The following is a 70,756-nucleotide window of genomic DNA, read 5'->3' as shown; positions in this document are numbered from 1 at the left end:
TTCCAGAAATAGACATAGAAGCAGAGCAGTTCAGGCCACGGGCACATTTTTTTTTTTTTTTTTTGCCAGTCAGGTCACTTTATGGTCTCTGCCTGCCTTATCAACACATATACAATCCTCTAGTCAAGCTTATAGATAAGCTCAAACCAGAAGTTTCTGGATGAGACTCAGCCCTTTCAAGTCCAGCATGAGTGATTAGACCGGTGGGACCAGGCTCCTCACATTCACTGAGAGGTGCAGACCGCCCTGGGGACAAGCTGCTGGTGGCTGTGCCTGAAGGGACAAGCAAAGCAGTGTAAGGCCTGGCCCACAGCCAGAAGTAGTTTAGATTCCAGAAGTTCTTGCTGTGTCAGAGACACTAGAACGCTTCCTTTTATCTAGTCCATCAAGAAACAGACTCGGAAGAGATGTGGTTTAGAAATAAAGTAATAAGACCAAGCCTAGAACAGAGTTCTCCTGGTAGCCACATGTTCATTGTTGTCGCCATCACACTGTGCGTCTTTGACCCCATGATCTGAGGAGCCCACAGTCAAGAGCCTGCCACCCACCATGGCAAGGTTATGGGTCTTCTGTTGGCATCTATTTAGGGTTACATCTTTGTAACTGCAAGAACCATATTGGCTCAGCTAGCCTGTTGAGTGGATAAATAGTGATTACCCCTTCCTGATTCTATCTTCATTCTATGGCAAGTTTTCGGGCTGGGAATTCTAATTTGTCATCTATTTTGCATCCATATACATAAATGGGTTCCCAAGCCCCTGAGGAAATACCAGAATTAATTAGTGGAATCTGTAATAGCCAAATCCTGTTACATGGTACATTAGGACATCTGCAATAAACTGAAGGACTTATTACTTTTTAATGAGTGGAGTGATACACCCTAGAGGTATGAATTCCTTTCCAGAACAAAGCGGGGTATGTATGAATAAATATGTTATCCATGTCCCAATTTAGGGAAAGAGCTACTGTAGGAATTGATGTCTGTTACTCTAAATGCCAAGGAGCCTGGACGCCCTTTTTCTGCTCTATCCTTGGCTTATTTGGAAATAGGGATGTAGAGTTGAGTGAGGGATTACATAAAAGGTGGACTTCCCTCTAAGGACGAGTAAGACAGAAAAGGATGGCCTGATTGTCCATCATTCCTTTACTGAGAAAATATTCCTTCTCTATGCAAGGTTTTGTGTGAGGGGTGATGGACCATCTAGTAAGACCCTGGAGACATCCTTGGCAAAGAGCCGGACGTAACTACGAAAGATAGGCGACAAGGAACAGGTGGATGACTGACAACATGTCTGCCTCCTTGTGATGGAAGTGCCTTCCTGGGAAGCCCAGCCGTCTGACGCCAGCCAAAGCTTTGCCATTCACTCTGGGCAAGTCACGACCCCTTCTGGGTCTCAGTGTCCTTGGCTGTGGAATTAGAGATGGGGAAGAATTACAGGTGGGGAAGAAGGACCCCCACCTGTATAAGGACCTCACAGTCCTTCCGTAGCTTTCAGTCTATGGCTGTCCTGCTCTCCGCAGAGTCCATTTCAAACGTTCTCCACTTTGCTCAGCTCCCCGATTCCTTCTGATTCTCCTGTCTTAGCAAATGGTCTGCCTCCCTAGTGCCCAAAGAAAAGACAAGTCTCTACCAGGGACTGGGGATTGCCTCAGCCTCCCACTGCCTCTTCTGCACCCATGCTCTTCCTGGCACTCACAGGCGTGAAGGAAGCATCCTTCCTCTTTGGTATTTAAATTATACATGTCTTGGGGTGTCTGGGTGGCTCAGTCGGTTAAGCGTCTGCCTTTAGCTCAGGTCATGATCCCAGGGTCTTGGGATCGAGCCCCACATCAGGCTCCTTGCTCAGTGGGGAGTCTGCTTCTGCCTCTGCCTGCCGCGCCCCCTGCTTGTGCTCTCTCTCTCTCTGACAAATAAATAAAATCTTTAATAAATAAATAAATTGATTAATTAAACATGTCCCAGTCACTCCCATCATCAAAACAAAACACCTAGGTATTCTCCTATGTTACCATCTAAGAGTTTTATAGTTTTGTATTTTATGTTGAGGTCTATGATTCATTTTGAGTTAATTTTTATGAAGGGCATAAGGTCTGCGCCTCAATTTGTATTTTTGCATGTGGATGTTCAGTTGGTCCAGTCTTTTTAAAAGACTTTTTTTTTTTCTCCATAGAATTGCCTTAGATACTGTTGTTACACACATTTTACAGAAGAAAAGAGGTTAAGGAACTTTCTGTAGGATCCCACGGCAAGTCATTGGCAGATGAAATCCAACTCAGGTCGTCTGCTGATGAATTTATGCTCTTGTCCAGGGCTCTCTGTGATTCCTTTGTTTCATGCCTGCCTACGCATTAATGAAGAAACACGTGTTCATTGTAGAAATAAACAAATAGGCTAAAAAAGGCAAGTAAATATTAGCTATAACTCCATTTCCCAGAGATAACCACTGTTAACATTTCCACATGTACCCTTGTCCTCTGCATTTATCTATGGTAGGTTTTTACCATAAAAATTGGGTGCTAATGTATTCTGTTTTATAACCTGATTTTTTTTTTTAACTAATAATAAGTCATGGACAGTTTCCGCGTCAGGAAACTTATCTTTAAAACACGGTTCTTACTGATGTGCAATTCATGCTCACACAGATTGGTCCCCATTTTTCAGCCTATCCTTTCTGGCGGGCATGTAATTTGCTCTTATTTTTCCCTTGCATTTAAATTTTATTCCTCAGGCTAAATTCCTAGCAAGATAATTGTTGGGTCCAAGAGGGCTCACCTTTCTAAGCCTGCACTCAGGTAGCTGCCTTGATCAAGCGTCCTGCCGCCACCTTCTAGGAACCCCAGCTGGAAGGTGTTTGATGTGCCCGACCCGAGTCCCAGGCAATGGGCCAGCTTTTCTTTGTTTTTGAAGATGGCAAGTTTCATCTTTTTTTGGAATCCTCATACAGGAAATTAGCAGAAAGTACAATGGGAGCTGCTAGGTTGGTACCATTTTGAAATAGCAAAGTCTTCTTCATTTTGATTCTGTAAAAATGGCCGCGCCCCTGCCATGTGACTGTCGCCATTGCGAATTTGCCCTCTAAGAGCTCAACCTCCAGTGTGCATGGGCGTGAAGTTGGGGGGCAAGGTGGGGGGGAGACGGGGACAGGGACATTGGGACAGGAACCCACACAGCTGTGAGTGCCATGCAGACTGTGGGAAGTCATGTTATAAATTCTTCTGACAGCCCAGAGAAGAGAACGAGGTAATTTAAGGTTTAGGAAGGTGGATTTGAGAGCCAAGAGACGAGGGAAAGACTTGGACAAAGGCCCAGAGATGTGGGAAGACTTTGGGGTAAAGACCTTGTGGCCCTAGTGAATAGAATGTTAGAGCGTGTATGTGTGTGTGTGTGTGTGTGTGTGTGTGTCCTGTACAGGAAATAGTGAAAAGGATATGATTTACTATTGGGAAGGGTCTAAATGGTACGAGGCTTGGAATGAGGAGCCATAAGGTTAGTCCCTGCACAATAGGTACCAGGAAACTAAAGAAGGACTTTCCAAAATAATATGTACTCTGATCAGGATAGTACAGCCAGGAACAAAATCCGACTTTCTGTGAGGCTGTGCATTGGCCCCAGTGTTGTTCTCCACCCCTCCTCCCTCCAGGCTGGTGGGTAGGAGAGGAGAGCAGCCTGCCCTTCCCTCAGCCCGACAAGTATGCTCTCAGAAGGCTTAAAAGTGTTCACCACGTCTCCCTTTCTGATTCAGACAATATTTAACTACACCATGTCTCTTGGGTGGTGAGCTTCCAAATCACCTTGTCTTGCAGGCCAAGGGTAATCATTTCAGGAGTCTGGTGCTCTAAGCGCTAAGGGAGTAAAGAGAGGAGGGCGAAGGCCCAGGGTACAGTTCCGGAACACATGGGGTCCTAGCTTGGGTGCCCAGAGAAGTCACAATAGAATCAGAGAACTGGTTGCTAGGGGAAGGAAAGAGGTCCAGCGGGCAGAGGACAATGGTGGCAGTGAAGGGTGGGGGTGGGGAGGCAGTTTAGGAAGTTTTCCTGGGGTGCAAAAATTGCTAGTTCCGTTTGTGGCTGCTCCTAATATAGCAGTCTGCTGTCCCCTCTAATCTCGGTGTGGCCACCACAGCCTTCCAGCGGCTGCGTCCCCATGGCCGATAGGCAGTGCAGTTGCTTGCGATCAGGCGCAGACAGAAAGACACGCCCTGCAACCCCTACAAGCTTTTGCTCAACGTTGCAGTTTGGAATCCTTTTTTTTCCAGGAGACAAGGTTTCATAAGCCGCGGCTTGTATTCAGTCCTCCTCAACTCGGGAAGTCTTCAGCTCCCGGCTGGAGAGCTAGTTCTGAAGTCGAGAACTCACCAAAGCGGCGTGTGTGCGGAGGGCTTCAGGCTGGCCTTCCTGGTGGGAAAGGAGCAGCTCCCGGGAGGGCTGGGTCCCTGCAGCCGCACTGCCGGAAGGGAGCAGAGTTGGCTGGTCCAGTGGGCAGGGCCCCTCCGGGCCTGGGGGCTGCTGGGGTAGCCCCTGGGGGTCAATTTCAACTGGTTTGAGTGGGTGGCTGAAAGCAAGGAAGCGGCCATGTGCCCCCTTTTTTCACAACACCGAGAAACTAGAAGAAACTCTGAGTCAATCCCTACGTATTTCCACTTAATCCGCCAGGAATCTTCTGCCTGGCTTTATGCAAGAAGCGATCATCGTCGTAATCAGGAATGATAATTGTAGCAATGATGGGTTGGAAAACCATGCTAATTATGCCAAAACAAAACCCACATTTTTCAGATTTTCCTCTTCTCATTCAGCAACCTCTTCTAAAAAGAATCAGAGAGTCAAATACCATTAGCTGGTTCTTTCTCATTTTCAGGGCCCCTCTATAGTTGGAGGGGCCTGGGGATCAGCCCCGGGGGCCCTTTTCGAATCACTGTGTAGCCCCTCCAGCGGGCCGCTGATCCAGCCCCCTGGCTTTCTGTCTCGTCCTGTACAGATTATTCCCGAACGCCTCTCTCCAGATCTTGACTGCCAAGGGCCGCTGACATCCACCACCACAGGCATGTCCACGAAGCAAGTCCGCCCTCACACTTCCCCAGCCCTCCCTTCCTCCGAGCCTTTCTTCCTCCCTCTTCATCACCCTCAATCAGATCTATTTCCAGCTGCTCAGGCCTTAAGCCCAGAACTCATCCTACATCCCTCTTTCTCCTTCACTTCCTATCTAAACCATCAGTTAATCTTAACTTGCTCTATTTCCAAAATGTGTATCCCTCTCACCTCCCTTCTCTACCGTCCTGGGGCAAGACGTCATGATCTCACTTCTGGAGGATTCTAGGAGCCTCTGAGCTTACCTCCTCAGGTCTATGTGGATCCTTTTGCAACAAGAGTCGGATCAGGTGGGAGCGCTCCACTGGCTTCCCTTCCCCTGGGCCTGGCCTTCTCCCTCTGCCCTGCCAGCCGGCCCCTACCCCTGGCTCCGCGCCAGCCCCTCTGGCCTCTTCCCTGAACAAGGCAGGCACTTTCCAGCCTGGGCAGAGAGCCGCTGGGCTTGATCCCTTCATTTTCTTTCTCAGTGTCTCCACTGAAGGATCACCTTATCAGGGAGGCCTCCTTGTCAAGGGCACCCACACCCTTCAGATGTCTCTTGCTCCTTATCCTGCCTTCATCCCTCAGCATTTTATCTTTTCCTTTGTTTGTTGATTGGCTGTCAACCGACACCCCCCCCCAGCTCCACCCCCAGCCCCAGGATATAAACTCTGGGCCAGCAGGATCTCTTTGTTCGTGGCTAAAGCCCCAGAGCTTGGCACCTAGTAGGTGCTCAATAAATGTGCATTAAAGCGGGAGATGGAGAGGCTCTCAGGGTTCATTGGGTGCGAATGGATCACTTTACATATGAAGATACCAAGGCCAGAGAGGACACGTGTCTAGAGGAAGCCGCTCACGAGATTAATAGCTGTGTTGGAACAAGGACCCAAGTGCCCTGACACAGAGCCAACTCTAGTAAACTGAGGCCCGACGCCAAGAGGCATTCCCACATGAAGAGCCCACACACATTTGTCTGTGCGTATTATCCACCAGTTAACCTGACTAGGCAATTTACTCTGACGCCAATCTTCCGTTCTTACTCGGTTTTGTGAAAACTACTGACCATACTCCGTGAAATGGACTCTGTGAGCTCTTCCCGGCTTGTGACCCAGAGTTTGAAAATAGTACTCTATACTACAGGGTAGGAAAAAAATCTTTCTATACCTTGCCCCGTTTCTAGGGTACTAAAAGACACGGCCGATGCACAAACACATTTGTTTCAGAACTTTGCAAGGTGCCATGGGAAAACTATCTACCGACAGTAATTCCACCGTGAACGTGGCCATGCAAAGCCGTAATAAAAGAAACACCTGAGGTCTGGTGTCTTGGCTTTCTCATCTCGTGTACCTTCATCTCAAAAAGTCATCTGATTCTTGATCCCCTGCCTGTCTGTTTCCAGGTCTGGATTTTATGCTAGGCCGTGTCATATTCATTTTCTTGGTTTTGTGTCTTGTTTTCTGCACCAACTCATGCTTATAAATTGCCACTTTGTGCTTGCAGTCAGAACAGTGCATTCCACAAGGAGGCAGGCGGAATGGCGAGGGTTTTCACATAACTGACTTTGTTTTGACAGTGATGCTATCTGACAGAGTGGGAACTGATTACAGCCCAACACCCAGTCACATTGTCCACACCGGCTATTCATAGCTGCTGGGGGCTGGAGGTACAGAGCAGCGTGCCGGCAAGAGACTGAGAAGCTGGTCAAGCCGAGGACAGGCAATATGCAGTTATGCCACGCATAGAGGTCAAGGTCATGTTAAAAAATCAAGTATTTAAAATAATTGGCTCTGGCATAATAACCCTCTGGTCTAAATTTATCGCCCTCCTCCAGCTCTCACAGGACTGACAGCGGCGAGCGTCACCACTCAGGAAAAAGGCAGAACAGGGTCCAAATCTGTGTCAAAATGTCAGAAAGATATCTCAAATGAAAGACGGGGAAGATTTGACCTGGCTCCGTCACATGCGGTGAAAGCTGCTCCCTGCCATGGGATATGACTTCAGGGGAACACCGTATATAGACTCAAGATAAAGTCACGGCCTTCTTATTTACTGCTGTCGTCACCCACGTGGCTGGGAATTTCCCTGGGAGCGCGCCATCCGGTCCAGGCCATTCAGACTCTTCTCACACTGTTGGGGAGAAAGACCGGGTGAGACCCAAGACCGGAGTCCTGGTTATTCTCCACGTGTCTCCCCAGCCGTTCCCTGCCCTGCTCTGTACCCTCTGTTTTCTGTAACTGTCACACCAGGCTCCCTGTTCCTCTGGCTTCCTATTGGGCTCAACCGATGGGAGGCACTGGCAAGACATTCCAGGTTGACGCATTGCTTCCCCAGTCCGTCCCACCCCATCCGCACTGCCTTGCTCCCTACTTTACTGCTCTTCCAGCAGTGCTCATGTCCTCTGCCCCTCTGGCTTCCGTGGGGAGGCCCTTCTCTCGTGGCGGAAGTTCTCAAGGCCTCCTGGCACACCCCTTGCTCCTCTGGTCCTTTGGGTCTGGTCCTAGTTTCTGGCTGCCTTGCCATTCTGTGTTGGTTCCTTCACTCTAGCCAGACCTTTGTAAACAGTTCTCCGTGAAGCTCTTATTCTCCCCCTTCTTCCAGTTAAGCACTTCCGAGTATGCACTGCTGCCTGCCGGGACCCTGACTGAGGGACTCGTTCTCAAATCCACAGATGCTCTGAGCCTTGCTCGTGCTCTGGATCTCACTGAGGTCCAAGCAGGCAGAACACTTTGCTGCCTTCAAATCTGACCTCTGGTCCCAGCACACAGGCCCACGGCTCTCCCCCTCTATTCATTCAGGTCCTGCCTTTTTTTTTTTTTTGGATAGTTACCAACTACTGAACACCAGCAGCTGGGCAGCTGAAGGAGTCTCTTGAGTTTGTTATACAACTTTGGGCAGGATCGGGTCGGGGCAAAGCTCATGGTGGTCACTCCAAGTTTTTCAGGCCTCATTCCTTTCCAAGGGCTCAGGAGAGGTAGAAATGTGCTGGTTCAAGCTAGTGCCTAAGGAGAAGTAGATTCTCAGGTCTGGAAAGAACATTACAGGTCGTCTGGGCCCATCCACTTCCTTTGCAGCTGGGAGAGGAAGATCCAGGGAGAAGAGACTCCCTTGAGAGAGACAGGGTGAGAATTCAAAGCTCCTGAGTATTTGTCCCGTAACCTCAGTGTTGCAAGGAGCGTGCAAGTCACCCCCACTGCTCACCATCAACGACAAAGTTCAGGACTCTGCCATTTACAAGGGGGGGGGGTTGCCAGAGCCTCAGCAGCCCCCGGCAGCTTCCAACCTGAGCCTAACCAAGGACAGTCCAGACAGAGCACCAGAGTGCGATCTGGAGCGAGGAAACACGAACCATCCCGCCTCTCCTGGAGGGGCAAGCTCCCTGCGGGCGGACCGGCCTCCTGAGCTTCCGCTCAGGGTGTGGGCGCCCAACCTTCCCTGCTTCGGCTGAGTCAGCCCTGTGGCTGAGCACGGGCTCACTTCCTGGGTCTACACCTAAACCAGCTTTCCCAACCCCTGGGGGCTCGCTGGGGCCGTGTAACTCATCCTTACCAGCAGAAACAAGCGAAAGTGCTGGATCAATACCTTTCGGGTATTGGTGAAGACAGAGCTCCACTTTCTCTTCTGTCCATCTGGCTGGAAGCTAAGGATTCCAAGATGGTGAAGTTGGCAGAGCGGTCCAGCCAGGATGCCGATGTCTCTGGAAGAGAGCTGTGTGGGAGCCCTGCCCCACCATCCTACTGTTAGGAGAGGGATATAAGTAAGGCTGTGTCGTGCCTAATATTGAGAGGAGGGGCGGACGAGGGTGGGCGGCAGCTGGTGCCAACAGCCCAGGCTAATACAGAAATTGAGTAACTTTTCTGGTAACCCCTCAATCCCTCAGGCTTGATCTTTGAGAGACATCTTCAAGCCCTCCCGTCTGCCCCTCATGGAAGTCTCCCTCCCACCCCTTCTCTCCCCGCTTCCCCTCTCCCCTGCTGCTACCACCTGGATGACTCAAACTGATTCTAGAGGGTGTTTTGCTTCCCTTGGAAGCACCCTTCGACTCTGCCAGAACCATTTCTTTATGGGGCCCTCCGACCTTCTTCGGTCCTCAAACAACATACCTAGTTTTGCTCTGGGAATTGCCTAGATCCCAACAGTCATCTCTGGGCCAATTTTCTTAAAGCAAAGCTGCTGGTGAACAGCAATATTCTCTTTGCAAATGCACACAGAAGGCTCCGTTATCTCCGTTATTGTTTGAAAGGGACAATCATTTAAGAGCACGATTTACAAGTTTTTGATAACAACAACAACAATAGCAGTGACAGAGATGATAACCCCACCTTCTTTTTTCCATTGTAGAAACTTCCAGTCATTCACCCAATCAATCCCTTAAAATAGTCCTTCCTATCTCCACTCTTCCCTTTTGGGACATGACCTGGGTTTCTGCGTCTAATCTCCAAGATCCTAGGGTGGTACCCACCTAGAGATTTTTTTTTTTAATTGCTTCAGGCCATAGGGGAATTTTCTGCTGAGAAGACAATGAAATTTGTGCTTTTTCCCACCCTTCTGGAGGAAGAAATATTTCAGGGGGCACCACACCTAAACATCCTGGGCATTTCCTGCAAATCTTAGCAGATGAAGAGATGGGGTTGGAAAAATATGGCAGCTGAAACCTATAGTATGGTCGGGGTTTTTCAATCATTGTAGGTGGTCAGTTACATTAGACTAGCTTAGTCTTCCATCAGTTTCTCTTGACTTGCTCTATAGTTCATAGAAGGGTAAAAATCTTTAGCAAGATGATCGTATATGACTACGGGATGGTGCATTAGTGATGAGGGAGGGAGGGGGAGAGTGAATCATTGACTGATTATCCCCTGGCCTCATGGTCATGTGAGGGCCCTAGAAAGCGGGCTCGCCAGAGTCAGCAGACCTGGGCCTGAACCTCAGCCCTGTTACGAGCTCAGCCTTGTGATCTTGAGCAAGTCACTTCTGTGGACTGACACTTGGTGTCATTACTTGTAAAATGAGGAGGTTGGTCTCTACCAGTGCTTCTCATACTTCCGCGTGGACATAGATTGCCTGGGGATCTTGTTTTATTTGTTTATTGTTATTTTTTAAAGATTTTATGTATTTATTTGACAGAGAGAGAGAGACAGCACAAGCAGAGGGAGCGGGAGAGGGAGAAGCAGGCTTCCCGCTGAGCAGGGAGCCCCATGCGGGACTCGATCCCAGAACCCTGAGATCATGACCTGAGCTGAAGGCAGACGCTTAACGACTGAGCCACCAGGTGCCCTGGGATCTTGTTTTAAATGCAGGTTCAGATTCAGGAGGTCTGGGGTGAGGTCCGAGTTTCTTCATGTCTAACAAGCTCCAGGCAACACTAGTCCTGACCTGCAGGCCCCACTTGGAGTAGCAGAGGTCTCAGTCCCTTTCCTAATGTTCAATGGCTCTGTTTTTGACACATGAGAAGAATCAGTTTATTCACCATTCAGCAGCCAAACTCCTTATGAAATGGTTGCTTCCCATATAATCCAGAATAAAATCCAATTTTTGCAATGTAGGCCTACAAAGCCCTAGATGATCTGATTTCCCCCCACTTCATGACTCTTCTGACCCCATTTCCGACCACATTGTCTCCTATAGATATATTCCAGCCTCACTGGCCTCTTTGCTGTCTGTCCCAGGTGTGCTCTTGACTCAGAGCCTTTGCATGTGTTGTTCCCTCCACCTGGAATACATTTCCCCCAGATATCTGTGTAGTTTGGTCTTTGCTCAAATGTCACCTTATTAGAAAGACCTTCCTGATCACCCTATAAAAATTATTCCCCACCACCATTCTGTAACTCCTTACCTCACTTAATTTTTGCTCATAGCAAATATTGCCATCCAATATCTTGCATATAGGTTTTGCAGTTAGTAATTGTCTTATTTATTTATTGGTGTATTTCCTTTGATTTTTGTATATTTCTTAGACCATATGTCTATTGTTTTCTTCCCCCACTAGAATGTGAACTCCATGAGAGCAGGAATTTTATCTCCTTTGCTCACTGCCATCTCCCAGGACCTGAACAGCACCCAATCATCACTTTTAAATGAGTAAGTAAGTGAATAGATGAAAGATGAATAGAGAAACGTGAGATATGGATAGGCTATTAAAAAAACCAAACAGGGGCCTATGCTGTCATTTGATCCATCTGTACCCTCTCGGTTTGCAAGAAAAGCTGTGAGTCCCCACGCCCCTTGAGACTGCCTGATAGAAGAAAGACGTCTGTAAGGAGAATGGCTTCGGCCACAGAGCAGTTTCTGTACCTCTGACCTACCTGACTTCCCTTTGCAACCACTGTCACCTGTGGGGAACCCATCACCCTGGTGGGGGAGTGACTGCAGCAGGTCCCCATTCAGCTCATTAAACTAACTCTCCTTACTCTAGTCTAGGGCCACCGTTATCCTCCAGATGACCACTTGGCTTCACCCGCTGACTTCCCCGCAGGGAGAAGGAACGGGCTGGTCAGGCTGACCCAGATGCCTGCTTCACCTGGCATTTATACGTCTCATTATACATTAATCATTTGGCATTCTGCTTTATCCCCTCCAGTCTCCTCGGAGTGAGTCAGCTTTCCGAGTCCCATTACTGTTGGGGCCCTGATGAGATCAAGTTTCTGAACCTTCAAGGCCAGACCCTGGACAGCGGCTGCTTCCACACTAGGTTTCTACCCCTCAAGAAGGCGCTCAGCAGTTGGCCAGCTGCTCCTGCCCAGGCCCCACCCACTGTCACGGCAAGATTTGTTTAGCATTTTCCCACAGACCCAGCAACTCCACCTAGAGGAGTTTGTGCCAAGGAGAGAGTTGGGTAAGTACGGAAAGGCATATGCAGAACAATTGCATTGTCATCTGCCTTCCTCCTCAGTGACGGGGGGGGGGGGGTAGTTTTGTATCCCACGCTGTCCCCAGAGTGTGTGGGGGGGGTGCTAGAGCCCCCCAGTCCCAACCTCAGAGAGCACCTGCGAGAATTAGTGGATGGTGGTATCTCTCACTATAATTGTGAGGGGAATAGTTGGTGACTAGAATGGCAGCTGCTTAAGTAATCTGTACCCAAAGCCCAGAAGTGGATGAAACTTCAGCCTCATTTAGTGAATTAAGGAACGAAGCAGGCACCTCTCCTGCTGGGTACAGGAATGGAGTCCCGATCACGGAGCCACAGTTGGCCTGGCTGAGCTGAGTCCTGGGCTGGGCACTGGCCCGGTCCTCAGTTCTGGCTGCGGCTCCGGGCATGGTGGGGGCGGGTTTGCAAGGTCAGATGGGCTCCAGGCCCTGCCCTCTCCTTGAGGCCTCCACCCAGAGCAAGGCAGCTTCTCCAGCAAACCCAAGGCCCCTTTCTGCTCCCTTTCCCCGGCAGACAGCAGCGCCTCTCACCCACCCCCTCGCTCTCCAGGGAGCCTCAGCCCCACACCCACCCCCCTCACCACTTGAGAGGAAGCAAGCTACTTTTAGTTTCAAGAGATGATTCACCCCTCCAAGGGTGACCAAAACGACCTTTCTCCCTGAAGTAGGAAATAACCCCAAGTTAGCAAAAACCTGGGAAAAACAAATCCCTCGGCTGGGGTCTGGCTCACTGCATTAAGGTTTATGCACACAGCATATGAAGATTTATCATGAAACCGTTAAAGTGAAAAGATAGATCAATACAAATCATGAAAAAAAAAAGCATGTGACAAAACTGCCCATTCTTAGACTCTAGTCCCACTTTTACAAAACCGTGGCTGTGCCAGTGTAAACAGACGTGCGTGGAGAAATAATTCAATGATACTTATCAAATCATCAAAATGCAAACAATAGTTACCTCTGGGTGGTAAGACTTCTGCTAAGTCTTCTTTATTCTTCTCTGTATTATTTAAAATTTCGTAATGAGCATGTTGATTTTATAAATAGGAAAAAAAAAACGACTTTCAGTTTGAAAGAAAAAGCTTCCGTTCAATTAGGAATCCTCTAACATTCAAAATGCTGGAGCAGCGGCTGGCGAGGGACCCTGGAAACGGGGGTGAGGGTAGCATTTGCCCGGCCCCATATTTGCAGGAGCAGATGACCTGGTCAGATGACCTCTATGGACGGTCTTCCTATTTCAGGAATCTATGATGCGAAGACGCCAAACAGTATCCCTAGATCAAAACTATTTATAAGAATCATTTCCCTCATAATGAGCTGGCACTTCCACCAGCTGCTCCTATGTTTAGATGACATCATCCCTGAGATTTATGTGAAATGACTCCTTTTCCTCGATGTTATCTAGGAGTCTCAGCAGTTGAGTTCCTTATATTTCTTTGTGTTTAAGTGATATCCGAAGAAGCGGTCATTTGTCAAGGTTTAATTGTTTCCATTATTTTTTTTTTCCTGGTAAGTCTCTAGATATTGCTGGGCAGATGTGGTGACGAAACCAGCAAAGATGTTGAGAGATGGAACCCACCTCCAAGTTCCAGGTTCCAACCCAGGTCTTCCACTTTTTGGCTGTATGACCTTGAGCTAGTCACTTCTCTCTGAGTCTTAACCTTTTTCACTTGTATAAAAGGGGAGGAGGAGGGAAGTTAGACAAGATGATTTTAAAGATCCTATCCAGCTCTGGCTCTCTACGATGAGTTTTAACACTGAGATTATAATAGAACATCTCATAGTCCTGGTCCCAACTATTCTTAAAGTTATCTCAGTATCTAAGTCTTCCAGTAACTAGAAAATTATACTGTTGAATAGTGCCTCAGAGTCTGCTGCTTGAATACCTCCCACACCACCCCTACTCAGTGGCACCCCGTACCTACTAACACCTACAGAGACAAGACGCTCACTTCCTCCCAAGGCAGCCCCTTTCCCTTTGGTCAGAAAGAGCGCTTAAAGGATGTTTCTTGGCAGAAGTAAATCTGTCACCCTGTAACTTCTACCCCATGTTCCACTCTCTGAGTCACTTTGCAAAGGTGTGCAAAAGGCACTATTCACTTGTTCCCTTCACTGCCCCTTGGCAGCCTCAATGAAAGTGTTTCCAATTCTTGACACCACCTTGGAGGAGAGAGTCTATTTTAGATCTCAGAACCCCAAACATGGTGGACACACTTCTTTACTCCAGTGACGAGTGTGAACCTTCAGTGGATCTATGTGAATACTTTCTATTCCTTTTGTCAACATAATTTTAATCTTTCATTTTGTAGAGGAACAGAGGTCCCTCTGTTTTCCAAATCCTCGAGTTTCAATACAAGGTGTTCTTCCATTAACTTTAGAAATTTATGCCTGCATGCTCCCTAACTCTTGGGTTTCTCTGCTGGATGGGAAGGTGGGAAAAGGGAGGGGCTTTGGAGACAAGGGTTTCTAATGTCTCTATCAGGCAGGATTCAACTAGAGAAGAACAAGTAAGAGATATATATGAATATATTAATGATTAATGAATGATTGCAAGGAATTGGTTTATGCAATTGTGGGGGTTGACTAGGTAAGCCTGAAATTATAGGGCAGACCAGGAAACATGGGCTGGAATTCTCAGGTGAATTTCTTCTCCAGGGAAGCCTCAGCTCTGCTCTTCAGACCTTTCAACTGATTAAATCAACAGATTATCTAGGATAATGTCCCTTACATAAGTCAATTAATTAGAGACGTTAATCATATCTACAAAATACCTTCACACACAACATCTAGATTAATGGTTTTGTTTTTTATCTTTTTTTTTTTTTAAGTAGGCTCCATGCCCAGTGTGGGGCTTGAACTCATGACCCTGAGATTAAGAGTCGCGTGATACCGACTGAGGCAGCCAGGTGCCCTAACTAGATTAATGTTTGACTGAAAACTGGGGACTATAGTCTAGCCGAGTGGATGCATTCCTCAATACCTATATTGGAATTTTGGAAGTGACTCGTTCCATATATGTGCTTCTTTCTTTTTTCTATTTCTTATAAGAAGAACAGGTAGAAAATGTGCCTGTATGTATCAAGTTTCTTTAAAGATGTTCACATCCTTTGCCTAGGACAGTAACCCCCTTCTTTTCCTGTTAATAAAGAGGCATGAGGAGCCCAAAGTGGCTGGGTGACAGTCTCAACTTCCAGTTCAATGGAATCATTGTATTTTCTGGTAGAAGCATTCCTCTTTTTGGAACTAAGATGTCTAGACGAACGGAGCCTAAGGCCACAAGGACAGAAAGCAGAAATTTTGCTAGTGGATCATTATGAGAAACAGTGAGTGGAGCAACTCCTACTTCCAGCCCTTGATACCTGAACCCATGAATCCCGGCTGTGGGAGAAACAACACTATATACTGGACACTGGTTTAGCAAATATGAGCATTCTAGAGGACAGTGCCTCAGCCCCATGGGATGTTGGTGCTATAACTGAGTCTTCAAAAGGCCATCCCACCATTCTATCAAGTCAGCTGCTTCGGGATGATGGAGAACATGGTAAGACTAGTGAAGTCCTTTGAGCGTAGGCGCACTGCTGCATTCACTCACTAGAAAGTCAGTTCCTTGAGCAGAAGCAGTGCTGTATAGAATAATATGATGGTGAATAAAGTATTCTGCAAGTGCACCTATAGTAGTTTTGGCAGAATCACTGTGTGCAGGGAAGGCAAATCTATATCCAGACTAAGTGGCTCTTCTAGTAAGAACGAAGTGCTTGTCCTTCCATGATGGAAACAGTCCAATGTAGTCAATTTGCCACCATGTAGCTAGCTGATCACCCCAGAGTCATATAGTGTTCTCAGCGTTGGTCTCCACTGCTGGCAGACTGGGCACTCAGCAGCGGCCCTAGCCAGGTCAGCACTGAAGAGTGGAAGTCCATGTGGCTTAGCCCACGCATAACCTTCATCCTTGCCAACATTCCCACTTTGTTCATGAGCTCAATAGGCATGATAGAACTAATTGAGGAAATAAGGTGACAGGTATCCACGAAATGGGGTGTCTCATCCATTTGACTATTAAGGTTTCCCTCTGCTGAGGCTACCCTTTGGTGAGCATTCACACAAAACACAAATATCTTCATATCTTCTGCCCGTTCAGAGAGGTCTATACATTTACCTCTGCCCCAGACCTCCTTGTCACCAACTTTCCAATATTGTTCCTTTCAAATCCCTGACCATTCAGCCAAACCATTGACCACAGTGCATGAAACAGCACAGAATCTTGCCTATGTATGAGCAGAAGAGTTCTAGGTTGAGTGAGTAATAGTATATCTTGGATCACCAAAACAGAGAGCCATGATGGGCCTTCCAGCACTTGCACTGGTCCATTCCTGCACTTGCACTGGTTTGCAGACCTAGAACCTTTTGAAGGAAGTGGAGTCCAGGTTCCCTTGAGAAAGAACTCTACTAACCCTGTTCATCTTTCTTTCAAAGGCATCATGATCTACAAGCTAAATTCCAGAGGTCTCTGTGAGTCAAACTAGTGTGACTATTGCTTTGACTCAGTTGTCCATTATGGTAACCATACCCATCTTGTCTTTGGTGACTAAGTGATGTCATTTGGTACCTGCCACTTCGAGATCCCATTATCCCCATGGCATTAGAGATCTTGATTTGGTAGTTGCAATTCTTATTGTAATGTTTGACCTATAAAGAAGAGTGACCAGGGAACTCTTCAAGGAAGCTGAGGCTCCCCTCACAAACTTATATTCATAGTCATAGTGAAAGGTGTATCATCTTGACCCTGCTGGAGTTGGTGAGCAGGTCTTACATGATAAATGTACTCAAACATACTAATCTCCCTAAGCTTTTGGATTCCTTCCTCTACAATATGCCAAAGCAGTTCTGGTACTTAACTTCATTTTAGGTCCATGGTTTGGCCAACCAACCAAACTGTAGAGACTTTTCTAACCCCTCAATCTAAAACACTGAATTCAGAATCTCTGCTGAGTGGACCCATATCAAAAAATTCTATCTCATCTGACTTGACATTCTGTTCACCATGACTATATTTTAAGATCTAGACTACACATATTCTCCAGACTTCTACATGTATAAATTGGAAAAATCATGGTTGTTTTTTTTTTTTTTTTTTTTTTGAGAGTGTCATGCTTCTCCTCCTGGGTCACACTTTGTACCTCACTTGGGGCCTGGTGGGACTTCAGACTAGTTAGAGATTGAGAATCTAAGAGTGATGGCAGGTGTAGAAAATTAATACAGGCCCAAATGAGTGCAGAGCCTGTTGGGTTGGGTAGGAGGGTGTGACGCTTAATTTGATGTGTCAACCAAGTCATGAGGTGCACATTATTCGAGATGTCTCTGTGAGGATGTTTTTGGATGAGATTAATATTTAAATCGATTGACTAAGTAAAACAGATTGGCCTCTCCGAATAAAAGGTCTGAACCTCCCCCAAGTAAAAGAGAATTCTACCTGCCTGACTGCCTCCAAACTGGCATATTGGCTTTTTTTCCTGCCTCTAGACTCAAACTGAAACACTGGCTCTTCCTGGGTCTTGAACCTGCCAGCCTTTGAATGGGAACTACAACACTGGCTCTCAGGGTTCTGACTGATTGGAACTACACCATTGACTCTCATGGGTCTCCAGCTTACAGATTTCAGGACTTGCAGCCTCAGAAATGGTGTGCGCCAAATCCTTAAAACAAATTATATATCTCGATAACAACTGACTCTTGAACAAACACGGGTTTGAACTGTGCAGGTCCACTTCTATGTGGATTTTTTTTCGGTAAATACACTACAGTACTGTAAATGTAAATGTATTCCTCATGATTTTCTTCATAACATTTTCTTTTCTCTGGCTTAGTTTATTGTAAGAATACTGTATATAGTACATATAAAATACAAACTACGTGTTGATCAATGTTTTATGTTATTGATAAGGCTTCGGTCAACAGGCTATGAGCAGTTAAGTTTTTGGGGAGTTAAAAATTATATGTGATTTTTGGCTGTGTGGGAGGTTGGTGCCCCTAAGCCCCACATTGTCCAGAGGTCAACTATATATATATATGTATTTCTGTTTCTCTCGAGAACCCTGACTAACACGGAGGGGACGAAAGAGAAGGACATGAAGGAGAAAGAAGAGATAAGTCTTGGCAACTGATAAAATATAGATTTGAAGAACAGGGAAAAGAGACAAGAATGATTCTAACATTTTACCTTGGAGACCCAACCACAGGGTAGTGTGCTGAATTGAGATAAGGACGTCAGGAGGATGAGTAGGTTTGGAGTAAATGAGAGTGTATGTGATGTAGCCAGCCTATGTTTGAGAGACATGGGAAATATCTAGGGGCGGCTGTATGGTTTCCTAGAGCAAACCTGGGACTAGCTCTTGGAAAATAGGGCTAGTCATGAAAAAGTGCTGGGATTCAGCTCTGCAGGGAGAGCTGAAATTTTAGAGTGAGTGAGACCATGTAGATGCTTTCAAAGATCCCGTCCAGCTTTGACTCTTTAGGATGAATTTGAATTTTGGGACTAATAGTCCTGGTTCCAAATATTTTTAAAGGTATCTTGGTATCCAAGTCTTTCAATAATTACACATATTGTCTAGTAGCACCTCAGAGACCACTGCTGGAATCCTTCCAAGCATCCCTGCTAGATGGTCACCTGTATCTACTAACACCTGCAGGGGCAGGAAGCTCACTGCATCCCAAGGCAGCCCATTTCTCTTGAGTCAGAAAGAGAAAAAGGCTGATTCTTGAGAGAAGTTCATGATGAAAAAGGTTTGAGGGGGGCAGATTCATCAGTAAAATAGAGGAAGGAGTAGGTAGACCAAAGAGGAACAAAGGGGGGTTGGTATCGGGGAAGTCAAAGTGGGGGTAGACCAAGAAGGGACAGGAGAATTAGAACTTGGGCTCCTGGAGTTGTAGATGAGGAGGCCCCTGATGACGGAGGAGAGGATGACTCCAAAGGAGTGGTAGAGACCAAAGTCACAGGCAGCCAGGGGCTAAGACAGGTTTGGGGGGAGGAGTGGTGAGTGTTGGCTGCTCGTTCAAGTGAGGGCTCCTTTAGCGGACTTATATCGTCCTTCCATCAGCAAAGTGCATTTGAGCCTTCCTTGGTACTTGTGGGTGGAGGGCCTGCCTCTGTTATTAATCCTTAAGACTATATAATACAATTTAGAAGGTAGGTTTTTAAGAATCCAGTTTTAAATGTTTGCTTTATAAAGTGGGATGGGTTTTACAGTTATAGTTTTGCGATGGCTCCTATCAATACACAATTAAGGTGGAGTCATCTATTGGTGCGTTACAAGTCATCCCTGCAATGTAATGGCAAAAAACAACAAACTTATTATCCCGTCATTTTTGTGGGTCAGGAGTTCAGACAGGGCAAAGTGTGAACAGCTGAATTCTATTCCATGGTGTCTGGAGACGCAGCTGAAGACTCAGACACTGAGAAGCTAGCGTCATCTGAAGACCTCACTGAGACTGGAGGACCCACTTCCAGATGCAGCTCATTCATGCACCTGGCAAGCTCATGCCGGAAGTTGGTTCCTCCCGACATGGTCTCTCCACGGTGTTGTTTGCAGGTCCTCACAATGTGGCGGCTGGCTTCCCCGAGTGAGAAATTCAACGGCCCAAGGTGGAAGCTACAATGTTTGTTAATGATCTCACCTGGGAAGCCATACGCCATCAGGTCTGCAATATCCTATTGGTGACATGGATCAGCTCCCTTCATTATTCAAGGGGACCACCAAGGGGAGTCAATACCAAGAGATGAGGATCATTAGGGGTCATCTTGGAGACTGGCTGCCATGCATGGTACGACAGAGATCAGTCAAAGCCAGATCAGAGTAGCACAGACAGAATGCTAGAGGGCAGACAGCTGGCAGAGACCCAAGCTGACAGGTGTTTCAGTGTCCCGGCTATTCCAGCCAAAGGGTCTAGAGATGGTATTCTTGGTCTCTCAGATTTGTCTTCAGCCCAAATAAGCTTGCATAGGTGGGGACTTTATCATTTCCTAAAAAGGAAGCATTAGCTGAAACCTTCGAGGCAAAGCCACACAAAGCCACCTTGCTGGGCTGGACAAACTCTGCTTGCTTCACGTCTGCGGGGTGTACGGTTTGCAGACGTACTCTGTGACTTTCAATGAATGTTGAGCTGAGTGGGAAGGGGTAGTGAAATAACAGCAGGGCTTCAGGAATGATTCTCCACTGAGCAAAGCTAAAAAGAAATTGACATGACATCGTGGATTTGGACGAAAATAGTCTTCTCCGTCGTGGTAAACAGCCGTACGTGTGCGTGCGTGGCTGTACCGGCACTGTAGGAGCCCGCAAGACCGCGTACGCTGGCACGCTGCAGTGTAATGCCAGGGCGCCTCGCAGCTCTTCCGCTGACCTACAGGACAACCGAGCGCCTTAACGCGTTTCCTTCTCATCACCTCCCACCCAGCCCCCTCCCCAGTGGGTGCTTCCCTGCCATCTTGCCTTTCCAGACAGAATGCTGTGGCTGGGGGCGGCCGAGACGGCTCGCATCTGAACAGAGCAGGGGAAACCAGCGACCATGAAGGGGTTTGGTAACATGTGACAGATACTGCCGTCCGGAAAGCACAGCCGCAGAGCTGCCCCACCAGAGAAGGGGTGCCAAGGGGGCACGCTCTCTTCTTCCTGGGACATCCAGGGGGCAGGACCACCACAGACAGGGAAGCCCCTGTTCTCAGGGGCGCTCGCTGCACGTGAGCCCTGCTGCTTCTCAACAGCTAAGTCAAGGTGAAAAGGAAGGGACACAAGGGTTTCTGTTTCCTCTACACAGCCTCTGTTATCACGGCGCCATGTGACCGAGTCTGCCTTCCACTGGTAGCTTCTTCGTCTGTGATGACAACAATCAGCTTCTCTGGGGCTTGGGAACATAGTAATTAAGCACAGAAGCCTTTGGGCAAAAGTGCTATTTTAAAAGTGATGCCCCTGGCTTCCTCCAGCATTATGTGGCATTAAGACAGGGCCACTGGCTTGGGGGCTGGGCGTCTGGACACCTGCTTGCTCTGCCTGGCTGTGTGCGTGGACCCATCATTCCCCAGGGGCTCTGCCCTTTAAAATAAGGGACTTGGCCAGTGGCCTCTGTATAGTGCTGTCTGCTCTGGTCTTTCAAGGCCAAGTCTAAAGGCTGGAGTGGCCACATGATACATTGCAGAATGTGGACCAGAAGGACACCTGAGTCTTTACCCGGCTCTGTAGGAAAGCTCAGAGATGAGCCCATCCCGCTTCTTCACCCTGACCATACAACAGATCTCCCGGGGGCCTTCTAAACCATACCACTCCTTGGCCACCTGCGGACCAACTGATTAAGAATCCCAGCGAGATGTCCCTGCTTAGGTATTGTTTAAAAAGTCTCCCCAGGTGGTTTGAATGTGCACTGAAGCCTGAAAGCCCTTAACCCTTCATGACAACAGCTCTCCCAGGAGAGGCTCAGTTCCCGACACTGGGCTGTTAGCTGGCAACAGAGCTGGGGCTGGAGCTCAAAGCTTGTGAACCCCACTCCTTGAAAACTACCGAGAAGTGATCGATGGAGATTTTTATATTTCCCATCTACAGAAACCCTTGGGTTTCCTCAACAAAAACCACCCCTAATCGTAAAGGTGGCGGTGAAAGGACATCTTCACATGGGGAGGGCGGTTGGATTGCACGCCAACTTATTTTTCTGAGAGTCCCCTTACCCTTGGTGATCTCACAGGTGCTACTATCACGCTGGACAGAGGAGCCCTGATTCCCAGCTAAATACAGCCTGGCGAAAATCTCAGGGACAACTGATAGGAATGAGCCATGAGAAGTCACATCTGTTAAAAAAAAAAATCTGCTCCCGCTTTAGTGCACTTGCCTTCCGAGAGGGACGCCTGTTGCTTGCCTCCCTGCTTTAGGCCCGGGTGGAGGACCAGCAAGTTCCTGAGGCCGGTGGGCAGTCGGTGGAGCTCAGAGTCAGAGAGAAAGGCCAGCAGGCAGTGCAAGGTCCGTCTTCGACATTCAAGCTGCTTCTCCTGCTAACTGACACGTGGAAGGGCCACCCTGCCTCCGGTCCCACATCTCCCACACCTGTGACTCCTCATCGGGGCCCCTCCTCCCTTTCAGGAATAAATAGCAGAGGGGTGGTTCGTATCCTGCTTCCTCTTTTCCTAGCTAAGAGACTCGAGATCCTATCACAACAGAGAGAATTGCCAGCCCTATAGTCAGCGGGTCTGGTTTTGGGTTTTGAGTGTTTGCTTTACTTGCTTGACCCCCTTCATTCCTCTGAGCTTTTGGCACCTCGACTTAAAAATGCGGATCTAGGGGCACCTACGTGGCTCAGTTGTTTAAGCGTCTGCCTTGGTTCAGGGGCTCAGGTCATGATCCTGGGGTCCTGGGATCAAGCCTTGAGGAGGGGGCTCCCTGCTCAGTGGGGAGTCTGCTTCTCCCTCTTTCTCTGCCCCTCCCCCCCCGCTCTTCCCCTCTGCTCCTGCCCCCTGCTTGTGGCCTCTCTCTCTCAAATAGATAAATAAATGATCTTAAAAAAATGGGGATCTAGAACTCTGCCCTGCTTACCCCTCAGAATCAAGACAAAGATCAGCAACATCTTTAAGCTGTAAAGACTGCTTGGGTGGAGGCCTTTATCTGGGGGGAACTGAGGCTTGGATTGGGAGTACAAATACTCAGGAGCACTGATTTTGCAGAGAATTAGGCTCTTCTGCCCAAACAGCTCTGCAGTTGGAAAATGGCTTCAAGGGATCCTTGCTTAGGTCTGGGGCGGGTCTTCCCTGGTATTTATGGGCCCCCTGAGGGCACACCACAGGACTGACTGAGGGAGGCCGCAGCGGGGCCCTGTTCTCAGTGGCAGAAGCTGTCCTGGAGCCAATGGCTCCAAAAGGAGGGCTACAGGCAGCTGAGTTGTTGCTAAGCGCATGTGATGATCTTTGCTCTCCCTTACTGTGCCTGGTACATGCAAGGTGCCCATACGTATTCACGGAGTGAACTAATTCCAGTATAAGGGAATGCCTCTGCTAATCCAGTCCTCTCTCGAGATCTGCAGCTTGGCAGGGCAGAACTAATAGATATTACTGAGGAGTCAATTAATTGGGGGGAAAAAAACCAATAAGCGAACCTCTCCAGTTACGGGATAATACATATGTCTCCATTGCGGCTAAGAAGTGGATATGACAGGCATGTGTTACACACACACAACCAAGAGAAATAAGAACGCCATTCAGTTGCATAAGACTTGACTAGTGACAATTATTAATACGTGCTTCAAACCATGCTGGCCACGGCTGCAGGCAGGATAGAGAAAGAAATCACCCATAGGGTTACCGTTGGGGTGAAAGGATGGCACCTGGGGAGATCAGAAAGGATTGGAGGAGGAGGTGGTGGCATACGAAGCAGGCAGACAAGGGGAGCTGGGAGAACAAGCCAAGCCGGGAATCACGTGACAAATGGAAACTCTAGGGCACATATGATTAAGTCACAAGAGCGGCTGCTCAGCGAGGATTTGCTATGTGTGAGTGCAGTGCTCAATGCTCTGCATACACTATCTCATTTGCTGGACATTTGTATTCCCCTGGTATGTATGAAGGAACTGGAATTCAGGTGGTCACAAAGCTAGTAAATGGCGGGAACAGGATTCAGACTGGTCTGACTCCCCCCAAGTCTTTGCCCTTCTGTAATCCAGCATGAATGGAATGAATTGCTCCTGGAACGACACAATGGGAGAAAAGACAGGAAGAAGACAAATCATGGAACATTTTGTTGATGGATTCTGAGGTGCCATTATTTGACATAGAAGTTTGGGTGGGGGTGGGAGTGGGGGGACAGAAGGAGGAAAATGGGATTAGAATTGTGTCAGTCTGGTGGCAATCGGGAGGGTGGACAAGAGATCAGTTAGGAGGCTGAGGCCATGATCCAGGCTTGGAGTGAGAGACTCCCTGCTAGCCCTCAGGCTTTCCTACTCAAGCATGTGGTCCAGGGGCCAGCAGACTCTGAGTCACGTAGATGGTCAGAAATGCACACTCTGAGCTCCGCCCAGACCTACTGAATCAGAGTCTATGTTGTTGTTTTTTTTTTAAGATTTTATTTATTTATTTATTTGACAGAGAGAGAGAGAGAGCCAGCGAGAGAGGGAACACAAGCAGGGGGAGGGGGAGAGGAAGAAGCAGGCTCCCAGGAGGGAGCCTGATGTGGGGCTCGATCCAGGACCCTGGGATCACGCCCTGGGCTGAAAGCAGACGCTTAACCAGTGAGCCACCCAGGATAGGGCCACCTGGCCGTCACACTCCTCCTAGAGGGGCACATCTTTTTTGGATGGTAGAACCTTTTGAGAATCAGAGGAAAGTCAAGGACCCTCACCCCTGAAAAAAGGTGCTGATGCAAACCAATAGTAGCCTACAACTTTAGGGGTGCCACAGAGCCCCAAAGAGCATGAGGACCAACCGCTGCTGGCCTGTAAGGAATCCCCGAATCTTAATCCATTAATAAATTTAGTTGGGGAGCCATGGTGAGGAGTTTGCAGTTAAAAAAATTCAAGTCTGAAGTCATGCGTTGTCATTTGAGAGACCTCTTCAGAGCCTGGACCAGACTTCCGGCTCTGCGGCCAGGGCCAAGACTCCGTTCCCATCGTCCCCACGCCCCTTGCATTGTTCTCCGAATCCCCTGGTGATCTGAGCAGATACCCTGGAGCAATGAAACCAGGCCCACCCCGGCTTCCTTGAGCTCCATGGGGCCTGCCTGCCTCCTTTTCTTTAGTCCCAGAAAAGCCAAAATTAGCCTCACTTTTGTTTCTTTTCTCAGGAGCCTCTACATTGTATCTCAGGAAAGGATTATTGTGCTCTGGGGACCCTATCTTATCGTGGGGTGTGGGGGAGGTGATGAGTGAAAGGAAAATGGTCTTTGACAAATTGGTTCAATTTGGACAAGCACGTGACTTTCCAGCAACGGCCCACCACTGCTTCGGCGAGTCTATTGTTTCAGCTCCCAAATATTTAGCCAAGCAGGAGCCCGGGAAGGTTGGGGAGCTGTCAGAGGTTTGAGAGAATGATAAGGTGGGGGAGCACTGATTTTGGTGGTCCTCCGGCATTATGTGGGGGATGGTGGTACCCTGGGGACTCTGATCCCACAGCCTGAGTTCCTTGTCAGTCCCTGAGTTCTTTGGAAAGGTCACTTAGGGTCACTGCCTGAATGCGGGGAGGTGGGGGAGACCCCTTCCAAGGCAGGGGCTCTGGAAGCAGTAGCATTGGGGCCTAGCCTGATCCAGTAATTACCTACTTCCTGGCTGGACAAGCTGCCCGGCCCACTCTTCTGGGGCCCGATGAAGATATTCTTTCACCTCTCACAACGAACACTGCTCAGAAAAAACAAAACCATGCCCAGTAAGGCAAGGAGCAAATGTGACTTGGGTTGTCAGAGCTAAAGGTTTCACGCAGAGAATTCAAGGCCTGACCAGGCGTTTGCCCTTGTATGACTTTTCAAAAAAAAATTCCTGCGTCTCCAGGGAGAGCACGTTCCCGCTGACCTCACTCAGGCTTGCTCAGCCTGACATCACGGGACGTTCGGGAGATGAGGCCGCAGCAGCATGTGACAATGTGTGTTATCGATGGGGACACTTTTCCCCTGTGTGGTCATCTGTTTGATATGCCTGTGGGTGGAGGTGGGCAGAGGGGAAGGGAGTGTCCGGTCACCGGGGACAGAAAAGAGCCATGAGGTCATCGGAGCCCGAGGCTTTCCTCGTGGACCATTGGCAGCAATTGTCTTCCCAGCTTGCATTCCCAGGGGCTCACCTCCGCTCCCACAGAGGGTTCTGATATTGGGGTTCCTGCTCTGGACGTACATTTTCTTCCGTCTGAAAATATGCTCCAAAAGTCGGGGATATATTATTTGGCAAGGGATTTGCAATTTAACTTTGAGAATTGCACTGTGTTTCCAGCTTCTGATGCCCACACCCTCACTGTCGGATTCTCCCGGGGATGCCACCCGGCCCTCGCACGACTCCCTGCTTCGGCACGACGGAGTAGGCAGCCTTCCACCCACTTTGTCCACACCCTCCTCACGGGTGTGAGTGGCATCTCACCAGGGTTTGGGATCCCCCCCCACTCCTCCACTCCCAGACCCACCGAGTCAGCGGGATGTGAGAATGCGTATGATAAGCAGAACCCCCCCCCCCATGATTCTGCTGTGCCCTGAGTTTGGCGATCGTTGAGTCAGCTGATCGCAAAGGACGGGTTTAGCTCCGAAATTTTAGGATCGAGGTGCTCTGAGGAATGGCAGCCTCCAGCAAATAAGCACACAGCTGTTCGCACAGGTGAGTTTTAATAACCGTTCGGTGTCAGTCTTCCTAGTTCAGTGATTCCCTACCTGGGCTGCATATTAGAATCACACGTGGGATTTTAAAAAATTACACGACATGATTTCAAAGCAGAGATTCAGTGTGTGAGGTTCTGCCCTCTTCTCTAAGAGGCAGGAAAGTGCCTTAGGGTCCCTGGCAGTATTCCCAGCAGAAAGGGCACCTCATAATCTCTTGGGGAATCTTCCAAATGAGGGTGGATCACTTGGTGCCACAGAGAACACACAGCCTTCTGAACGAAATGGGCTGTGGGGACCCCAGGACTCATCCTGGTAACTTCCTTTCAAAGAGTAGCCTCGGGGCACCTGGGTGGCGCAGTCGGTTAAGCGACAGACTCTTTGGTTTCAGCTCAGGTCATGATCTGAGGATGGGGTGATCAAACCCCAGGTCAGGCTCTGAGCTCAGCACAGAGTCTGCTTGAGATTCACTCCCTCCGCCCCTCTTGCTCTTGCTCGTGCTCTCTCTTTCTCTCTCTCAAATAAAGAAAATCTTTCTTTTTCTTTTTCTTTTTTAAGATTTTATTTATTTACTTGTCAGAGAGAGAAAGAGAGGGAGAGAGAACACAAGCAGGGGAAGCAGCAGGCAGAGGGAGAAGCAGGCTCCCCGCTGAGCAAGGAGCCCGATGCGGGGCTCGATCCTGGGACCCCAGGATCATGACCTGAGCCGAAGGCAGATAGATGCCCAACCAACTGAGCCACCCAGGCATCCCTATATAAATCCTTAAAAAGAAAAAGAAAACAAAAAAAGTAGCCTCATTGAGAGAGGGAATAGGCTCAGACCCTTAGAGTCCAGGATGGTCACAGAAAAGCTACGGGCGCAGGGTGGGTGTCCGCAGGGAAGGGGGTGGGAGAATGGAGAATCGGGTTTCGCCAGCTGGAGGAGCTGGATCCGGGTTTGACTCAGCTCTGGGCGGCCAGCCGGTCTCCGGCGAGGAGGCTGTGTAGGTGAACTGCTATATTAGGAGACCAAGTCAGGGTACCCTCGGCCATGGTTAGCAAAGGGGGAGGCAGCTGTCCCTTCTGGAAGGGCCACAGCTGGGCCTGAAAGCCTGCGGGAGTGGGGGGGCAGGGAAGCCGCCGCGGAGAAGTGAGAGGATCGGTGTCCAACAGTGACACCACGAGGCCGAGAGAGGTCACGGCAGAAGTCATGATAACTGCTAACCTTTCTTTGCTTGTGTTTGCCCCGTGTTGATCTGTGTGCGATGTGTTTATAACATTCATTTATGTAATAACATCCAGTAACAGTCCTGGGAGGGAGTCACGACCACCCCTATTGTACAGAGAAGGAAACTGAGGCACGGAGGTTATACAGAGAGTAGCTGCCAGGCTGTGAACCAGAGTCTGGCTCCAGAGCCCACTCCCCTGACTGCAGCGCAGCCATCGTCACTGAGCACTCACTGTGTGCTCTTACGTTCTCTGAGCTCCTTCAGCCTAGCTTATGAGGGAAGGACCGTTTTTATCCCCATTGCACAGATGAGGAAAGTGAGGCATGGGGAAGATAAGTAGTAGACAGTTCATCGCCCATCCTCTCCCCTTTGGGAATGAGGCCGGACTGAGCCAACTAACCCTATCACAGCTCCTTCACTTTTTCGGAAGAGCTAAGCCTTCAGGGTTCTCGGCAAACCCAAGCAGGGTGGGAATCTTTCCTAGGGGTTACTGAGCTTCCCGCAAGAAAACGTGTGCAGTCTTCAGGCAGAGACTGGAAAAACAAAGCGGGTGTGACAATATTTCCACGTCAGGTTTGTGAGAGCAGACCGTACCCATCTCAGGGCTCCTGTCCTGGATTTACTGAAGCAGCAGATACCAAAGGCGAGGCCTGAATTAAGATAAACCCAAAGCAAACCCCAGGTGACTGTGGTGCACAGCCAGGGTTGAGAGTTACTGCCTTGATTTCCTAGTAATATTTCACAGCCAACCCCCACACCCCCAGGAGCAGGCAGCAGCGATTCCAGAACCTGCTGCCAGCTTTCAAATTGTCTTGCTAGAAAGAAGCTGCCTGCAGAAGGCTGACCAGAGGGAAGGAGCTGGTGAGTGGCTGGGGAGCAGAGCAGCAGAGTCCACGGGGCTCGAGACCCAAACACGCGCTTGTCCATGCTCACCCCTTGCCTTCTCTGTGTGGGAAATCTTTATCGGTCCCTCAAAGACAGGCTCAAATGTCTGGTTCTTGATGAACATTCCCCTGTCTGGCCTCCACTCTTCCAGCCTTGCCCCCGGCCAAAGGACTGCCACCCTGTGAGCCCACAGCACAGGCCTCCCTGAGACCACTGCTGGCCTTGTCCCTGTCCCCGCTCTGGGTTCTCCAGGCAAGACTCACAATCTCCACCGTATGGGATTCATGCACTCCCCCAGCCCAGCAGAATATCTGGGACATAGAACCTCTCAGAAAGTGCTAGCTGAGGGAAGATAAGGGAAGGAAGAAGGGCAGAGTAAAGACAGGAGATAGGGAAGACTAGAAGAGCCATAGGGGTCACCACAAAGGGACGATGGCTAGTGAAATCTGAGTTAGTGCTGATCCCTTGAGCCTGTGTGACCCTTGCTGTCACCCATGGGACAGCCACTCCAGGCACTCACCTGGTCACCCCAGAACTGGGGACAGAGTACACAGAGAGAGGGGGGCACATTTATGATTTCACCAGGAATCTCATCTTAAGTCTGTGGACGCTTGTAACGACTCTATGAGGTAAGCAGGGTAAACGTGAACCACCTCATTTTACAGCTGAGAGAACGAAGGCTCAGAAAGCGAACAAGCATGTCAAGGTCGCGACGGCTGTCAAGCAGAGGACAAGTTAATGCAAATTCATGCTAGACAAAAGTAGCTCAGATTCTGAAATCTGGAGGAGCCCTGGCATATCACCTGATCAGATCTCCGGGCAATGGGGCTTCTTGCCCCACAGCTCTTCGAGGAAGGGGTGACGGAGCTGGGCTGGAGTCACTCTGGTGTCTGGGAGCTCCGCGCACGTACCTGCCCCCTCAGCTCAACGCTCTCCCCCTGAAGACCAGGCGAAGGCACTGCCCCCTTCCCACTCTCCCGGTCCTGCCCTGTAGCCCAGAGAAAACGAGGCCCACATCCGGACAGAGAGGAGGCCCGCCTGCCCTCCCTTGCAGCAGCCGCCAACCCCCTGTCAGCTCAGCGCTCACCCGCTCCTCCCTCCTCGGCCGCGCGGTGAGTCACCACTTGCCTGTGGGGATCTGTTTTCTGGCTAAGGTGTATCAAAGGGGTGACATCTTCTGCCACTCTTCATTTGCTCAGGAGAAAGAGAGCATCTCAAAGTATCGCCATCTGGCCTCCTCAGAAGTTCAAAGGGGCTTTCCTCCTCCAATCTTACAACAGAAATGTAGTCAAGGCCTAAGAGACATCCAGGCGAGTCGAACCCGAAAAGGGGGGACAGCTACAAAACACACTTCATGCCTACAAAGTCGAGATGATAACTGGTATTTCACTGGCCCTTAGGGGCTGGAAGAGCGTTGGCTTTCGGTGTTTGCAGCCCACCAATGAGGCAGGTCGGAGAGGAGTGAACTTTCTTATGAGCGAGGAGGGCAGGAGTCAGTCTCACAGCCGGGGAGTGGTGGCACCAGGACGTGCCCGCAGGCCTTCTGCGTCCGAGGTCAATGACTTTGGCCCGTGGCAGGCGGCGCGAGCCCGCTGGGAGACCTCCCAGGTGCCGAGAGCACCGGCTGCTCCCCGGGGTCGTGGCAGCACTTCTAGGCCTGGCGCTTTATTGTGTACTATCTTATCTCAATAGGAAAAGGCAATTCAGGGGAAGAATTTCCTTGTCACGGTGCTCAGGGCTTTCCATTGTCCAGCTTTCTTCGCCCGGGTTCATCCCCTGGGTCTGACCATTACTCATATCCCTGGAGGCGGCTTATCAGGGCTGTCGAAGATACAGGACCTATTTTTTTCTCAGGACCAGACAAACTGGAATCTGTCCATCCTTTGTGTCCTGACATCATCCCACAGTTAGCCGGCTCCGACTCCAGCCACATGGGGAAGCTGCTAGCAGTCCCTAGTAATCCGGCTGGGTGCTTCGCAAAGCCCTGAGCCTTCAGGATCCTCCATTAGCAAGTGTGACAGACAGCGGGACAGGACAGGCGACTCTTGCTGGGGCTGACTGGGAGAGGCTTTACTCCCGTGTCTCCTCCCCCCCGCCCCCCAATTTTTGACGCGGGTAGACTTCAAACCTACAGAACAGTTCAAAGACTCTTACAACGACCATACATACTGTTCACCTCTATTCACTCATTCATTTGATCTCATTTACTTTATCTCTTTCTTTCCATATACACAGACACCTGGAAATACATACTCCTTCTCTCCCTCAAGCCTTTGAAAAATTGCTGAGTCATGATGCTTCCCTCCTAAATAGTCCAGCATGTGTACCCTAAGAATAGGGCATTGTCCTATACAACCATAACAGTATTATCGCTCTGAAAAATGAAACAATAATGTTACTTAATATACCGTACACATTGAAATTTCCTCAATTACCCCAGGGATGCCACATCACATCCTATCCCTCCGTTAGATTCCTTCATACCAGAACAGTTCTCTAGTTCTTATTCGTTTGTCCTCCATGACACTGACATTTAAAAAATCCAAGGTAGTTGTTGTGTAGAATGTCCCATAGTATAGATCTGTCTGATTGTTTCCTCAAAAGTAGATTCCAATAAAAATATTTGGCAAGAATGTTTCACAGGTGGTGGTGTACCCTGCCCAGGATATTACAGCAGGAGGGACGTGATGTCAGCGTGTCTCATTCTGGTGATGTGAATGTGATTACTTGGTCAAGGTGATATCCTCCAGATTTCACTATTGTAAAGAAACCCATTTCCGTTTGTGATTAATAAAGTAATTTGTGGGGTGATATTTGAGACTCTGTGAATATTCCCAATAACCTTTCACAGGATGCTTTTACCAACCATTGAAGTCCTTGCCTAACTATTATTATTATGGTGGATCACTTCGTTTTTACCTAAATAAAAAAAATACTATAGAAAAGGCATAAAATCTGGAAAGTAAAAAGGAAATAGAATTTCTACACACACGCAGAGAGCAAGATAGAAATGCATACACAGCACACAGTGCAGTTATGTATGAATTTCCCCTTTTTCTAATGTTTATACAGATTTCATTTGGGGGAGCAGATACGTATTTATAACTTTGTTTAGTTTATTTTGTCTAATTATGTAATTGATATATACTAATTGAAAAAGTACAGAAAGCGCTAGAAGTATAAAATTCATAAACATATCCATGACAAAGTTACTTACACACTTTTTTCATATGCCTCTTTTCTTATTTATACAAAGAACTCTAAAAATGTTCTGTCCTTTTATTTTATTTTTTTTTAAAGATTTTATTTATTTATTCGACAGAGATAGAGACAGCCAGCGAGAGAGGGAACACAAGCAGGGGGAGTGGGAGAGGAAGAAGCAGGCTCATAGTGGAGGAGCCTGATGTGGGCTTGATCCCAGATCGCCGGGATCACGCCCTGAGCCAAGGCAGACGCTTAACCGCTGTGCCACCCAGGCGCCCCTGTTCTGTCCTTTTAATTTTCTTGTCCTGCCTTTATGTAGCAACATGACTGTCATATTTCCCCGGGGGGCTCTCTCCTGCTTATTTTCTCCATTGAGGAGGCGTTACTATCTGCTCTCCCATTACCTTTAGCTGGGCTTTGAGGATGCACTTGGCAATGAACTGGAACTACAACAGCAGCCTGAGCCATGGGGCTTCTCTGGACACAGAGGTTTATGCTGCAAACTCGAGAGGAAAGGGAATTTAGGGGGAGATGTTTTTTAGTTGGGGGATGTATTTAACAGCTTTCACGGTCAAGTAGCTACTCCTACAGGAATCCGCATAACCCGTTACAACGGAAACACAGAACGACTGATAAGGCTCTTCTGATCTTATTGGTAAACAATGCTCTTAAAATAATTGCTCATAAAATAAAATATTTGCTAATAGGAGCACACTCTCTTGTGTTCTACTTTTGTTACTTGAAACTGTCTTTTATAGATCTTTTTTAACCGTGTTAGAATTGGGAATTCATGTTGTGAGAATGAGATGATTTCAAGGTAATTCAGGTCTAAGACTCCAGGCTATGGTTTATATCTTTTAGGTTTTTTTTTTTTAGTCTTTTAGATTTAATGCTAAAATATCGTTGCTTCATTAACGTATAATATCTAATCTTTCCCAACAGTGGGGTTTGAGGTCTTGACCACATTTTTTTTTTCCTGTTCTAAATAGTTTTATGAAAACACCTCATGCAAATAGATCAGGTTTAAAGTAATGTCCTTAGGGCTGTGTTTCTAAAGAGCGGTCCTGGGTCATCCGTAACAGAATCAGTCACGTGAGGAGCTTGTTAAAGATTCCTAGGCCTTGGCCAGATCTAGGAAACCCCCAAGGGATCCAGCCCAAGAGCCTATATTTGAACAGGCATCACGCAAATCAGAGCTTTAGGACAGACATATTCACCAAGTGCAATTACTAGCCAGAAGGAAAGGCCTATGGAATAGTTCTTTTTTGGCCAGGCTATCTCTGGGCAAGGCTAAGATGGCTGCAGTGGATGAGGGCCCTTCACCCAGTTGTGGGTTTCCAAAATCCCTCACACTTGCCCTGGAGATGCTCCAAGTGCTAAGACACCGGTGGGAAGAAAGGTAACAGGATGAAGGGAAAGGTCAAGTCCAGAGTAGAGGAGTGGAACTTGCCAGGCTGCCTTGAAGGGATATGTGGATTGCAGAAGGCTGGATTCCGAAGCTGGAAGCTAGTTTAGGGCTCACCATGTAACCAAGGGGGCTCTGGCACTGGAGGATCCCACAGCAACCTGCAGGATGAGAAGACAGTTCTTAACACGGAGTTCTCAATACACAGGTGGGGCTGCTCTGCCTCAAGAGCCTGTGCTTCCTGGAAGCTGGAGATAATCCAGCTAAGAGGAAAAAGTATCATCTTAGACCTTCAGAGCCAAAAAAGCATGTTTGAAATCAAACCTAATGAGAAAACTACTAGAACAAGCAAGTTAAAGTTGGTAGAAAGAGGAAGGAAGGGCGGGGGACAGAGAGAGGGGAGGGAAGGGAAAGGAAAAGAAGAGAAGAGAAAAAAGAAAAGAAAAAAGGGAGGGGAAGGGAGGGGAGGGGAGGAGAGGGGAGGAAAGGATGGTTGAGAAGCAGGGCTGCTGAGGTCGGAGGGGAGGGGCAGGCAACTGTTGTGTTTCTTCATAAACGTTTTGCTACAACCGGATTCTTTTTTAAAAAACCATTGCACGCACTATCTTCATTTCAAAAAAATATGTGTATTTAAAAGCAAAGACGAGGGTGATTTACAGTACACCGTAAAAGATGTCGAGTCGTGTCAACTACGTTAGGCGCGGTCACATCATCTCAGAACGATCCCCTTAAACCATCAGCTGGCCGAGCCGCCCACCAGCATCACCCCAGCGGCTCTCCCGGCCCGCTAAGCTGCGCGGCGCCTCTCCTCCCGGAAGTGCCCGGGCGGTGGTTTGAGCGGCCCGCGGGACGCCGGGGTTCCGCAGCTTCTCCGGAAAGAGATCGGCGGTAGAAGGCAGGATTCAGTTCTGATCCGGCCAGCAGGGATTGAAGAGGGGCGAGCACCCCTGACCCCCGTAGGGACTAGGCCCTGCTGCAATCGCAGCTGCAGACCCTGAGGACCCCGGAAGAGAAGAGCCGGGCCCTCTGCCGCCAGTGCCGGCAGCTGGTGGAAAATTTCTGGTGGAATCGGGAGAGTATGATGCGTTCTCCAAGCAGTCGATTAGTTTGAAGTGAATCTGAAGACGCTTAAAAGTTAACGCGCTGTTGAAGTGTCCAACCCAGAAGGAGCAGTCCAGGATGCCTGGGGCCTTGTTTAGCTTTCAGAGTTCGCTAAGGAAAAAGCAAATGAGATGTTCTCCAGATAATTCGATTTAGCATCATTTCTTGAACTTCTTTCTTGTTTAAGAACGCCCCTCTCAGCTGATGGTGACCTTTGGATTAATACGGGACAGGATGTGTAAACTTGAAGAGATCTTCGTCAGCATTGCGCTGTATCTTGGCTTGTTTCAAGGCAGAGGTTTCTCTGCCAAAGCATCGACCTGAACATTGGGGAAAAAAAACAATGTAAAGTTGGAGAGAGAAGAGCAATGCCCCATAGTTGGAAAATGCGGAGAATGATCAAGTAGGCACAGAAAAAGAAGTGGAGACAATCTTGAAAGTATTCTGAAGTCGGTCTTGAGACACTCCTAAGGCATGGCTATCCTTTTCCTCAATGACTGATACAGGTCCTTTTTCTCGCTCTGTAGAAAATATTTTTCATACGTCCTTCAATATAAGAGATGGTTTAGCAAGAATGAGACTTGACCAAAATGAACTGCCAGTAATAGAGCCTCTTAATAAAGAAATGAAATGAACTCACTAGAATCCCCAAATTTGGAAACAAGGTGGCATAGTTTTTGGTTTTCAGTACTGGAAGGAATCTGCAAAATTTTTAAATGTCAAATGCTATGATCCCTTCATGTTACAAAGACAAATTTTATCTTAATTGGATAGCAAAATCCAAACGGAAGTATATATTATATATTGAATCTTATTTTCAAAGTAGATCTGAAACTTGTCTTAATAGTTTAATATCTTTTTGAGAGTTTATAAAGATGTCCATCTTCTGTGGAAAACAAATTCACTGGCATATTCATAAAAGGGAAGAAAGAAATCTGGCCTTTCATTTTACAGATGAGGAAACTGTGACCCAGAAAGGAAAATGACTTGACAAGGATCACACTGAATCATATTTGGGAGCTGGAGCCCAGCCACGCTCCCTGGCTGAGTGCCTCTCCTTACTCTGTAGGAGCTCATACCCATTGTAACACCCGTGATGTGAGTGTGACATCACATGTTGCTCACAGATCTCCAGCATACCGAAGTGCTGGCAGGAGAAAAGGAGAGAGTGGTTCTTCAGGATCTAGATAGGATTTTAAGAAAGTCTTAGTAATCAGAACTCTCCCTAAAGGATACAGACTTTGGAATATAAAATATTGAAATCTTTTCTTTTCTTTTTTGGAAGAGCTTAAGTGGGGGCTAGATAATCATTTATTAGGATTGTCGAGGGGATTCAAACCTCTGAAGACCGTTCTATTTGTGGGTCTGATATTTTGGGTTACTTATAGCCTTTCTGCACATAAGTGGCCAGGACGTATAGGGAGAAAGGAAACTAATCCCTTTGCAAGGTCTACTTTGAGAGTCCAGGCACTGGTGGGTTACACAGTTCATGTATGTTGATTGACTTAGTCTTCACAACAAGCTTTGTAGATAGGTATTCTGTTTACCTCAGTTCACAAAGGGCAGGTAACATGCTCCAAGCCATGGTGATAATAGGTAGCACAACTCAGAGCGCATTACACCATCACTCACATCTAGAGGAGTGGGCAGGAGATGATTACGGTTTGTTTCCCAGCCTTGTCCCTTGTAGGTAACCCTTCTCACTGCTCAGTGAGTCTTCAGGGCAAGTAACTCGCATTACCCTCCTGCTCTGATGGGGATGAAGCCGCAATGGAGGCCCGGGAGACGGACACTCCACCAGGAGAACGGCATTTTGGTTGACACCTCTTTACAAAGGCTCCAGGGTTCCAGAGCTTCGCATAACAGGCAGATTCTTATTGAACAAGGAGGCCAAAGTTTGCTTCCAAAATTTTCAGTTTAATAGTTCACTCTGGGTGAAGAGACTTGGGATTCAGCTTTGAGACATGAGGAACTGGTTTGTGAAGGAAGGCTGGGATGATCGATGGGAACTAGGGAGACAGACAACATCTGGCACTCAAGTAGTTTGTGCTGCTCAAATCAGCAAGACTGTTTGACTTTCTTGGGTAAATGGCCTATTTCCATCAAGATCCAGCCAAGTTCTGGTCGTCCCTCCCCACCCCCCCCGCCACCCCGAGCATGGGCCAGCCTCCCCTTGAGAGAGGGAGGATATGTGAAAGGTAAACTCCAGAGGTGGTATCCTATCCCTGTGCCTTGCCTTTCTAAAGAAGAGCCCTCCTTCTGCCCTGCTTTTATCACTCCAGTGAAATATGTTCTCCATGTTCATACTGTGCCATGACTACATTTCTGCTTCCTGCAAAGCTGTGGCCTACCAGAGGCATGTGAGTCCCAGTCCCCTTCCTACTCTGGTATCAGTCATGAGCCACAGTATTAAGAGCCAACTCCCTTGCCTCCACGGTCTGATTCCTTGCCAGCATCTTCACCATCTAGCCAGGATTGCACCATCGATTCCGGTCACATCAGGTTCCTCCTGCCTTGACTGGATTCCAACCTTCCCCCAATCCTCTGTGTGATTTCATCTGAAATGCACTCTCCACCCCACCCCCCACTCAGATCTTCATCTTCTCTCGAAGAACAGTTTCCGTGGTTCGGATCACAAAGCAAAACCGGCTTTCGCAAACTCCATTACAAGACACCCAGGGATCAAGGCAGTTGGATAAAGGGGATAAACAGGGTGGCTTTAAGTTCACCTCTAGCTCGGAGGCCACTCAAAAGATTAAGATCTCCACAGAGATCTGTGGAACCCGCCCGCTTCCCCGAGGCACCCCCTTCTTCATGCTGCTGGGATTTGCACCTACCCCTTTGGAGAAACTGAGCAATTGCAGCCGAGTCACACAGGCCCCAAGGGGCCAGCCAGGAGCAGAGCTGTGTTTCTTGGCATGTCTCGCAGTTCCCCTCATGGCTGGCTTTCGTGGCTGTGCTGGGATTCAAACATCTCTGTGCTCCACAGGGAGATGCTTCAACTCAATCATGATTTATTCAGTCCAGTGTTCCTCCCACCTCAGCCCCATTCCCTCCACCCCTCCCCTTTCCCGTGATCACAGTATCAAAATAATCCTAACATGAGATGGCTGTGCTTGAATTTAACACCTCCCACCGTGCCTCTTACCCTCTGCCTGCTTTCATGTTAGCTCCCGAAGCAGACAGTCCCCCGCACCTGCGTACCCTGCCCAGCACACACCTTGGCGGGTTGGAGCAAGTCCTAGTCCCTAGAGCAAGTTACTTTGCTTGCCTTCTCAACACCTGTGAGCTCACAAACTTCTGGTTGACAAAGCAGTCCTACCCCTAACTTCCAGCAGAAAACTCAGGTGGCTGACCGGGAGGCCAGGAGCCAGGTCCCATCAGTACCAGTGACTGTGTCCTGTATCTCCCGCATATGGGCCCACCCTTCTCATCTCCTGAGCTTAGCCAGGTCTTGCAGAATGGGGCTCTATGGAGATCCAAACACATGAGCTATTTGTTAGATGAACTCATTCCTGGCACCTAGCAGATAGATCTGAAGGGAAAAGGAAGAGAGGGCTCCATGCTCCTTAGATAAAGGTTTCTACTTCAAAGCAAGAGTGGTCTGTGAACTTCTAATCTTCAGAACAAACTGTGCATGCCCAGGTCTGTGCACGGGACCCAGAGTCTTTGCTATGTTCTGAGCCACGATGCAGAGCGGCCAAGCTCAGTGACAGCGCCTGGTTCCTCACTGTCATAAGCAGCCTCTGTGGAAGCTGAGCTTCCTGCCGTGGGTGTCACCGCAGGTTGATCCCTGCTCAGTTCCTGACAAACGCTTGACTGGGGGCTCGGGGCTGATGGGCTGGCTCCAGATGTTCCTCCTCAGACGTCAAGGCCACTGGCCCCAGGGAGCTCCTATGTGCCTGGGATCTGAGCATCTCCACGTTGTCTTTGTTCCCTTCGAGGTTTACATCTTCAGGGTCCCACTGTGGACAAAAGACACAAATGGTACCTGGATGGCACAGACACTTCCCATCTCTTCCAATGCCCCACCACAAGCAACAGCTCCAGTTCTGGTTCTCATGACCCAGGCACAGACAAGGAGAAACAGTTAGGGCAGGTTAATCAGGCCTGCATTTCTAGGACCTCATGGGACATGTATAATGTTAAAGCAAGGAGTTAATGGTCAATGACCTGGAACAGACCAGCCCCACTTCCTACCCCCTTTTTCCATCTTTACTCCAGTGAGAATGAGTCATGTTTCTTTTATCCCGAAAATTCCCACCTCCATGCCTACGTCATTCCTATCATAGACCAGGCAAATTCAACCATTCTTTATGGCCCAGGTAAGTACCTCCTCTTCCAGGAAGCCTACTCTGACTGCTTGCACTCATTGAGCTCTCACACCCGACTTTCTTTGTACTGCCCATGCCATTCACCTGTAGCTGAGCATGGGCACCGCCTTGTCCTTTCAAGAGCAGGGCACCGGTCTGCCCTTGCCACCTGCCCCTCCTCCCCACCATGCCATTTCCTCTAAACTTGAGGCTCAGCAGACTTGTTCAAAACAAACACTTAAAACTTAATTCAGAATGGTGGTACTGCCAGTGAATATTTTATTATTCTGACTCCCACAAGTATGGGAAAGGTTAGGAGTAAAAGGTTGAAAAAAGAGAAACAGGGGCATCTCGGTGGCTCAGTCATTAAGCGTCTGCCTTTGGCTCAGGTCATGATCCCAGGGTTCTGGGATCCTGCCCCACATCGGGCTCCCTGCTTAGCAGGAAGCCTGCTTCTCCCTCTCCCACTCCCCCTGCTTGTGTTCCCTCTCTCGCTGTCTCTCTCTGTGTCAAATAAATAAATAAAATCTTAAAAAAAAAAAGAAAGAAAAATAAAAAAGAGAAACAGTCACATAAGCATTGATGACACGGTTTGCGAAGTCCTCCTATTGCTCTCATGTGACCAATGAGAGAGAGAGAACTTTGCACACGGCCAAGAGGAGGGAATTCTTGGTGAGTCCAGCCACGGAGGCAAGCGGGGGGGGGGGGGTGGACTCAAGTCCTCCATCTGCAACTAACTTGCTTTCTGTTCTTTGGGCCTCGGTTTCTCCAGGGGTAAGCTAGGGTGTTGGATCAGCAACTGAATACGAGCTCTTTACTTCCTGAGTTTCTTTCTTTTTTTTTTTAAGATTTTATTTATTTATTTGACAGAGACAGCCAGCGAGAGAGGGAACACAAGCAGGGGGAGTGGGAGAGGAAGAAGCAGGCTCCTAGCAGAGGAGCCTGATGTGGGGCTCAATCCCAGAACGCTGGGATCACGCCCTGAGCCGAAGGCAGACGCTTAACGACTGCACCACCCAGGCACCCCTACTTCCTGAGTTTCTATGACTGATAACTTGGAATGACAAGGTCACCTCTGACAGTATCAAGAGACCCAGGAAATAACGTCGGAAAAGATGTGTCCGCCTGGGCCAGACGATCTATGTAGGCAGGGAAACAGCCAGTCATGGCCCGCACTCCGAGAGACACTACGCCCACTGCTCAAACTGAAGCTCAGTCCAACGGGCCAGTCTGAGGGTCCCAGATAAGGTCTGCAGAGTTCCCGGAGCCAGAGACAAGTGCCCACACCATGCCAGTTATAAAATGCAAAATGTGGCTTTGTTTTGAATAGAAAGGAAGAGCCCAATTCAATTGGTGATTTACTGATCACTGAGTTCTAGGACTTGATGACTAAACACAGTATCACGTTAAAAAGGCCACCTCCTCCCCGGGAACCCTGCAGGCCAGGGGCTAAGCTGGTTGGGTTGGTGCAGCTCAGCCCCCCCATACCTGTTTGGGGCTGTGCCAGCCCCTTCCAGCGCTAACTTATCCATGTTTGGTTGCAGGCTTGGAGGGGTTAACAAGCAAATCCCCAAAGAGCTCCCAGGCCCTTCCGCCTCCATGGCCCAGGTGCCTGGTGGTAGAAGTAGGGCCTGTTCCATTCTTTGAGGGTGGAGAATATACTTTTTGATGAATGCTGACTTCAGGCTGAGGCCCATGTTCCAGATCACAGCTCTCAGAGTGGGCTGCGGATCAACCGCACCCAAAGCTCCCAAAGTGCTCATTAAAAAGACAGACACCGGGCACCCACCCTTGACCCTCTCTGGTTTGAGACCTAAGGTTTGACATTTTAACAAGTGCTTGGGTGATTTTTAGCCACCGCGATATTTCAGAATCACCGCACCAGCTCCCGAAAGGGCTTCTTAAGAGCTCTTCTTGCTACCCCTGACCAGCTCGGCCGCCGCCAGTCAGCCACTTCGATCAAGGGCAGTCTTTGAAGCGGGTTAAGCCTATGAAAACATTTTACATCTCTTCCTTCTGAATCCCCAGAATACTGCGTTTTGAAACCTCATCTTAAGCAACAAAAACATTGATGGAATCCAGGCCTAAAGAACATTTGAGCCAAAGATGATCTCCGCTCTTACCAGAAAGAATCCTGGGAGACGACGGGCACAGGTCGTTGCCACAAAACAAGCTCAACTCTCCCCTGCAGGCCAGGGAGGCAGGGAGACAGCGCCAGCTGCCCAGGGTCCCAGGACGACAGTGCCGGGGGGAGGGGGGATGCAGCCACCCCCAGCACCACCATCACTGCTACCTGCAGCCACTCCGCTTGTCCTCGGGCTTTTGTTCCAAAGCACGCTTCTCCTCGGGTTACACATCTTCTGACGTGAGCAGAAAGAACTCTGAACTGAGAGAGGCTGGGAAATCCCCTGATCCTCAGACTGGCCTCTCGTTTTCATTCTTTTTTTTACCTAAAGGAATGTGGCACGGGCCTGCCATCCAAGGGGGGCTCATAAAAACAGGAAATGGCATCAAGCCACAGGACGTCCCTTCTGGAATAGAGAGAGTATGATTGTCCATACCTGCTCCGAGTTTAGGGCTTCCCAATACTTCTGCTGCAGAATAGAAGGAGAGATGGAAACAAGTGTTGGCTCGATTTTGCCAGCATCACAGAGCAGAGCAGAGCGGAGCAGAGCGGAGCAGAGCTCAGTGCCAGCGCTGTGTGCTCAGGGAGCGAGGCGGCAGGGCCCTTCAGGGATCGGGGTGGGGGGTGGGGGGCAGGGGAACAGCTGACTTCAGCAAGCAGAAAGGCAGCAGCTACTGGTGGCTATGATTTAGCTAAATGAGCAATAGGATAACTGTGATAATTATGAAGGGCTACAGGTCCTTGGAAAAATTATAATCTGCACAAGATTTAAAAAATTATTATTATTAGAAATTATTATTATTATCAGGCATAACAATAAATCTTCCATTTAGTAGCCACATGGCTGAGATGAGTCAACTCAAACCCATAAAACTAAGAGAGATGCAAATAAAATCCCCTTGAAAATACAGGGTCCTTGCTACCAGCCAAGATTCATTTTTAATTAGCCTTTACTGCATGGGTGATTCCTCCCCAAGGCTCAGATATGTCTGACTCAGGTTCCTGAAGGGCAGCATGGTCTGTGCTTGTTCAGCGGGCACACGGTGCAGTGCCTGGGACATGTGTGTTTCTGACACAGAGCTACGCCCCTACGGATGTCTGCTCTACTGATCCACCAGTGTCCCTCGAATCAAACAGCTCCTGCTCAGCACAGTCCACAGGATTGGGCATTGTCACATTAAACCAAAGCTTCTACTGCTCAACTCTTTTAAATTTCCATTAAAAAAGTTTTTTTTTGGGGGGGGGGCGCCTGGGTGGCTCAGTCGTTAAGTGTCTGCCTTTGGCTCAGGGCGTGATCCCGGCGTTCTGGGATCGAGCCCCACATCAGGCTCCTCCGCTAGGAGCCTGCTTCTTCCTCTCCCACTCCCCTGCTGTGTTCCCTCTCTCGCTGGCTGTCTCTCTGTCACATAAATAAATAAAATTAAAAAAAAATTTTTTTTAGGGGCACAGTGAAGCGTCTGCCTTCAGCTCAGGTCATGATCCCAGGGTCCTGGGATCGAGCCCCACATCGGGCTCCTTGCTCAGCGAGGAGCCTATATCTCCCTCTGTCTGCTGCTCCCCCTGCTTGTGCTCAGTCTCTCTCTCTCTCTGACAAATAAATAAAATCTTTAAAATTTTTTTAAATTTATTTTTAAAATTATTATTATTTTTTAAATTAAAGGTCCAATGCTTTTTTAAAAAGTAACCTCTGTGCTCAATGTGGGGCTCCAACTCACAACCCTGAGATCACGAGTTGCATGTTGTATTGACTGAGCCAGCCAGGCGCCCCTTAAATTTCCATTTTAAACAACTTTTTAATTATAGATTTCAACCATACACCAATAAAAGAATATCTAATGAACACCCAAGCCACACCCTTTTTTGTTTGCTCTAGCTCTCCAATTTTTTTTATTTGCTTAAGTATTTTAAAATAAAGAATTTCACCTGAAAATATTTCAGTATGTCTCTCACAGATAAGGACATTTTAAAAAAATCCTAAAAACAGTGCATTATTTGACCTAACAAAATTAGTGATAATTCCATAGCATTCATCTTTTAATGACATCCTGATGCAGGATGAAAAAAAAAAAAAAACAACCAGAAATTGAAAAAAAAAACAAACTGAAAAAAACCAAACAAACCAGAATTGAAAAAAAAAAAAAAACCCAGGGTTAATTGGAGAAGATATGAAATTACTAAAATGATAGTTCTACACACTGCAAATGACAGAAATGTTGAGAGGACTAGGGGTTGAAAAGTGAAACAACTTTCACAAATGAAACAGAAATAAGAAGAGAGATGAAAGAAAAATTGCTAACTTTTACCTTTCTTTAGAAAATACAGGTGTTCAAGCAAAATAGCAGTTAAAAACCCTGATGCTACCACAGTGAGTGGCTGCGTTTGTTAAAAAAAATTATTAAATGCAGTGCGACATACAGGAAGAGAATATGAATGGAAAAACCGGCGACATCCACATAAAGTCTGTAGTTTAGTTAATAGTAACGTACTAGTGCTAATTTCTCGGTTTTAACAAAGAGCATCTTGTGTAAGATGTTAACACTGCAGGAAACTGGGCAAAGGCACACGAGAACCTTCTGTCCTACCCCTGCAACTTTCCCCTAAATCTCAAATTATTCCAAAATTTAAAAGTTTCTTTAAAGCCAAGCAAACAAACAAGCCCAAAATGACAATGTGCCCAAGGAGTGCAACCAACCCAAATGTCTCTGAGATCTCACTCCACGACCCCAAAAGTGAAAAGAAATAAAAATTTTCTGCTGTTTTCCCCATTTCAAGAGCGAAATGTGTTAATTTTTGTACAGAAATTTTTTCAAAAACAAAATAAATTCTATCCCATAATTCTACCCCAAGAAAGAGCCTCCACGAACAGTTACTGAACAGCCTTCTGAAATACACACACACACACACACACAAACCAAAATGTGCAAATGGCTTTTCTCCCTTAACCTCTGTGAGCATTGCCACGCGTCTTGAAATTGTCTTGAGGACCGTGGTTCTATCACCTTCCGTGAACCACAGCATGAACTATGACAGGTCTGCTCCTTTCTAAAAGCACACTTATTTGCGCTTCTGAAATCAAGGAGCAACATGTAGCCTCCCCATCCACAAGGCATGTGGTTCAAATCGTCCTTTGTTCCTGAAGGCTTTGAGGTGTGTCCTAGCCGTGGAAACAGGGTCACTTTCCAGGCTTACATTTTAGACTTCATCCTCTTACATTTAGGAAGAAGCGACTTTTTCCCAAGACTGGGGAGGTGACACGGTGTGGGACTCGGGACCGATTATAAAGTCTTTTGTTTCATCTAATTATAAAGTGGTAAGACCGGCCAGGTACACGCCAGCTACGATTCTCTCCCAGAATTCATTAAGTAGATTTCCTTTTGACCTGGAGCCTTACAGACTTGACCGAATTACACCACATGCTTCCACATGGCACCCTCCCTATACCTCTAGTTCATTAAGCCACTCTACAGCACTTACCCTCAATGGAGCAGTTTCACCTCCCCCTGCGTTCCTGCTTCCTCTCCACCTGCCCGAACTTCACTTGCCTCCTTCAAATACACTTCTACACTTAAGGGCATGGTGTTATGCGGGACCTAAAAGATGGCCCAGTCCAAAGCTGGGGTTTCAGAGCGAGCGTCTGGGCGAACAGTGCTCTTCACATCCCGACCTTGGCGGAGCCTCACCACCCTCCCTGAAATCATCGTCTCCACTTTCAGGGCAGGTGCAGAGAAAGGACGAATGCTGCCCGGTGGATGGCACGGCCAGCAGGTCGTATCCGAGCCCGCCTTCAGCCTGCTCTCCACGAGGCTCTGAGTAGCACTCCAGCTGCCCCCACCTGATCCTCCCAGTCACCCTGGGACACGGGTAGCACAAGTCTCAAGATTCCTATGTACAGAAGGAGAAGCTAAAACTCAAGAAGTCCAGTGGGGGTCCGAGGTCACCTGGCAGGTCAGCGAGAGCCCAGAGAAGCCCGAGCCTGTGCTGTGCCCTGCTCAGTCCATTTCCCTCTGGGGCCCCGGGGAGCCTCTCTGCTCCCCCGGGGGAGCAGCTGACTGAGCACACATTACAGGAAGCATTCTTTCTCATGGTCTCACTGCAAATGGCGCCACCTCTCTGAGAGGGACACAGATTCGTGGAGGCTGCATGTCCTGAGCTTGATTTTGACCTTTGGTACTTATTGGAATGTTCTGGCCTCCTTCTTCATACTTATATGTATTTTCTTCTAAAATTAGCACCTTTATAGCCTATTAATATAAATATATATTTTAAAAATATAGGTAATACATTTATACACAAATATAAATTTATATATAATAAATATATATTTAAAATATAATTTTTTAAAAATTTAAATATATTTTGTTATAGATATATGTATATATACACACACATACATATACTTTTTTTTTTTTTTAAAAGAACGATTTGGCCTTAAGAATGGCAAACATCCAAAGGAATCTGTCCTGGTCTGCTGGTGCTGGAAGCAGGGTTTGGAGAGGGAAGGAGCAGTCTTGGCTGTCAACAGCTTTAGGCACGGAATTAGCAGGGACACACAGGGACTTGACCCTCTTCAGACAGAGCAATCTGGTGTTCGGTCCTGTTCTTATCCCCCACACACGCATACACACATGCACACACCACACAGACTTTGTTCCAACGACGGAAATAACCTCTTCACAAAATGTCTACAAAGCCTCTTCCAGCAGGTCTATGGCATTTCGGGAGAGCACAGAGGGGGAAATGACTAAACACTGTTTCATCACAAAGCTGGACTTAAAATCTTTTCTTGCATGGGGGGGGGCGGGGTGGAGGTAAGGGAAGGGAAGGGAAAGGAAGGGAAAGGAAGGGAAGGGAAGGAATGGGAAGGACTTTAAAAGGCACAGAAAGTTTCAACACTGGAGGAAAGTCAGATGCTGGCTGCCCCAGAAAGGGAAAAGACCACTCTGGAAAGCCCTGCTCCTTCTGGGCCGTGGCCCCCACCGTAGAGACGGGGACAGTAAGCCTTCCTCAGCATCTGCTCAGTCTGCCCTCGGGTGGCTCGGCAGAGCCGGGCTGCCTTGTGCTGAGTGGGTGAGCGAGTGAGCGAGCGAGCGAGCAAATGAATGAGTGGATCCTGTCTCTCTCTGCAGTGTGCCTGCCATCTCTTGTGGAGATGTCCAGAATCCGACATGGTCCAAACATACGGCCTCCCTACAGGGTCATGGATCACGCTGAAGCCTCCGGCATCATTCATCTGGTGCCCTGACCAACCCAGCCCTGCACACTTGAGGAAAGGTGAAAATAATCCAAAGTCTCCCTGCATGTGAGCTCACCCGGCCTTACCCGTCTCTGTCTCGGCCCTTCTGTTCTGCCATCGCTGCATTTACTTGCAAGCCCCAAGGTTGTCTCCTAATAGGGCATGCCCTGAGCACCCAGGCAGAGCACAGGGGGCAGCAAGAGTGCTGGACAGAGTCCAGTTTCTCATCTGTAAAATGGGAACGATGGGAAATAAGCCTGGTCCTGCATACCTCCCTGGGTAGGAGTCCCTGCCAAGGCAGTGGAGTGAAGCAGTTCACCACAGGGGTTTCAGAGCCAGACAGAGCTGGGGTCAATCCCCACATCTGCCCCCTATTATTTGTATTATTATTATTATCATTACTATTATTATTTACGTTTTGTTGGGCAAGTTACTTAAACTCACTGACTTCCAGTCCCCTCTTCTGGAAAAAAAGAATAACAAAGGCAGGGGCACCCGGGTGGCTCAGTGGGTTAAGTATCTGCCTTCAGCTCAGGTCATGGTCCCAAGATCCTGAGATCAAATCCCTCCTAGGGGTCTCCCTGCTCAGCGGGGAGTCTGCTTCTCTGGCTCCCTCTGCCCCTCCCCCACAAGCTCTCTCTCAAGTGTTCCCTCTTTCTCTCTCAAATAAATAAAGTTTTAAAAAAAAAGAATAACGGAGGTGCCTCCCTGGGGCTGTTGCGAGGATTACACGGAGCACCGTTTATAAAGCACAGAGCTCACAGCGTCGGGTACGTGACCCGCATGCTGTCAGTGTCAGCGATGACAGCCATCATCCTGACTGATGCACGTGCAGACACGGGGTGAACTGCGTGCTATGGGGACAGCCCCCCGCTCCCCCACCTCCCCAGCACTGCAGGAAGTAGGGATTCACCGCAGCTGGGGTGAGCCAGGCACATGGACATAAAGACACCATCCGAGAGAGTTACGGCATCATAAAGGACCACGGAAGAGATAAACACATCACCTTCACCACGCAGAGGGGCTCCCGGGCCTCCACCGTGGGAGCTGGCACGCATTCACTTAGGGGCCCAAGGGGACAAGCAGAAGCCATCAAGACAGACAGACAAGGCGAGGCAGAAAAGGGCACAGGAGGCCACCTCGGGGGAGTCCAGGGGAGATGGGCAGGGTGGTGCAACCCAAGAGTGGGGACAGATGACATGGCTGTCTCAGCGTAATGCCAGCAAATATTTGAATCATGCAACCCTGAGAGAGCAAGAAGTCCTAACCCAGAGGCAGCCGCAGCCTGGGGCTCCGGCATTTGTCCCCAGGCTTTGGTCCCTCGGGAGTGTGGTCTGGAGGAGTAATGCTCTCATCTGTGACCAACTGACCAACTGCCTGCCACCTCCCATCTCAGGCCAGCCTTCACACATTTTTCTTTCCAATTCCCACACGCAGAGAATATTTGCCGAATAAGTGACCAAACGGGCAGGTGCAGTGCTAGTTACTCACCGGCCAACAGACACCCTCTTGCTTATATTCTGCCATCGGGGCGCTGGGATCTTTAAAGAACATCGCTTCAGAAGGGGACACTGTCAAGCTCGGACAATCCCACCACCCAGAGGCAGCCGCTGGTTGGTAGGCTTGTGGGGTAATTTCGATTTTGTTCTTTGCATTTTCCAAATGTTCCACAACGTGTGTATTCCTTTCAAGAACAGAACATGTGGACGCCCAGAAGGCCCCACGGATCCCACAGCTGACAAAAGCCACAGTCTCCTGCTCGTCTATTGAGCCATCGTAGTGGGAGTTTTCCAGTCCCGTTTGATCTGTTAGCGCATACATCTAGTGAAATTCGGAGTTATTTCTTTACAGGACTCAGTAGACGTGTCACTCGTGGTGCGTGTGTGCTTTGGGGAATGAGGCCGAAGGACAGTGCGGGTGAGGAGGCCGCGGGCGGGGCTGGGGCAGGTGAGTTTCAAAAGCTATATTCCTTTTAACACGAGCAAATGCCCTCCATTTGCCTAACTCAAAAGTGTGACTCTGTCCCCTTGGTACTTAATTTAAAAAACAAAATCAATGTCTAGAAAGAGGTAATAGAACGAGCGAAGGACAAGGGCCATAAATCACAGAACGGCCCAAACCTGCCATCAAGACAAATTTCCCAGTTTTTCAAGGTCACTGTCCAACCCTTACCTCAGCTTTGGCTGCCCTTGTTTCCACAGAGCCCATAGTGCTCCTGGGTCTCCCCAGCCCCTCCCTGACTCACTGACTTCACTTTTTTTTTCTCCTCACTGAACACACTTGGCCAGTCAAGCTCATTCTTTCCCACCCCCCAGCCTTAGATTTCTGCCAAGACTGCTGGATCCAGGCTGCCAAGCCATGTGCTCTGGGTGTCCTACAAATTCTGAGACTGGATCCAGGAAGTGAACAACACCGAATGACATGGGGATACATGGACGCCAAACGGTCTTCGGTCTGCTGCATAATTCATCGCTCAAAACCCAGCTCTCAATGGCCCGCTGTGTTCCGGAATCGAGGGGCAGAGAAAGGTGAAGGTGGCTCAGGCCTTACTCCCACAAAGCTCATGCCCAGCCTGGTGGGGAGACAAGCCCTGACAGCTCCCCAGGTAACACGGTCAACAGTGGAAGTTGTGGAAGAGAGCCGTAGGTTCCGGCATCCAGGGCAAGGAGCCATTAATCTCGAGTGCGTGTTGGAGGGATGAAGGTAATGTCCCACGGCAGGTGGCATCTGGGTAGGATTCGGACACATGGGCCAGGGGGAACTCCAGAGAGAAAGGCCCGGAGGTCCCATGAGGCTGGGGTCACAGTGAAAGGTCGGGAACCTCACACTGAGGGATCGGGACTGTATCCCACAGATCGGTGGTTCTGAGTCTTTTGGATTTTGGGGTCCACAGCAAGTTCAACAAGTTTAGGGGACTTATCCAAGATGGCTAACTGACTATTTCGCCGGATAAGGCCATTAAAAAAACCCAAACTACAAACTCAACACCAACTACCACTTGCTATTATCATCGTTTTATAAAAGGGCATTTTAACTCTGAGAGAGTAGAAGACAAACCCAGGAGGAAGGACAGTCCTCCTTTCCCCACCCAAGCCCTGCCAAAGACAGCGGACACTCTCGTGTTGCCCCCCCACACCCACAGCGCTGTCTTTATTCTCCTTTTCCACAGGCAATGGGAAGCTGCCTCCTAGAACCGGGCTGGGAGCCACAGCTGGGGACCGACAGTGACCCAACAGCTCGGACCGCAGAGTTAGCGCCATCTGCGGCATCCAAGATGGGACCTGTGTTTTGCTCACAGATCCAAAATCTCCAAATGAGGTGGAGTTTGCGAAAGTACGGGGCACGGGGCGGGCACGGGCTCCTGCGTATGACCCTGAGAGCGGCACGCGGAAGCTGGTGCTCCTCCCGGGGAAGAGGTGCTCCATGGTCAAACGGGTTCGGGGAACACTCCGGCTCTGAAAGTTAACTACTCATGCATTTCTTTCTGAGACTTGAACGTGGGAGTGACTCTAAGATGGCACTGCGACCTGCCCTGCCGTCCTGACTCATTTGACCATGGGAAGCTCTTCTCAGTCCCGCCCCGCATGAGCACCTCCTGGGGCGGGAGCACCACGCATGCTCGGTCACCATCCGGAAGGCATGAGCACCTCCCGGGGCGGGAGCACCATGCATGCTCGGTCACCATCCCGCAGGCGTGAGCTTAGCGTGGGCAGCCTCGAGCACAGCAATGCAAGTGGAGGCCCCGGCATGTGGCAGTGAGGGACGGCCATGCACCTGGAGGGTGGCAGCGTGTACCTCGAGGTCCGAGTTGATGGAGGAGACCTCGCAGGAGCTGCTGGAAGACACGCGAGCCCGGATGACCTGAACGGGAGGGTACGAGGGGGGCTCCTGCAGGGTGGCGTCTCCAGGGCTCATCTGTCCATCGCCGGGCAGCCTGGTGGTGCTGCAGCTCGCCTGCGAGGTGTGGGGGAAGGGCAGGCAGGGAGACTTAGCTTACTTTTGAATTGTCAAAGCATTCAAATACTCCAGTATTCCAACGGTGCAAGGGACGCCTGGGTAGCTATTTCGGCCAAGCATCTGCCTTCGGCTCAGGTCATGATCTCAGGGTCCTGGGATCGAGTCCCGCATGGGGCTCCCTGCTCAGCGGGGAGTCTGCTTCTCCCTCTCTCTCTGTCCCTCCCCACACTCATGCTCTTGCTCGCGTGCTCTCTCTCTCTCTCAAATAAAGAAGTAAAAGCTTAAAAAAAAAAGGTAAAAAGGGTGTAGAATGCAAGGTTGGCCCCCACCTGAATCCCGCAGCCACCTAGTCCTCCCCAGGGGCAGCCAGGGCTCGGGTTCCTGTGTACGGATGGTTCCAGATGGCCCATCCATACCCAATCAAAAGCAGACACACAGCTCCCCTAGTTCCACACACGGTGGCGGCACATCGACACGCCCCTAGGCGCCTTGCTTTTTCTCACTTCACCATGTGTCCTGGAGACAGTTCCACAGCAGTGGCTTTGTTGCTTTTTCTGCTCCTTTCGTGGCAAACCTGTCCCCTACTGACAGACATTGGGCGTTTCCCATCTCTTGCTTTTACAGCACTGGCTGTAGGAAAGTCTACTGTGCATCCAAGGTCTCAGAGTATTTAACGGATAGATTTCTAGAAGCGGAACTGCTGGATCAGAGGGTATGTGCATTTGTAATTTGGAAAGCTCCTGCTAAAATGCACTGCACGGCCTCATACCCACCAGCAGCTGTGGAGGGTAAAGGGAGGAAGAAACCTGCAAGATTTCCATCCATTCATCCACCCATCCATCTCAGAAGAGAGCTTCCCCGCACAGGACTCAGGGGACTCTGCCAGAGATCCCTGAAGCCCTGCTGGCCGGGGTTTCAGAACCAGGCAGGATTTGGGTCGTTCCACTGACACAGCACAGGGGAACAGCCTGCCTTCTAAAGCCACATCTTCCACAATGAACCACACGCATTGGCAAGAAATACATCCTCCTTGAGTCTCAGTTTCCTAATCTAGCAAAGGGGGTAGTAATCCCTGCCTTGCCTCCTTTGAAGGGGGGTCACAGGGCTCAGATGTAAATGCCGCGGACACATAAGAATAGCTACTCGTACTGGACCCCAAATCACATAGGGTTCCTGCCTTGGGGGGGTCAGGTGCACGGTTTCACTTGAGAGCTGGCTAGACGGGCTGGGGAACGGGGGGGGGCACAGGTCCCCCCAGACAACAACGATAGAGTCTGTAAATTCCGACCACACCTGAATCGAGAGAGATAATGGAGTTTTTAAATGTTCCAAGTCACTGATCCCCATGACCCCACAGCTCTCAGCCCCTGAGCGCACCCTGAACCCAGCTGTATCTCCTGGAAAACCTCTCCTTAGGACCAGCGCCCAGGAGGGACCACTGGGAAGACAAGCGAGCATCCCCATGGCCCTTCTTGTCCGCTTCCAGATGGCTGTGCAGACCGGATACACAGCAATGCACATGGCAGTATTTCACCACAACATTGCCCCCTGGGACGCTGTCATGAAAAAAAAAAATTGGCTACCTGAGCAGGCATGAACTAAGCACAGAAGACATTTTCTCTTTAAAAAAAGCTCAGGTCCCAGGATCAGACAGGCTTCATTTGAAACCCATTCCTGTGCTTTTCTAACTATGAGATCTTGGGTAAGTTACTTAACCCTCCCTGTGCCTCAATTTAAAAACATAATACAATGGTTAATTATTCAATAATAACAATAAAAATAATAATAGTTATAAGAATTTGCGTTAATAATAATTTAAAAGCCAACCATTTATCAAATGCTTACTTGGTGTCAAATGTTATGCCAAGTAAGGGGCAGTGTCGCCTAGTGGTCAAGGGCACAGACGCGGGCAGAGACAGGTCTGAATCCTGGTTCAGCCACTGACAGACTGTGTCACCTTCAGCAAGTTGCTTAACCTCTCTGTGCCCCGTTTTCCTTATCTGTGGAAGACGTTAGGGGTTGGCTGTGAGCTTTACATGAGTTCAAGTACACAAAGCACTTAGACCAGAGGGATCATTTCTATGGTTGGTTACAAAGCACTTAGTCCAGTACTCCAAGCACTGTGACCAGTGCAAGAAGCATCATGACAGCGATGGCTGTTATTACTGCCTCAAAGACTGGCAAGTACTTAGCCCTCAAGAAACACACTACTGTGGGAATGGTGGCCCTGGAGTCCCTAGAAGGGGCTTCCTGCCGGGCTGGACGGCGGGGCTGCAAGCTTGCTCCTGGGAGCTTTCTCAGCGACACCACTGCCCTCTGGTGGACACAGAAGGAAGAAGCCAAATGGGACTATTTGCTCAAAAATGTGCTGGAGGCCTCAGCAGAAAAGGAAGAAGGGACACACTTTTCTTTCACGAGTCTGTTTCGCATCAGGAATCCATTCACGATTCAGGTACTGGAAGGGTCAGAGTGCAGGCAAGTTTTGCACTCTTATTTTTCAGAAGTTCGATGATTTACAAATGACTCGTGCAAAATGCTGCCAGATGCTGCTGGGCTCCCTGTGCTCTCCCCAGAGTCCCATCCTAAGAAGGGTTTACTGGCCCAAGTGGGCTCTTAACTGTGAAAGCGTGCTCTGAGTCTCTCTGAACGCCACTGACATCCTGGGGTTACTCGTGCCCACTTTGCAAGGAACCACAACAAAGAGTCAAAGCCATCTCTCAGGCCCAGACCCTCTCTGAGCACCAGCCCGTCCCGCGGGCCGCTGGATGGGGGCTGCTACCGCGGAGCTCCGCGCCACGCTCCCAACATCCGAACAGCCTTCACCGAGGGCCGCACACGCACCAGGGTCTAGTCAGACAAGAGAGAAGCGGGCAAAGTTTACATCCCAGACAAAAGTAAAAGATAGTGAGAAGCGCTTTGTAGAGCATTTAAAAAGGCAGTAAAATAAAGAAATATGACAGAGAGGTGGGGGCTACTTTTGAGTGTGTCGTCAGGGGTGGTCTTTGAGATGGTGACATTGATTTTATTTTTTATAAAGATTTTATTTATTTATTTGGGAGAAGGAGAGAGAGGGGGAGAGAGAGAGAGAGCATGAGCAGGAGGAGGGGCAGAGGGAGAAGCAGACTTCCCGCTGAGCAGGGAGCTTCGGAGGGCTCGACCCAGGGACCCTGGGATCATGAGCTGAGCTGAAGGCAGATGCTCAACTGACTGAGCCACCCAGAGAAGGCGACATTTAAACTGAAGTCCGGAAGACCGGAAGGAGGCAGCCATATAAAAGCAATCGGGCGGAAGAGCATTCTAGGCACAGGCATGGAGAGCAATCCCAGGCAGCTGGGAGTGAGTGAAGAGGGAGGAGGATAGGGGACAGTTGGGGAGGGAGCAAGCGCTGGGCTCCGGGGTCTTGAAAGTCTGTGTAACTTGAGATTTTCTTCGGTATGAGATGAGAAGCCAGGGGGTTTCAGACCAAGGAGGAACACGATGTAACGGCCCCTCCTGGCCGCTGGTTGCAGGTGGAGGGGGTGGGACAAGATGAGCAGCCAAGATGAGCAGCGGAGATGGGAATGAGGTAGGAGGCCGCTGGCTCTATGTTAAAAGCAGCATTTCGGAGACTCGCGCACTTGGAGAGGATGGTGCTGGCACACGGTAAGGGGGAGAGAAGAATCTGGGGCTTGACCAACTGCAGGGAAGGAGACGGGGGAGGGAGAGGGCATGGCAATCCCAAGTTCTGTTTGGACACGGCAAGTGTGGGATGCCCTGTGGTGACACTGGCAGGACTGGAACGGAGGGAGGGAAAGGCATGGGGACGCACAGGGACAGCAGCAAGAGCTGGCCCTGAGCGCTATGGACTTGGGCCTGAGCGAGCACGCCAAGAGAAGGGAGCCCTAAGGGGACAGAGCTGGGGTGCCGCGGCCTCGGGGGCCAGCCGGCCATCAGGGGCCTGCACAAGGTGGCAGAGAGGCTGGGAGCGCCCGTGCCCCACAAATGCGAAGCAGCCAGTGGCCAAGTGTGTGGAATCTCACAAGGACAGAGCAGACCCAGGATTTACAGACTTGGAGGTCACTGGAAGCCGCCACAGGAAGTCTTAGTGGGTGTGGGATGAGGGGTAGACTTCCTGTCACCTCTTCCTATCTCTTTTCTAAACCTCTTCCTCCTGAGGACCCTCCACGCACAGGCGTAGCACCTTGGGAGTCACTGGGAGCCCTCAGCCTCCCTCCGCCTCCCTCTGCCTCCACCCTCACTCCCCCATTGCTCTGCCTGCCACCCTTCCACTCAGTCTCTGCCTCTCTACCTGTCCCAGCCATGGTGCAGGCCACACCACCTCTCTCCTGGACTTACAACTGTCCCTCACAGATGGCCTTGCTTCTATCTCCTCTCCCCCAGTCTGCCGCCCAGCACTGCCTCAGTGATGCCTTTAAAAGGCACATCTGACCCTGAGTCTCCAGTCCTGATGCCTCCTGGACTCCTGCCCCTCAGGATGACAGGCTCCACGGTGGGACGATCTGTCCCTTGCCTCCTCTCCAGCCTTCCACCCTTCCCTCACTGAGGCCTTGGAGAGCTCCTTCCTCCTTTTACATGCTTTCTTGCCTCATTCTGGCCATCGGGGAGCAAAAGTGTCACCTTCTCCAGGAAGCCTTCTGTGACTACTTCCCACCCTTCTGGACCCTTGGCTGTGGCCCACAGCCACTTACCTGCTGCACGGGCTCGATGGTCAGCTCCAAGTAGCGACTGATGGCAGCCATTGTCCTGAGTGATTTGCAGGGTGGTAGTGTGGTGAGAGGCACCCAATCTGAATTCTTTCAAGTGGAGATGGGGAGACAAAAACAGAATTCTTAGTCAGGAGACATTTTCCCAAAACACGGTCCCATTTTCTTCAAAAGAATCCTTAAAATATTTTTTTCTGTTCTTTCATGGCACATTTTACTTTCTCCTTCCTATAAGATGTTATCTTATCTCTCTCTTTCTCTTTTTTTTTTAAGATTTTATTTGTTTGAGAGAGAGAGAGTGAGGGAGAGAGAGAGCATGACAGGGGAGAGGGTCAGAGGGAGAAGCAGACTCCCCGCTGAGCAGGGAGCCTGACCTGGGGCTCGGTCCCAGGACCCCGCCGGGATCCACCTGAGCCAAAGGCAGATGCTTAACCGACTGAGCCACCCAGGCGCCTGTCTTATCTCTTTGTCAGTGGTTCCCAAACGTGGCTGCACAGTGGAGTCACCTGGGCATCTTAAAAAAAAAAAAAAACCCTGATGTTTAGCTCTGCCCTCCCCCAGCAGACATTCTGATTCATTGGTAGGGATGCGACCTGAAGTTTCAGAGCCCCCCGCCTCCCCAGATGATTCTAAAGCGTGGCAAAGTCTAGGAACCACTGCAGTAGGCACTAAATAAACGCTTTTGTAAACCAGTGGTTCTCAGCCATTAGTGTGCATCAGAAGCACTCAATGGACTTATGAAAACACCCTCAGCTTCAGAGTTGGTAGAGCTGGTGGAGCCCTAGAATTACATCTCCAACAAGTTCGTGGGCGATGCTGGTCCAGCGACCACGCCTTGAGAACCAGCACTGTAAAGAACTACAGAAGAGGGGCGCCTGGTGGCTCCGTCGGTGAAGCGTCTCCCTTGGGCTCGGGTCATGATCCGGGGTCCTGGGATCGAGCCCTGTATCAGGCTCCCTGCTCAGCGGGGAGTCTGCTTCTCCCTCTGATCATCCCCCCCCACTCACTCTCTCAAATCAATAAAATCTTAAAAAAAAAAAAATAAAGAACTACAGACTACAGAAGACATCGCCAAGGCTCTACTTCCTCCCTTCAGAACACCAAGACACACAGGGCTCTCTTGAAACACTTTTGCTCCCTTTGGGGATGTAATTTCCTTAGTTTCTAGAATGGAATGAAAATAACCCCCCATTAGAGCCTTGGTGGGAATGTGGAGCTCTGGTCCAAGCCCTTGCAAAAACCCCCTCTCCCTTGGCCATGCCCACCACGACCTTCTGTTTCATTAATTCGGTCAGATTCCATTGTTAAACCTAGAACGTTCGAAGGCGTGGACCAGTTCGCTCACAGAGAGTCTCATTTACAGTCTCTGAGAGAAAAACGAGGATAGTGAGGAGCCCAGGCAATAGGTGAGATTTTTCTCCTCAAGAAATGATCTTAGAAAAGAGGGAGCTGCTTTATTCCAGCCCTGATAAGCATGGTTGTATAATGAAGTCATTTCTCAGGTATTGGAACCAAGGACTTTTGACAAAGACAAACTGCCTCAGTTGGAAGAAGCGCTACTTCCTCACGGAGGTCACCTTCTCGAATCAGCAGAAGGAGACAATCGCGGGGCCTGGTGTGACGTAATTGTAAATGGTGGGCGCTACCGTCAACAGCACCTTGAAAGATCAGCTTTTAGCCGCATCAACGGAAAAAGGCTGTGTTAGTGAACCTGTTACTTTATGTAACACGGGAACGTACATATATGAGGAAGAAAACTGCTAAAGAGCATACACGGACATTGAGTATTCCATCTATGTTGCTAAAAATACATTAAAGTTTATTAAATGATCAAAAAACCTTAAAAGTGCGTCATAATTGGAAAAGCGGAGGGTCCTATTTATTCAGGGTACCCTTAGTGTTGGGCAAAACCAGTAGCTTCTTTTTTCCATAAACAGTTTTTTAAAGTGAGCAACTGTCCTAGTTCGAGGGACCCCCAGGGTCCCGCATGCAGCCCCCTGGGGGACCCGCAGTTTTCCAGCCGGCGAGACCTTGCCTCCTGGCTTTCTTCCTCTTTGTCCGCGCAGGTCAAGAGGGCTTGGGTGTCGGGGCTCTCCCTGGCTTCGGGGGCAAATCCCAAGGCCCGTCTCATCTTGCTCTTCATCACCCAGGAGAGGAGTATGATCTGAGAGGGAGAGTTAAGGTCCAAGGAAGCAGAGCATTCCAGCCACCCAGGGCTACCTTGAGCTCTGCACCCCGAGGGCCCCGCTGCCTGGGCTCTCTCCCTCCCGGGGCGATCCTGCCCGGGGCGGCCCCAGAACAGACATGAGCTCGTTTAAGAATGGAATTGGGTCTGACTTCCTCGACATTTCTCACGCAAGGGCCCAGCACCAGCAAGATCCTGCCTCTAACAATTTAGTAAATACTTAGTAAATATTTGTTAAACAATAGCATTTTGAAAAACATCTTCCTTGAAGGGCTTCGCTTACAGGGACAGAACAGAATAGTGTCCCCCCCCCGCCCCAATTCATATCTATCTGGAAATTCAGAAAGTGACTTTATTTTAAAATGGGGTCTTGGAGCCCCTCGCTGGCTCAGTTAGTGGAGCGAGCGACTCTTGATCTGGGGGTTGTGAGTTCGAGGCCCGCGCCAGGTGTAGAGATAACCTAAAAATAAAATCTTTTCTTTTTCTTTAAAGGGTCTTTACAGACACAGTTAAGATGAGGTCATAGTGGATTAGGATGGACCCTTAATCCCATAATCCTTGTAAGAGAAGAGGACACGCAGAGATACACGAAGGGAAGAGGTTTTGTGAAGACTAAGGCAGGAAATAAAACTAGGCTACCGCTGCCAAGGAGCACCAGGGCGATGAGAAGCCAGAAGAGGCAAGGGAAGGTTCTTCAGGAGAGTGTGGCCCTGCGTGGACTTCAGACTTACAGCCTGTGGAACTGTGAGAATACATTTCTGCTGTCTCAAGCCAACTTCTGATAACTTAATATGGCGGCCCTAGAAAACTAACACAGCTCATGAGAGAACAACCGTTTTTAACTATTTCTGAACTATGTTTGATAAATCCACAGATTTTTCATACACAAATTACCCACTGTCCACCCGTCTATGCGCCCCCCCGTGTGAGCTTAGCTTGCCCTTGAGGCTCTCTTGTCAAGGTTGCTGGGCTGTCTGTGCATCAGGCAACACGCCCTGGGGAACCAAAAAGGTGCTCAGCGGTCACTGACAAAGAGCAGCCCTTGTCAGCTTTTATCTCTGTTCCCAGCCCAGGCCCCCCCAGCTCTGCTTCTCCATCTCCACGGGGATGCTTACCCCTGCGTGGCGCATCGCTCACAAAGCTCAAAGCTCGTTCCTAGCCTTGTGAGAAAGGCAGGGCAAAGATGAGGAACACAGGTTCCAGGGAGGGTGGGGACCGGCCCAGGGGAGGAGCAGCAGTGAGACTGGCGCCCAGGTCTTCTGCTCCCAGGGCCAGGAACCTGCATCCTTCCCCCCTGCTGCTCCACAGAGCTCCAGCCAAGAGATCATGCCTTCCTGTAGATATACATAAAGGAAACGAAATACAAAACTGCAAGTAACTGCAATTGCACCTGTCTGCCCCAGGCCTCAAACCCCGTCTCTGGCGCCTGGGAGAGAGCTCCAGCTAGCAAGAGGGAAGGAGGACACCCCAGGGGCAGGGAGGAGAGGAGACACAAGCGGTCAAGCCCCCTAGGCCCCAGGTGGATACAGAGAGGTCCAGCGCAGCTCGGCCGAGGGAGGTCAGGAACCAGGGCGTGGCCCGGAGCAAGTACTCAGGCCGTCGGTCATGGGCCACAATGGCCGAGGCATAGAGGAGGCCAGCCAGGGCCGACAGGAGCCGGGTCCACAGGTGGATGGAGGGAAACGCCTTACCCTGGCACTGGACAGAGAGAGAGGAGGGAGCTGGGCAGGGAGAAGCACTGCCACCCCCCAGCTTCCTCAGAGCCGGATTCTAAGACCTAGGCCCTTGGTGGCATGCAGGCTGGAGGGCAAATCCGCTGCCCATGGCCAGTCCTCAAAAGTGCTGTTTCTATTAGGCTTCCTTCCGGCTTTTGCTCGAGCTGCTTCCTTTGCCTGGTGAACTCCTATTCATGCCTCAGAACCTGGCTTAAACTCAACTCTGAGAAGCCTCCCATACCACTCCCACCCTAACAGGGGCAAGTCACTCCCATTTCCAGGCCCCATGACACAAGACACATCCCAACAGACAGACGGCTCCTGAGCGTAGGGCTGGCGTCCTCACCATCTCAGCATCCCTGAGACCTGGCACTGGGTAGGGGCGCATGAATGTCAGCTGGGAGAAGGGAGGGAATTAGGATGAATTATGAACAGCCAAGGACTAACTTTTCTTCCTGGGACCACCAATGCTGAATCTGGCCGGTGGGGAAAGGTCAGGGACATGAGAGACAACATTCTGGAAGTTTTGAAGTCAGGGGATATTTTTGGAGAATGAGTAATGACAACATGAGAGACTATGGACTATGAGAAACAAACTGAGGGCCTCAGAGGGGAGGGGGGTGGAGGATTGGGATAGACCGGTGATGGGTAGTAAGGAGGGCACGTATTGCATGGTGCACTGGGTGTTATACACAACTAATGAATCATTGAGCTTTACATCAGAAACCGGGGATGTACTGTATGGTGACTAACATAATATAATAAAAAATCATTAAAAAAAAATATTGGTTAAAAAACCAAAACCAAAACAATACAAAAGCCAAAAAACCCATATTCAATATTTACATGTTACGTATCCTTTATAGGAATGAAGTCACGTTATATATACATTTATATGTATATACACAAATACTATATATTTTCAATTATATCTAATCACATGGTATATTTAAATTTATATAAATATAAATAATATATAATTCATTTTACTTTTTAAATAACTGAATTTAGAGATATACAGGCCTTGGCTAGAGAATGAAAAAAATTCAGAGGAGGAAGCAAGGTTTGGCTGATTTTCCGCATTTTTATTCTAACTCTCACAAAGATTCTTTGCGAGTGTCTCATTTCCCTCTGCATTTCTTCAAGTTTGGTTCCTGGGGCTCCCTGTTTTGTTCTGGCCATGCCCTGAAGACTGTTCATAGAGACAGGCAGCGCCCAGGCTGGGAAGGGTGGCCCCTGACCTGCCGGCCGCACCTGACTCAGCCCGGGAAGCAGCTCTGTCCCAGTCAGCACTGCTGTGACGAGAAAGCCTCGGGGACCCCCCAAGCCTGCCCAGCCCCATTTACCACGGACACTGACGGCCCGAGAGGGGAGGTGACTTGCAGGGCCAGGGCTGGGACCTGCCCTCTGCCTCTTGACTTTGCACCTGTCGCTGCTCTTGATGAGCTCAAGCTGGGGGAGCCCTCTGCTGTCACTCACGTGCCAACCCACTGACTTCAAAACTCAATCTCCCTTCCTGCTCGGCACTAGGGCCTATGGGGCTCTATTTGCCTGCACGCCAGACACACTGTAGGTGCTGAGCAACTGCCGTAGGCTGGGGTTGGCTTGGTGACTCGAGATACGGCAGGGCCGGCACACACAGGCTTTGTCTGGCTGGTCACAGAGAACCCAGGTGGGATGTCCAGCCCAGTGGCTGCCTGGCAAATCTGCGCTGGGGGCTGGAAGCAGGCCGTGCCTCAGCTCCTGCAACGGTGACAGGTCCCAGTGCTGCCAGCATAGGCTGTACTGGTCAGAACGGGGACTTCGTCCACCAAAGCCACTCAACTGTTCTGCTTCTCAGTGCCCTCACCAGGGGTAAATTAGAAGCAGCTTCTGGGGGTTCTAGGGTTCAAGGCCATGCTGGCGATGCTTCCCAGAACACCCCAAACCCTGCTGAGTTTCTCCCCCAGTAAGGGGATCCTAGCTCTGGGCTCAGAGACAGAGGCTCAGAGATTGCCCAACCTAATCCCTAATACGATCTAACTCTATTCTGCGTGCCCAGGGGCCATCAGGCTTGAATGCCTTTAGTGATGGGGAGCCCACTACCTCCTAAAATAAGAATAACAATACTGATTGCTTTCAACGTTCCAGAAACTACGCAAAGCAACTAACCTATAAATGGGGTGTGCCCCCCTCCCCATAACCTCTTTCCAGTCTTGGTTTTGGTTCTCTTCCCCAAGATCACAGAGAACAGGGCTGCTCTTTTTGCCCCGAGAAAGCCCTTCTAATTCCTGCGTCCATGAGCTTCCTTTTTCCCAGACCAGATTAGGTCGATCATTAAAAAGTGTCTGCTGGCACCCTACCACAGGCGGACTCCAAGCCCCTGGAACACAGATGGAATAAAACAGACAAGACCACTGCTCTCAGGGTGCTGATGTTCACTGGGGACCAGCAACTTGGTTGATAACCACAGGAGCTAATTTCAGGCTGTGACAAATGTTGTGAATAAAAGGAAGCAGAAGGAAGGACACAGTTGTGGGGCGATGTTAGGTGCGTGGTGTTAGGGGTTCAGAGCCTGTGAACGTGGCCTTCTCCGGAAACAGGGTCCTTGCAGATGACCACGTTAAGATGAGGTCATCAGGGTGGACCCTCACCCAACATGACCGTGTCTTTACAAAGGGGAAAGTTAGGCACGGTCACGTACAGAGGGAAGGCCGCGTGAGGACACACACAGGGAGAAAGAACACCGTGTGAACCCTGGAGTTACTTAGCTATCAGCCAAGGAGCTTCCAGAAACTTGGAAAGGGGCCTGGAAGAGCTCCTGGCCTAGTGCCCTCAGAGGGAGCATGGCCCCGCTAACACCTTGGTACTGGTCTGCCGGCCTCTGGTACCTTGAGACAAGACGTTTCTATTGTCCCAAGTTTATGATCCTTTCGTACGGCAGCCCCAGGGAACTAACACAGCCAGGCACTGCACCAGCCCCTCTGAAGGCCTTCGAGCCCCGCGTCCCAGGGGCTCCCCATGCTCCCCTTCCTGGATCTGGAGGCGGCACGCAGGGGCTCTCCTGCCTCGATGGCTTTTCCTGCAGGCTCCCGTGTTCCCTCACCTCTGCCTCCCCCAGCCTCACCTTCCCTTTGGAGTCAGCCTGAGGCATCCCTGGCACCCCCCACCTGGCAGGGTGACGTTTGCACCCTCACTCATTTGACTAGTGTGGGAGCTTTCTCTCCCTCTTCTGAAACCCCAAACATCTGATTCTTGGAGCATTAAAATATCCTGCTTTGCATTTCCGTGTCTTTCCATGAGACTCTGAGCTTCCCAAGGGCAAGCACAGCATCTCAAGTCGTGGCTGCGTCCCCTACCGCACCGGCCAACACGGGGCTTCCCTGAGCCTAGATGCCTGGAAATTTCTGCGGTGAGAAGCCCGGCAGCCACGTGACGCTCTCCTCTGAAACCTTCTCATTTCCTAACGGCACGCTCATTGACTGAACCCCAGTGCTTCTACGTGCGAGCCTGCTTTTCTCTGCTATGGAGAGAACACAATGGGCTGTCCCGTGAGGGGCTCTAGAAGGCCTCACACGCTCCCCAGGGTGGGCTGCCCAGCGCTTGCACATGCGCAAATGCACACACACACCCCTACATGCGTGATATACACGTGACACAACACTCCGCCCCAGGACCTGGAGCTTGGAGGGTGCTCCCAGGGGCCCTAAGACCCGCCACGGGGACCCACAGTCCCAGCCCCGACCCAGCCTCACGATTCTGGAGAGCGGGGGGATCCGGGAAGCCCAGGAGCCAAAGGCAGCGATGCCACCCAGCAGGTAGCCGAGGATCTCAGTGTTGTCCTGCGGGAAGAGGTGACACACTCAGCGCCCTGAGGGGACAGCCCACACATCCCACACCCAGCCTTTCCAATGTTAGTAGTTTCCTCCCAACAACGGCAAGCCCCAACCCTACCCCTACCCAGGGCACTTGCTGGGACCATGAGGAGGGAAGGGACACGCACACCCCCACGCCCTCCTGGGCTCAGCCTCACCTGCAGCAGGCTTTCCAGCAGCCTCCGCTGGGGCCCTCGGATGGGGCCCGAAGCCCTGGGGACGGCGGCCCAGAGAGCCCAGCCTGGCCCCAGGCTCAGCGGCAGGGCCAGAGCAAATACACTGGCCCTGAGCCGCCGCCTCCTCTTCCTCTTCCGGGAGCCCCGACCTGCAACACACAGCAAAATGCCACAGGCTCCTGGGATCTAGAACTCGATGGAGAGCGACATGCAAAAACCAGCTGTCGACCCGGCCCTGATGCCAGAACGGCTTCCCAAGCTCTGCTACAGGCCAGGTCCTCCCCACCCGTCAAGGCCCCATGGCTGTGCCTCCTCTTTGCAGAAGTCCTTCCTCCCCACCACCCCATCCATCCACCCTCCCGACCGGTGCTCTTCTCCTTCCTCGGCCTTCTCAGAGCGTTTTATGTTTCACGGGTATCTGTGCACAGAGTTGCCTCTGTAAGACTGAGCCCCCGAGGGCAGGCACCACGCCTGCAGCTTCGTAGTCTCCGCAGAGCCCAGCACAGAGCGGAGCCGGCCCGGCCTGGGGGAACACACCAATGTGTTTCCGCCGGGGCCCGAAACTGTGAGCCAGAAAGGAGCACGGTCTTGGAAGTCTCTTTGAAATAGAAGACAGCTAGTCCTCCGAAAATTCTAGTAAGAACATGTCTCCTCTGGGCGGTGCTGAGCAGCGGGGCACGTCTTACCTTACCCCACAGACGCAAGCACTCTCTTTTTGGACATGGGTCCGGGCACGCTGCTGCCCCTTCTCAGGAAGGCCCAGTCCCACAGAGGCAGGGTGACCCAACCCAGCTCAGTGACTTCCAGTCCCCGCTCTGCCTGAGGTGGCCCAGGCCCATTCCTGGCATCCATTTCCGGAAGTTACGGGGTTTGTTTGTCCATCCTAGACTTGCACACTGAGATATCACTGTTCCTCCCCACAGCCATGTACCACCCAACCTCCTGGCCTTTGCTCATCCTGATCGGTTCACCTGGAGAACCCTTCCCTGCGGTCCGCATTCCAGGGTCCCATCCATCCTTCCCTGACACCTGCAGGCCCCGCCTTCCCTCTGGCTGAGCACGGTGTGCGTGTGCCATCTCACTAGTAGCACCCAGGACTCTTTAGGGCCCTGCCTCTCTTCTCTGGCCGGGGTCAGGGAGCTCATTCCTTTGCACCCGCCAGGGGCCCGGCTCAGGCACAGGGAGCCGGCACTGAGCGCGCGGATGAGACTGGACGAACGTGCACAGGAACAGAGGACCACACACTCACCCAAATGAGCCTTCAGTTGGCAGCCGCAGATGGGGAAGAGGATGAAGACAAAGTTCACCAAGTCAACGACTGCTAGGTAGGCACCTGTGAAAACCTGGGAGCAAAGGAGATAGAGTCTTGGTGTCGGAACGTTCTCCGGTGACCACAGCCCCTCTCATCCTGGGTCTCCTCTCCCGCTATGTGCTCCCAGCGAAGTCACCTACCGCCCCCAGGAGAGGGGGGTTATCAACTCCCTTTGACTGACGAGGAGGCAGGGCGTTGAATGACCGATCCCTTAGGCAGAGGCCCATCAGCAGAGCCAGCCCTCCACTTCCCACTCCACACTCCTCCCAGTACTGGGTCAGCCTCTGCTGTGTGACTTTGGTCCAACCACTGACCTCCTCTGGGCCTCAGTTTCCTCCTCTGTGAAACAGGGATAGCAACAGTGCCTCCCTCAATGCTAAGCAGGTGGCACGAACATGGAAAGTACTTAGACCGGCACCTGGCGGAACGGACAAGCTCCTACCTACCGATGCACCAGCTACCAGGCCAGTCGGTTAAGTGTCTGACTCTTGATTTCAGCTCAGGTCCTGAACTCAGGGTCCTGAGATCAAGTCCCAAGTGGGGCTCCATGCTCAGTGTGGAGTCTGCTTGGGATTCTTTCCCTCTTCCTCTCCCTTTACCCTGTCCCCCACCCCCACCCCCAGCTCATGCACACACTCTGTCTCAAAAAAAAAAATAAAATCCTAAAGAAAAAAAAAAAGCAGACTCTGGAGTTTGAATCCTGGCACTGTTGCTTACTGGACCTTATAAAATTTATTCAACCTCTAGGCCTGAGTGTCCACATGTATAAAACAGGGATAAGAAGAGAGCCTAGGTCATAAGATAATTCGAGGATTAAATGAATTCATATGAGACAAGCCCTCAGTGCCAAGAACATACTGAAGTACTTATTTATTTTTAAAGATTTTAGTTATTTGAGAGAGAGAGAACACGAGTGAGAAGCAGACTCCCCACTGCGCAGGGAGCCAGACTTGGGGCTTGATCCTAGGACCGAGACCATGACCGGAGCAGAAGGCAGACGCTTAACAGGCTGAGCCCCCCAGGCGGCCCCATAGTGAGGTATTTGATAAACATGAGCTATGATTACTGGGATAACACTGTATTCCACCAGCTAATGAGAATGGGCACCCAAAATGAAAGGTGGGTTGTCTGTGAGACAATACTATTCAAAGCAGGGTCTAGAATTCTCCCGGTGTGTGTCACAGCCACTAGGCTGCCTTCTGTCGTGTCCACCTGGATGGGCACCAGCCCCATGAGGTGCCCCTGCGGGGCATATGCCCTTGGGGTAGGCCCCTTCTACACAGGATTGAGGGCCTACACCTTGGGAAAGCCTGACACTGTTTCTCACTTGCCCCAAAGCCTGCATTACCACTTGGGAAAGCATTCAGCCAGCCCTGGGGAGCCGGGGCTGGGCTCCAGGCTCTAAAACCAATCACCACAACCATCACTATTTCCTGCTGTTTGAAGTGATGGGGATAAGGTAGTGAATACAAATTCCCGCCCCTGGGGAGCTGGCCCTCTAGCAGGAGTTAACATACCCTAAGCAACAAGCATAAGAAGTAAGGAAAATAGATGGGGTATCAGGGGCTCAGCTATGGGAAAGGTCTGCAGCCCCTACGATGGACGTAGAGCATAGGTTCACACGGGTGCTCAGGGGAGGCCTCACCATGCAGCTGATCTCTGGGCAAAGCCTCGAAGGAGATGAGCAGGGAGTCATGCGGCTATCAGGGCAGGAGCAGGGGCGGGGCAGAAGGACCGACAAGGGCACAGGCGAGAGGCGAACCCGCACCTCGACGGTGAAGGAACAAGACAGAAGCCACTGCCACCTGTGGGCCCGACTCACCTGGATAGTGAGCTGTCTGGCCAGAATGGCCCCGATGGTGTCACACAGGCTGGTCAGGAGGCAGCAGGCAGCACACAGCGCTGACTGGTCCCGTCCGGATTTCTTTGCACATCTCAGATAGAGAAGCCTGTGGTGACAGACAGGGGTGTAGGTGGGTATGGACAGAACACGGGAGCCATGAGTGGGTTCCCGAAGCAGGTGTCTGAAAAGGGCAATTGTGACTTTGTGTCCCTGTGAAGCACTCTCTCCCCCGGAGATTCAGCAGGTGTTTTTGAACTTGGTTTACAGATGGGAAAATCAAGGATCAAAGACTGCAGCACGAGCCCATGGCAGGAGCCAGACCTGCCTCTCTAATGAAGAGGAATTTCTTTCCTCCTACAAATCAGGCCAACTCAAGTTCATGACCTACCACTCAGTGCTGACAAACTAGCTGTCAGGTTTGATTATTGAAAGGAAACATGCAGGTTATAAAAGTAATTGCCTAAATTAAAAAGGCAACTTGTTTTTTTCAAATTCACGTGAAATCCTTCAAAGCCATACGTGCAGGGGGGTGGCCTGGCCTCCGCCAGCCCTTGCCCAAATTAAGCATGTTCTTTACACACATAGAGAGCAAAACTGCTCAAAGATGCCATGGCACTTTGGGCTGACCTCTCCCTAGAGGCCCCCACTGCTGTCTTCTCTCCCTTACTCCCCTTTTCCTGCCCTGCCCCACTCCCCAGGAACAAGCACAGAAAGGCACAACAGGCTAGAAGGGGTCATAGATGTCTCAGAAACACTTGATCGGATCTCAGAAACACTTTGTTCTAGATGTTTCTGTGCTACATTTGATGGAGAAACTGAGGCACCGTTGCCGCTCTTGTTTCATTTCCTTCAACCACAAGGTGGTACTCACTCCACATCATTAGGACTGTTTGGCTGGTTCTGAGGGCCCGCCCCAGGGAACAATGGAGAAGGAGGAGGAGGGAAGGCTGCTGTGTTCTCAGACATTTCCTGATCTACCCGAGGAAGCCCCAAGCTCACAGTGAGAACAGAAACCTTTCATCTGGGCCCCGGGCTCCTGACACCAATTTGAAGCCGAAGAGCAAAGACTAGAGACTCTCTGGACTCGGATTAGAAATAGTTGATTTCAACCGTCGAGTTGGAGAGCCGAGAAAAGTGAGGCCTGTGGTGACCAGGTGAGTTCATGGCGGACCCTCTGGCTTCGCATGTGGAGGGGATCCCGGGCTGACCCTACCCCGGGCCACACACAGCTCGGAGGACATACATTCCCCAAAGACAAGAGGGGGCTCAGGGAGGGCGAAGTTCTGAAAACAAATGGGTGTCCAGGCCTGAGGCGGGCTGAAGAGGCAGAGCCTCTGCTCTCAGACTGGCTGGCTGGGCTTTCTCGGGGGAGTTACCTAACCTCTCCCAACTCGAGTTTCCCAGTCAGGAAATGTCTAATAACGCAGGTAGAGTGACCCCTTAGTGTCCACTGGACAGTTTCGTCCTCACGAGTCTGCCCCTTTCTGTAAGGGTCTGGGGGTTCGGTTGTTTCCATTCATTCGGGCAAGTTAGTTAACCTGTCAGAACCTCCAGCTTCCTCATGAATAAATGGGAGTAATAACGGTCTCTCCCTCATGGGGCTGTGGCAGGGATGAAATGAGTTAATAAATACAACACTGGGCCCACACTAAATGTTCTACAGGTCTTTTTATTCGCGTTCCGGTGACTAGGTGGGGGGGCGGTGACTGGGTAGGGAGGTGGCCAAATCTCTGCAGCAATGTCACACGAGGGAGTGGAATGCCTACCAAGGGCCTAAGAGGAGCTGATGCCAGCCTCCCTTGGGGTGCTGGTCCTTTCTTCTATGCCAGGGAACACCTGGGTGGTACCAGCTTGGGACAGGGTGGCAGAAGACCTGGGAGGCCATCTTTAGCCAGACTTCAGCCGGCTTAGAACCCAGGTTAGGGTGACCACCTGGCCAACTGGCTCCAGGTGCTGGACAGGGCAAAGGCTGTGGCCAGAGTCAGATCATCGCCAGACCCCCTTGCAGATCAGAGGGCCTTGGGTAAAGGGAGGCCAGAAACACCGAGAGCCTTGTCCTCGGTCCTTGCCTTCTGCCAAAGGTTGGTGGCCGGGCGGGAGCAATAGTAAGGATGTTTAATGAACTCAGCCTAAGAGCTTTACGGGGACTAACTCGTTTAATCCTACCATCCGACCCGCGAGTTATCCTCCCATCTGGGTGAGGGACATGAGGCTCAGAGGTTTTGCAGCTTGCCCAGCTCACAGCGCCAGGCGGCAGGGAGAGGCTGACAATGGCACTCAGGACTCGCGGCCGCCGTCCCGGGCCCCACGCACTGCGCCGCCCAGCCTCCTCCTGCTGGCCCCCAGCCAGCCTCCCCGCGCGCGGAATCCGGAAAGAAGTCCTGTCCGACTTCAGCCCGCCCCGCAGCCGAAGGCTCCTTTCGATCCCGGGCTGCCTCCCGCCTCCTCCCTCTCTGCCCCCTTCCTTCCAGGTTTCCAGGTTTCCAGGTGGAAGTCGGCGGGGGGTGGTGGCGCCCCGCGCCCCCCGCGGCAGACCCGGCCCCCGCCCTCGCGCCGCCCGCTCGCGTCCCCATTACAGCGTGTGGGCGGCGATCCAGCAGGAGGAGGCGCAGATCCACAGGCCGAAGGAGATGCAGACGCGGTGGCGGGCGAAGCAGCGGTCCAGGTAGTCCCAGTCCCAGAGCGCGGGCGCGGGCGCGGGGCTGGCCGCCTCCCCCATGGCTCTCCGGCTCCGCCCGGCCCGCGCCCCAGCCTCCCGCGTGGCCGGGCCCGGGCGCCGCCTCCCCGCGCCGCCGCCCCGCGCCCCCTTCCCCCGGCCCGGTGACCCCGCGGCGGCGGCGACAGAGGGCACGGCCGCGGTCCTGAGACGGGCGCTGGCAGCGGCGGCTGCGCGAGGGAAAAGTTTCCGCGACCGCTCGGCTCCCCACCCGGCGCGCTATTGTCGGGGGTCGGCGGGCCGGAGGCCGCCCCCCAGCGGCGGGAGCCGGCAGCGGCCTGGGCACAAAGGCTGCGGCCCCCGCCCCCCGACAGCCACGGTGGCGAAGCTCCCCGACCCCTTGCCGTCACCGCCCCCCCACCCCCGACCTGGCGGCCAGAGCCGAATCCCGGGACCCCCCGCGGGTCACGGTGAGGCACTTTGTCCGCTCATTAATGCACCCCATTTTCTGAGCCGTACAATACACCTACTTCACGCCTGGCGCAGCTCTTGGGTGCTGGGGATCCCGGGGGTGAGCGGAGGGTCTGATCCTTCCGAGGGTACAAAAGAAAGGGTGCGGTGGGAGGCCAGGCAGGAGGACACAACCCCCCCAACCCCCCCATCCTCACATCTTGTCTCACTCCCTTGTCGGAAGCCGTCAGCGACACCCCCACCCCCACGCAGTCGCCCAAGCCAGACTTCCAGAAGTCACCCTAGAAGGTGCCCCAGCGAGCGGAGGCGGCCGGTGGTCTTGGCCATCATGTTGTCCCATCCAGCCACATTGCCACACAAGGCTGGTACACAGAGCTGTTCTTGAAAACAAGCTATTATCATTTCAAAATTTCCTTGTTGATTTTAGTAAGTTTGCTTAAAGGAGGTAACGTCTCATTTTGGTTTTTTCATTTTTAAAAATAGCAGCTTTATGGAGATCTCATTGTTATGCCATAAAATTCACCCTGTTAAAGTGTTCAATTCAGTGGTTGTTCGTGTATCCAGAGTTGTGCCACTGCCATCACTATCTCATTTTGCAACATTGTCATCACTTGCCAAGGAGCCAGTACTCATTAGCAATTACTTTCCCCTCCAGGCTCGCAGCCTTAGGCAACCACAAATCTACCTGCTGTGGCTACAGATTTGTCTGTTCTGGAAATTCTGTCTGCTTATCTATCTATCTATCATCTATCTATCTATTTATTTTAGATTTTATTTATTTATTTGTGAGAGAGAAAGAGTGCACAAGGAGGGGAAGCGGCAGGCAGAGGGAGATGCAGGCTGATGCGCGGGGCTCGATCCCAGGACCCTGAGATCAATACCTGAGCCAAAGGCAGACACTTAACCGACTGAGCCACCCAGGCGGTCCTGTTCTGGACATTCTTTTTTTTTTTTTTTTTTTAAAGATTTTATTTATTTATTCGACAGAGATAGAGACAGCCAGCGAGAGAGGGAACACAAGCAGGGGGAGTGGGAGAGGAAGAAGCAGGCTCATAGCGGAAGAGCCTGATGTGGGGCTCGATCCCATAACGCTGGGATCACGCCCTGAGCCGAAGGCAGACGCTTAACCGCTGTGCCACCCAGGCGCCCCTGTTCTGGACATTCTAAAGGCAGTTCCACCCAATAGGTGAGCTTTGTGTGACTTACTTCTTCACACTCAACATAATGTTTTTACAGTCGATCCATGCTGTAACGTGTGTCAGAACTTCCTTTCTTTTTATGGCTGAATAATATTCTATCGTGTGGATGTATCACATTTTATTTATCCATTCATCAGTTGACAGACACTCAGGTTGTTTGCTCGTTTTGGTTATTATGAACAATGCTGCTGTGAACATTTATGTAAAGGTTTTGTGTGGACAGAGGTTTTCAGTTCTCTTGGGCATGTTGCTAGGAGTCGAATTGCTGGGGCTCCTGGTAATTATGTGTAAGGTTTTGCGGAACTGCCAGACTGTTTTCCAAAGTGGCTACATTATTTTACAGATCCATTTATATTTAAAGTTATGCCCACTCACAGAGAAATGAAACACTATTTGTCAGACATTGTCAGGCTAGGAGCTGAGGCCAGGTTTTTTTTGTTGTTGTTTTTAAAGATCTTATTTTATTTATTTGAGATGGAGAGAGTTCGAGAGAAAGCACGATCAGGGGGAGGGGCAAAGGGATAGGGAGAATCAGACTCCACACTGGACAGGGAGCTCGACATGGGGCTCAATTCCGGGACCCTGAGATCATGACCTGTGCCGAAGACAGACACTTAACTCACTGGCCACCCAGGCGCCTCTGAGGACACATTTTTGAGAAAAATAGAAAAGTCCCTACGTTCATGGAGCTTACAGTCCGGTAGGAGAGAGAGACATTAAAAAAACAATAGAACAAGCAAAGGTAAAATGAAGATATGTTATTCAACAGAAGGGGCCAAAATTAAAATATAGAAATGATTAAGATAAAGTGATACAAAGTGAATACCAGCTAAGGAGGATTAAAAGGTTAAATTAAAAGGAAAAATATAGGGGCGCCTGGGTGGCTCAGTCGGTTAAGAGTCTGCCTTCAGCTCAGGTCATGATCCCGGGGTCCTGGGATCGAGTCCCACGTTGGGCTCCCTGCACCACGGGGAGTC

The 70,756-nt window shown here is 50.2% G+C and overlaps 1 protein-coding gene across 4 annotated transcripts; it reads right to left on the bottom strand.

Annotated features, from left to right (window-relative positions):
• Positions 1-33,730: 33,730 nt before the first annotated feature.
• TMEM44 (transmembrane protein 44) lies at positions 33,731-68,172 on the bottom strand. Of its 4 annotated transcripts, XR_005832206.1 has the most exons (12): positions 68,030-68,172; positions 65,433-65,559; positions 63,548-63,641; positions 62,281-62,447; positions 62,003-62,089; positions 58,081-58,251; positions 56,404-56,532; positions 54,354-54,458; positions 49,504-49,662; positions 40,912-40,944; positions 36,875-38,002; positions 33,731-34,357 (listed from the first exon to the last, which is right to left on the bottom strand). XR_005832206.1 is itself a non-coding variant. In XM_040621413.1 (11 exons), the coding sequence occupies exons 1-11, from the start codon at positions 68,170-68,172 to the stop codon at positions 37,835-37,837; spliced, it is 1,383 nt and encodes a 460-aa protein (XP_040477347.1). In that variant the 3' UTR covers positions 35,917-37,834. The 4 variants fall into 4 exon arrangements, 3 of the variants coding, with proteins under 3 accessions (XP_040477347.1, XP_040477348.1, XP_040477349.1); XM_040621413.1 differs by lacking the exon at positions 33,731-34,357 and having other exon boundaries at positions 35,917-38,002; XM_040621414.1 differs by lacking the exons at positions 33,731-34,357; positions 40,912-40,944 and having other exon boundaries at positions 35,917-38,002.
• Between the last annotated feature and the right edge of the window lie 2,584 nt (positions 68,173-70,756).

Source organism: Ursus maritimus, unplaced genomic scaffold (genome assembly GCF_017311325.1).
Source record: "Ursus maritimus isolate PB19 unplaced genomic scaffold, ASM1731132v1 scaffold_4, whole genome shotgun sequence".
In the NCBI taxonomy this organism is placed as follows: Eukaryota; Metazoa; Chordata; class Mammalia; order Carnivora; family Ursidae; genus Ursus; species Ursus maritimus.
Note: the sequence above shows the minus strand (reverse complement) of the source record. Positions and strands in the feature narration are given on the sequence as shown.

What these genes read in the sequence shown, in the direction of transcription:
- TMEM44 (XM_040621413.1), bottom strand. Translation starts at nt 68,172, where the DNA reads ATGGGGGAGGCGGCCAGCCCCGCGCCCGCGCCCGCGCTCTGGGACTGG. An exon ending in TGGATCGCCGCCCACACGCT is followed by an intron (nt 65,560 to 68,029) that starts GTAATGGGGACG and finishes CTGTCACCACAG; the next exon opens with GCTTCTCTATCTGAGATGTG. An exon ending in GAGCTGCGCTGGACCTCTCT is followed by an intron (nt 56,533 to 58,080) that starts GTATCCACCTGG and finishes TCTCCCTCTCAG; the next exon opens with ATCATACTCCTCTCCTGGGT.